Source organism: Euleptes europaea, chromosome 4, assembly GCF_029931775.1.
Source record: "Euleptes europaea isolate rEulEur1 chromosome 4, rEulEur1.hap1, whole genome shotgun sequence".
Taxonomy (NCBI): Eukaryota; Metazoa; Chordata; class Lepidosauria; order Squamata; family Sphaerodactylidae; genus Euleptes; species Euleptes europaea.
Window position 1 is genome coordinate 58,168,911 of NC_079315.1, and position 64,607 is coordinate 58,233,517.

General features: G+C 42.6%; 3 protein-coding genes across 3 annotated transcripts; 1 reads left to right on the forward strand and 2 right to left on the reverse strand.

The window, feature by feature from the left end:
* Positions 1-539: 539 nt before the first annotated feature.
* SLC35D2 (solute carrier family 35 member D2) lies at positions 540-21,313 on the reverse strand. Its single transcript, XM_056848608.1, has 12 exons — positions 21,183-21,313; positions 18,454-18,487; positions 17,866-17,952; positions 17,048-17,115; positions 11,342-11,413; positions 9,431-9,499; positions 6,799-6,901; positions 5,477-5,569; positions 3,085-3,152; positions 1,927-2,005; positions 816-898; positions 540-723 (listed from the first exon to the last, which is right to left on the reverse strand). The coding sequence occupies exons 1-12, from the start codon at positions 21,311-21,313 to the stop codon at positions 621-623; spliced, it is 990 nt and encodes a 329-aa protein (XP_056704586.1). The 3' UTR covers positions 540-620.
* A 6,343-nt stretch (positions 21,314-27,656) lies between these two features.
* Positions 27,657-33,058, reverse strand: ZNF367 (zinc finger protein 367). Its single transcript, XM_056848691.1, has 5 exons — positions 32,673-33,058; positions 31,025-31,175; positions 29,797-29,916; positions 28,444-28,582; positions 27,657-28,297 (listed from the first exon to the last, which is right to left on the reverse strand). The coding sequence occupies exons 1-5, from the start codon at positions 33,042-33,044 to the stop codon at positions 28,060-28,062; spliced, it is 1,020 nt and encodes a 339-aa protein (XP_056704669.1). The 5' UTR covers positions 33,045-33,058; the 3' UTR covers positions 27,657-28,059.
* A 5,345-nt stretch (positions 33,059-38,403) lies between these two features.
* Positions 38,404-57,589, forward strand: HABP4 (hyaluronan binding protein 4). Its single transcript, XM_056848277.1, has 8 exons — positions 38,404-38,739; positions 45,098-45,248; positions 46,066-46,227; positions 46,490-46,561; positions 48,335-48,418; positions 52,194-52,365; positions 54,604-54,786; positions 57,384-57,589. Exons 1-8 carry the CDS (start codon positions 38,430-38,432, stop codon positions 57,438-57,440), a joined length of 1,191 nt encoding a protein of 396 aa, XP_056704255.1. The 5' UTR covers positions 38,404-38,429; the 3' UTR covers positions 57,441-57,589.
* The last annotated feature ends 7,018 nt before the right edge of the window (positions 57,590-64,607 follow it).

Below are 64,607 nucleotides of genomic sequence, written 5' to 3' on the forward strand. Positions count from 1 at the left end.
TGCATGAGGACTCTCTGCCCTTTAAGCTGTACCATTATAAGGTGGGTGGAGCCACAAGGCCATGAGACAAGACCATGCATCTGCTGGCTGCCTGCCTGCAGGTCAGCTCTGAACAGAAAGCCAGAAGCAGGCTGCAGATGTATGCTCAGTTATGTAAAAAGCAGCAACTTGCCAGTCCTGTCTGCACGACCCTAAATCATTCTTATAGTTTATTCTAGATTCCACAGTCACCAATGAGATAACTTAGCAGCAAATCAACTGTATTTGAATGGGAGCATTCTGATAGCGTAAAAGCTCTGACAACATAAAATTAGATACAGATTTGGATTTAGCTAAATGCAGGAATTTTCTGTGCAGGGGCAAAGTATCGCCCAACCTGCCAGCTGTCTCAAGGAGAGTGCAAAAATATTGTGCTATTGCATCCTGATACATAACAATCAAGCACATCTGCAGACTACTGCTTTCCGGATGCCACATTCTGTCCCAGAACACTGCTTGGCCAAGGATGCCCTGGGTGCAGTGAGGTAGATTCAGTCTTATTCTGGTTCCATTCCTGCATGTGCTTGCCTGATTTCCACCGGAGCTGGCATCCTTACAGCTTTTCACACCAGTCCCTTCTGCTAGCTCTTAGCACTGGATATCAGATTTTCTTCATCTGTTGGATGCTTAGGGCTGTCCTGTCCCCGTATGGTTAGAAATGAGTATCTCAGACCCCCTGCCATGCTAAAGGAGAAGACAGAAAACACACACAACATCAGGAATCTATGTCAGACATCCTGCATGAGACTGTGACATGGATTCAAAACTACACTCACCAGATATTGAGCCCTATGAAGTTCAACACAGAAAAGATGTAGTCTCCACCGATCAGCATTCCTATATAAGCGATGGACACATTCTGCAAATAAAAAGTGGTCCCTCTAGTTAGCCTCTTATCATCACTGTGTGTCTACAGGTGCTTCCTAATATAAGAATTTACAAACACTAGAAGAAACAATCCTGATTTAACTTTGATTAATTTAACCTGGAAAAATAGTTTGTGTGCTATACAGGTCAACAGATGATCCTATTTTACCATGATTTGCTGTTTCAGACTGTACCCTTATGTATTCGTATTCAACCAATAAACTCAGATTTTCTAACAGCCAGATTCCAAATTTCCTAACTGGGTGAGATTTCCATTAAACAGTAACAGAAAATGTATTTATTTGTGATCATCAACATATTAAACCCCATTCATTCCGAATTCATTAAATTTACTTTGTATCCAGACTCCTTCCCAAAATCTTTCCATGTCTGCATTATTATATGAAATAAAGAGGTCGTTTAAAAAATACAGTGTCATCAGTAATATCACTATAGCTTATTTTTACACACGTGAAAGTCACTCTCCAACTGACATGTCATATGTTCTTCTTGAAGCAACAGTCAATGAATAATACCATGCTTGCCTTAGGCTGCGCTCCATGGTGGATAGATGAAACCTGGTCTCCAGCACACAACTCTTTGTGTCCTTTCAAACTCAAAAGTTTGCAAAAGGAAAAAGCTCTTAATTGCCATGAGGTGGCTAAGTTGTAAAATGGGAAGAAGGTGCGCCTTGGCTCACCTCTCCAGTTTGTCCTATAGATCCAATATGTACATCACCCACCAATACCAAATGTCCAGCCCCTTTTCAATATCACTATCCTATCCCCCAAGTAAATAAAAAATGTACACTCTCTTCCATCACCCCCCCCAAAAAATGTTCTATACAATGTAGCCCTTCTAATTAAACTCTCCTTAATAGCTAACGTTGCACAACCATCAAGACAATGAAGTGAAATGTTTAAAGTCAGACACAGTAAACCAGATAAAAGATGGCTTCATAGTTTCCATGGCTAGTTCTGACATGTTCACCCAGCATCATTCCACCCCCGGTTCACTTACCTTGATAGCACCAACCACCGTGGTTGTGAGGGCAGAATTATAGTGGCTACAGAGAACCGTAGAATACGTCAGAAGAAACCTAAAGCAAAGAACTATATCTTACAGCCAGATCCAATGTAAGTATTCCCCCCCACAGAAAGTAAGATTCCATTCCCACCCCCCAATAAAATTACAGCCTTATTAGTATCATGACTGCACACTACTTTTTACATGGTAATAGTCAGTGTCCATCTGGACAGGGCTATGTATTCCAGATGTTTTGAATAAGTCCAAATTTCTGTCACAATATAATCCAATAAGAGATTTATTTGAAGATATGAATAAAGTATACAAAGGATGATATGCATGTATGGACTCTGATGCCATAGCACTTTCCACACTGTCATGTGAAACATCATGATCAGAAACTGCCACATGACTTTTCTTAAGAAATGTTATACTCTTCTAAGCCCACTGACTTCAATGGACTCAAGGTTCAACAAGATGATACAGCATCCCCAGGGACATTGCAGCCATTGTACCTCAGGAATTCTGATTTAAAATGCCATGGGGGGCAATCCTGCTCGGGGTGAGGCGCTCTTGTCTCCTCCCACAGCCATGGGGCATTTGGGCTACTGAAAACAGTGCTGGGGGGAGAGACAGGAGCCCGCCCCCATTCCGTGGTCTGGAGCAGGATTGGGCCCGTGTGACATTTTTTTTAAGCAAAAGAACTGAGGTAAAATGGCTGCAATTTCCCTGGAGACACCATATCTTCTGGTAGCGCCTTTAGAATGGTGGTGCTCTGCTTATGATTGCACTATGAGAAGCTTTCAATATACCAAATCAGTGGCAAAATTGGGAATGCTACTTTGCACTGTTATAACCTTTCGGTGGTGGAGGGGGGCACAGGAACCAAACAAGATGAAGAACTGGGGACGTTTCCTATGACAGAAATGAATAACTTGTGGAAATTATCTTTGCTTCCTGATGAAGAATAACTCCCAAATAGGTGCCAAGACATTGTACAAGCAGTGGACAATGAGTACATTGTTTTCATTATTCGCTTGTTGCAGTTGTTTGCTGTTATCCCAGACTGCTGGCTATATGTAGGCCAAGAGTAGCCTCAAGAGATGCAAGACTGCACCAGAAATTCCTTGCTAGCTTACAAAGATGCCTTACCCCAGTATACAGGAAAGCAGAAATTGACTGATGAATAACACATTGCTCCACTGCTTGAAATCGGTAACCTAGTCAAAGAAAAAAATAAATAGACATTTCAGATAATTTACTGATTTACTGATGACATACGTATATTGTATATACTCAGCATTCACTTGGGTTACAAGATTACGTTTGATAAAGGATCCCCTGCAAGTTCACACCCCAATGCAGCTAAGGTCATTTGGGTGTGCACATGTAGGATTCTGCACACAGATCCCTAACAAGATGGGTAACTGGAATTGTACAGCCAGGGTTGTGAATACAGACCCCCTTTAAACAGCCAAAATTAATTTGCTTGAATTTAAATGCCAAGATCTACATATGGGCTTCCAATGAATTCTGGGCCAATTCAGCTCTAAGAGCAATACCTAAAACACAGCTTGGTACATAGGAAATCTTGTGGATAAACTGTAACAGAGGTTTGTTCGAATGATTCATCCATCACCTCTATCAAGACCCCAATTCCATACAATAATTGGGAAACTACAGCCAAAATTGTTTTAACTAGCTGTTCAGGAGGAGGAACAGGATTTAGTCCCCTCCCTCTTTTCTCTACCAAATAATTAATTGTGGGATGTTACCGTAATTTTTGGGTTTTTTTAAGGGCTACAGATGTGCAGCTATGCATGAACCTGAAGTAGTATGAATCCAACCCAGGCTTTTTTTTATTAGATCAGGGTGTAAATACTTCATAGACTCATAACTTAATGGAAAGATCAACAGCAACATCAAAGTGTGTTTTTTGTATAAAACGTAGAAATGAATACTACATATGCAACAATGACAAGCTGGTTTAGCTGATTTAAGAATTACAGTGGGAAGCATGTTCTAATTTTTACCACTGGGCTCCTTTTTAATTGACAATGATCTTATTTACTTATTTATTGAGTACATTATGGTGCCCATCAAGAGATCACTGAGAAAGGTTAGACATTTGCCAGTTTCGCGTCAGTTTCACTCCCAAATGTACATTTAAGATACGTTGCCATGGGTGCTTGAAATGAAATTAAACTGGGTGTGCCATATTTATCTGTACACTGAGTATCCTGGAACCCTTAATTCTTTCCACAGACTCAAAGGATTGTACACCAAGTCTGCATACGGGAGGCATGTAAGCAGACAATGATCCAGGCAGCTCTACAATGGTAGAACTCCCTCCTCATGGAAACTTGTCGAAGCTTATCAGCTTGAATATCTTCCAGGTGTGCTGTAACACTTCTCTATTTAGATTTGTTTGGTCAGAATAAGCCAATAGTGATTTTCAATGGCACATTAATTTTGTGAGATTTGGGGGCTTTTATCGTAATTTTGCATACAGGGTTATTTTTAAATATGCTTATCCAGCTTGATCATGGAACTGAATGACTTAAAATCTTCGCTATTTAAAAATAAAGGGCTGGATCAAAAGGTGCTCTTTCTCCAGTCCCACTGTCATTTTACTAGTGGAAGAGCGTTTCTGTTGACAGGGGAGAGAAATTCTGCTGATCCCCACTGCAGACCCCCACTTTGCCTCCCATAATCTTTGTGAGGGGTCCCCAATGGGTTGAAGTAGAATTCCTGTGGGGCTCAGTGAACAAGAATGAACAGGAGAGGGGGAAATGCTGTTCTATGAATTTTGCTCTGCTTGCAGGAATCTGGATCCATGCCAGGCTTACTTTTTAATAGACAGAAAATAATATAAATTAAGACACTGCTTACAAATGATATATTTACACTTAATTAATTGCTTTTAATTCCAAAAGGAAGTCCGTTGGCTCTCCTCATGGTCAGAATGTTGCCTGTCTTGAACATTCCTCACAATTTTCTTGAAATCGATAGTGAAGTAGTAGAGTGAATATTATTTGAGTATAATTCACAGTGGGTAGCCGTGTTAGTCTGTTTGCAGTAGTCAAAAAGGGCAAGAGTCCAGTAGCACCTTAAAGACTAACAAAAATATTTTCTGGTAGGGTATGAGCTTTCGTGAGCCACAGCTCACTTCTTCAGATACAGCTAGAATGTGCATTATTATTTGAGTGTGGCCCTAAATATGAAGAATGGGCCAAAGACAGTTTCAAACAGCTATCTGCAGCATGACCCCAGATTAAAAACGCCATGTGGGGAGTCAGTGATCAGCGGCATCTGGTCAGGCAACCATAAGCATGCACTCACTTCTCCAGTTGCGGAGTGCACAAACACCTTGCTTCACTATGTAATCAGATTAATGTTGGTCCACAACAGTAATCTGTCTAGCTACACTTTTTGAAGAAGTCCATAGGCTGCTAATGGTCACTTGAAACCACACTGTGGAGATTATGTTCCATGGAAATAATGAATGTATGATCTGATCCTGTGTTTTGTAGATGCCACTTACCTGCTTTAAGTCTCCAGTGAAAAAACTTATGACAACTGTAGGAATTACCATAAAGCAGGCATTATAAAAAATGACTCCATATTTTCCCAGCTCCTGTATAAAACAGACACACTTGTTTAATTGGCAAGCTAACAGAATAGTATTAAAGTATTTGGAGATTCTTCTACTCAACTTTTGAATATTACCTAATAGCAGCATAAACAGACAACACAGTTAATAAATGTACTACATTTCTCTGCCTGCCTACAATTTCTATAAATACTCATTTCTGGAAGAAACACTTTTAGGGAAGGCTGGGTGCTCAGTGGTACAACATCTGCTTTGTTCCAGGTTCAATCCTTGGCATCTCCAAGTAAAAGGAACAGGTGTAGTCGATGTGAAAGACCTCTACCTGGGGCCCTAGAGAGCTGCTGCCAGTCAAAACAGACAATACAGACCTTGACAGACCAGTGGTCTGACTAAGAATAAAGCAGCTTCATGTATATGCTAATATAGAATCACAGAAGCATAGAGTTGGAAGGGACCACCAGGGTCATCTAGTCCAACCCCCTGCAGGAAATTAACAACTACCTCCCCCCACATCCCCAGTGACCCCAACCCTCCCCCCGCCATGCAGGATTCCTCAAAGCACTCCCAACAGATGGCCATCTAGCCTCTGTTTAAAAACCTCCAAAGAAGGGGACTCCACCGACCCCCTCAGGCAGCGCATTCCACTGTCGAACAGCCCTCACCATCAGAAAGTTCTTCCTAATGTTTAGGTGGAATCGCTTTTCTATTAGTTTAAATCCATTACTCCGTGTCCTAGTCTCTGGAGCAACAGAGAACAAGCTAGTTCTCTCATCAACATGACATCCCTTCAAATATTTAAACATTATACTCATATACTCACAGGTGTGTATTAAAAAGCTGCTTGCAAAGTCATCATCTCAACAGAGTTACAAACAGTGAAGAAGCCTGTAAGCATAGTTTATATCCTGATCCAGCTGACCTCCATGAGCTACCTTAAGATGTTTCAGTTTCTTAAAAAATAGGCAGCTGCCAAGAGATATTAAATGTGTATGCCAAGGCTTGAAAACTGCTGGGCACATGGTCACCCAAGTACCTGATTATTTCAATGGTATTTCCACAGGACGTTGACATTTTATCCCTTTGCAGGGCTAGAAACTATAAATGCATAGCTGGCTTCTAAAATACTTTTTCTAGCACTGATAGAAGGATGCTGTACACATGCTCATTTTTATGAAAAAGGTCACGAAGCAAAAAAGTTAGCATGTTTACTGCAAATGCGAGGACAGGAGGACATATGAAAAACCTATAGTTACCTTGGGGTCAATTTTTTGCTTTGTGTAAACTCCATTTGCAGCTGTGAAGATATCATTCAGCAACACAGAAGCATAGCCTTCCAAACTGAAAGCCAGATCAGATCTAGAAGAGAGAATATATGGAGATAAAAGCATTTTAAAAAGTCCCAGTGGCAGGGTCTTTGCTTGCATGGTTATGTGTTCTGGGTAGCTCCACAAATCATTTAAGTATTATAAACTTGTCAACACAAAACAGCAAATTCTCATGTGTTTAAAGCAGTTTTTTAAAAACCACACTGTTCTACTTGACATTTTATTCAGGGTTTGATTTGATTCATTCCTGGCAACCTCTTCAATAATTCCAGCAGTGCTCCATACAGCCAAAGCTATGATCAGACTAAGAAAAAAGGGACAGGCAGGAAATGGCTGGTGACATAATCTAACACTATAGTTGAATTGCTGTCAAATTCAGTGGCACTTGTGGCATTCCAGGGCATGCTCCACATAAATTAACAGAGGTTTTTTCAACAAATTGTGATGAGACCTTCTGTTACTCTGGATCTTCCGATTCTTACCTAAGATAACCACTTTTATATTTGAGACAAGTTTTTCCACTTAAATTATCCTCAACTCTTTTCTATGATAAATAAAAAACCTATAACATTCCCACCACCCAGCAAATGTGCAAGAAACAGTGGGAGACAGATGAATATGCCAGAACTTTGCTACAGGTAACGTCCTCTCATTTAATTGCATCTATTTTTTTAAAAAACATGCCATTTTGCATCTATACCAAGTGCACTACAATGGCAAGCCTGAAGCATCCAAAGCTAACAAATTGATGTTAATGCTCCACAAGCTTGGATTTAAAACAACTGTATAACTAGTGTCAAGCACGTAAGGGAAATCTAGCTTTGTGTGTTTCAAAAATCCCCCACTCCCCAGCCACACGATAAACCTCTTTTGATACTGAGCGGCAGCTTCTCTAGCTGGCCAGCTTGATGCCTTGATTCATTGCTGGGCCTGACAGCTGGTACTGCCAGCTGATGTCATCCTTCTGCCCCCTCAGCCTTCTCCGAGCCACCAGGATCCAGTTGTACCGGCTGCTGCTGGGCAACGAGCCTGCTTGTCTGCCTGCCACACAGAATGGCTCCGTGGCTGGGGGGGAGGGCCTGCTAAGTGTGGGGGTTGTCACCCTGCTGTCCCCAGTGGGGTGGGGTTTGTTCACTGCAGATTCCTTTGGGAAGGGGGGGAAGGGCAGTATATCTGATTATCCGGCTACCCCTATTTCCCATGAGTGCCACATAACAAAGTTTTAACTTTACATGAAGGTTCATTTAAAACAAAAAGGTGCATTAAGTTTCTAGCGGTCAGTATTCTGAAGTATAAAAAAGCGAACGGGGGGAACCCTGCTTGGCAAGAAATGACACTTCTTCATTTGGTAAAGCTCATAGTTATGGTTGCTAACTGCCCTGTAGAAAAACATTATATCTTTTAACAGAGGCTTAATGTATGGGAATGGACAGCTGATACTTTTCGTGGCATGGAGATAGAGAACATCACTTTGTACATATGTTCTTCTATTAAAGAGACACAATATTCCGCTGTACACTGCATTGGTCAGGCCGCACCTGGAGTATTGTGTGCAGTTCGGGAGGCCTCACTTCAAAAAGGATGCGGACAGAATAGAGCGGGTGCAGAGGACAGCGACAAAGATGATCAGGGGCCTGGAGACCAAGTCCTATGAGGGAGCTGGGAATGTTCAGTCTGGAGAAGAGGAGGTTGAGGGGGGACATGATTGATCTCTTTTAAGTATTTGAAGGGCTGTCACTTAGAGGACTGGGAGCTGTTCCTGTTGGCAGCGGAGGATAGGATTCACAATAATGGGTTTAAATTGCAGGCGGAAAGGTACCGGCTGGATATTAGGAAACGTTTTTCACGGTAAGAGTTGTTTGACAGTGGAATCAGCTACCTAGGGAGGTGGTGAGCTTCCCCTCACTGGCAGTCTTTAAGCAGAGGCTGGACAAACATTTTTCAGGGATGCTCTAGGCTAATCCTGCATTAAGCAGGGGAGTTGGACTAGATGGCTTTTATAGCCCCTTCCAACTTTATGATTTTTCTCCAGGGCAGTTGGCAGGCCTAGCCCTAGTTCTCTCTGTGCACCAGTATCATTGCCCTCTCTCTCTCCCTCTGTACCCAGACCATATTCAGCACAAAGTTAAACATGCTTTATTTCAATGGGACATCAGCATGATTCACCAGGCACTGGACTGAGTCCAGACTGATCTGGCACTCAGGGAATCCCAGTCTCTTCCTTAGTCATTGGCAAGAACTCCAATTCGGGGGGGGGGGGAACCCTGTGCAATCAAAACAAAGTAGATAAATCAAATCCATCCATCCATATGTTTTCAATTTACATTTGTTCCAAGGGCAAATAAAATTGCTTTCCTCTCTTCTTGTTACAAAATCTGGGACAATTAGCGCAGAATTCCATGTCTTCCCCTTTATCAATTATCTAACACGGATTGTTTTGAGGACAATGGAATAAAAGTATTTTGCAACATGCATTTCCCAGGTGAGTATTTGCAACTGTCTGTGGCAAGGCATCCTTACATATCCTCAAAGAGCAAAAGCCAAAGGTTTAAAGTCTTACCCAGCTGCTATGAAAGCCCCAAGGATGATCGCAAACACACTGAGCACAACACTCAATGAATAGCGCTTCCTACAAAGACAAAAAGTATCACCAAGAGTATTTTGAGGAATTAAGAGTCAACAAACCTGTCATTGACCTGAACCAGTATTACACATGCCATATAGAGATGTTTGTGATATCACAATAGTTAAGTTTATCTGCGCTGTACTAGCTAGAAGGTGAACAAGACGATATACTTTTCAACCAATAGGATTTGGAAGCTTCTGCTCTGCTTCATTTGTATATGTTAGACGAATCAAAGCCAACTCAAAATTTTGATTTTTTCCCACAGTTCTGCTATGGGTACATGAGCTTCCATGGTCATGTGGAGCTATCATTCCCTCAAGTACTGCACCGTTTATTTAAAAAGGGAATGGGGGCAGCCCAGTACTATAAGGGATTTTCCCCCATAATGGACAGTACTGATTTGGAGTTAAAATTACATTTTCTCCTCTATTATAAAAACGTTTAGTAAGCCTGCACGAGGCAAGAAAATGTTGGTCTTTATGAACCAGAATCCTATACACCTTCACATGGCAACAACTCTCACTAATTTCAATTGAACTTTCTCTTTAGCATGCAAACATCATAACGTAACCCTAATCAGTTTTAATGGGTTTGGGTGGTGTGGCTCACACCTGAATTTCGAAGCTGCCATTTGATCAGGTGTGTGTGTGGGGGGGGGGGGGGCAGGTAAAAAGGTATTAACAAGGTGTCTGTAAATGTACTGACAAGGTGTCTGTATTAAGTTGTCTGTATATGACTGTGGTTCATAGGAAAGGGAAACTCCCTTTCTCTAAAATGTAGGAGAAATCCATTTGCATTTTGATTTTAAGAGGTGAAAATCATTTTCTAACTCCAGAATACGAATAAGGAACCAACCAGACCAAGTCATACAATAATATCTGTTACAGTGTGCTTGCAATAGTGAACACGGAATGACTGTGCACAATATTTACAAACAGTCAAATTATTCAGGGAGCAAAGACTGTTTGCAATCCATCTTCTGTGAGGGAAGGGACAGTTGCTAGATTTGTACCTTATATTCTACCCAGGCCTTAGGGAAAGAGGGATAATTGTAGGTATATTGAGAACTGAGAAGTAGACTCAGGAGGTCGAAAAGTAAAGAAGCGACAAGGCTACAAATGTGGCTGAAGAAAAGGTGTGGTATAGTTAATGAAGTGAAAAAACAGAACCTGAGGAAAAATTATTAGGAGAAGAAATGAAGAAAATGGCAGAGGAAACTGGATGTTGAAGCCAGAGGGGACTCTGAAGTAATGTCACAGCATTTACAGTCTGAAGACACTGCACGCAGAAGAGTGAGAGACAGGAACACAAAGGAGGCTGGTCAAGACAGTATGGCTAATGGAAGCAGGACAACAAATGTGGGGAACTCAAAGTCAGGAACCTGAGAAAGCAACAAGAAGAGTGAACACAGATTCACTAAGAAATGTAGTTGGGCTAAAAGCAAAATTCAGGGGCAGAAAAGAAGTAGACCGGTAAGGTGAGTGGTTAGATCTACATTCTGACCATATCTTTAAGAATTGTGTGCCAGCTGGGGCTCCAGCACTATGACTTAGCAATGATAAGGGGCCAAAGCACTGAATGGGCGAGGGAAGGTAAATTTCACATATTCAGTAAACTAAGCAACCAATTATTTGGCTGCAAGTTTCTTGTTTTCACAGACTGAAGCAACTAATTTATTTTTTCCTTATAAGTGTTCCAAAGAGACCAAATGTTCACTTCAAATTTTATTCGTGGGGTGGGGGGTGGGGGAATTACCAGTCTAAGCATTCTGACCCAATATCATAAAAACTTTATTTGATCAGTTAGGCTTCAGAGGCATTTAAAAAATGAGTGTCAAATACTTACCCAAGTATAATGACTTCTAGCAGTAATGTAAGTGGAATGGTAAACTTCCTAAGGACTGTAAACATTGGCAGGCTGTTTTTTTAAAAAAAGAACCTAGGTTGTGTCAGTTGCAAGCTCTTATATTAGTTCTTATCTAATTTTGTTAAATTGAGGATGAAATCATTAGACAACATTAAGAATCAGCTTGAACAAATGCTCAGCCTCACTTTCAGCCAAATGTCAGACTGACACCAAAGGTTGATTAGACAACAGTATTGCTGGAAATGAGACTTAAAAAAGAAAAAAGGAAAAGGAAAAAAAAACCTCGAGCTCTGCAGTACAAAAATTCTCAGAATGTTTCAACTGTGTTAAGAAAAAGTTGTCCCATCCACTGGCCAGGCATCCATAATATGATGTCATACACCCATCACTAACTTTAAGCATGAGAGGAAGCCACTGGGAGAGGTTCTGAGGACCTGTTGAAATCCAAGCGACCATGGGGGTTTCTTGCCTTGAAAACCCTACAGGGTCGCCATAAGTCCACTGTGACTTCACAACTAGGGGTGTGCACCATTCCCCCCACCCCGGGTATTTTTCGGGTTTAATAGACCTGGAACTTTTTTGGGGGGGAAATAATGCCGAATCCCCCTACCTGTATTTAAATTTTTCAGGCCTATTAAACCCAAACCCAAAACATTCTAGCTGCCTCTAACTCCACGAGGGTCTCAGAGGAGGCAGGCAGCGCAGAGATGAATGCTGGGTTCGAAGCTGAGTCCAGCATTCAACTCTGTGCTGCCTCTGAGACCCTGCCAGTCAGCAGGTAAGGGGGAGAAGGAGAATAGATTCTCACCCAGTTTTTTCTTTAAATGGTGTCAGGGCTGCAGCGGCCCGAATAATGCCAAAAACATTCAGCATTATTTGGGATCCGCTTTTCAGCTCCCTTAATCACTTCCATTTGGGGGGAGGGGATTAAAAATCCAAAAAAATCCTGATATTTTTCGGTGGGGGGGTTAGTTTGGCTTTGCTGAATGCACACTCCTATTCATGGCATACACACACATCAGGGTTTATGGCAGTGACTATTAGCTTACCCTATAAAATACATTTTTGAAGTGCTAATACATTTCCTAATTGCATTCAAATTCAGCTTTTCAATTTTAAAAATATCTGTGATACCTATATACTAATAACAGCGTAGTCGGCCAAATCTGAGGACACTTAAATCCAGGAACTGGTGAATGGGCAAGACAGATTTTTCTACAAACCCGAACAACACCCCAGGTTTGCAGAAAGATCTGAAATCTAAACAAAAATATATTGGTTTTTTAAAAAAATAACCCAAATGATAAATGGAGAGCTTGTGGCTTTAAGCAACGGACTCCCTCAGTGGCCATTGTCAGGCAACCACAGATTCTAAAACCACAGATTGGTTGTCAGTAAAGGCAGGGGAGGCGGCGAGGCCCTTTCCAGGCTTGCTTTAGCCTTTCAATTGATTCATACGGTCTGTAGGTTTCTAATATAATTCAATTTTTACTAGTATACATCGTTCAAAAAATTAGCTTCCAAAAATTACTATTGATTGTCACAGTTTAACCATTTCCAATGTCCAACACAGTTTGTAAATGTATATACATAGTATTTCTTTAAGTCAATTATACAACATTTTTGTTAGTTACTCAAAAAGATGTAAAATACAGAGTAAAGTCCAATACCACATAAGTTCAACAAGAAATGTTTACTTTAACTGTTTGAGATTTCTCTACAAGCTGAAATATTATCAGGTAGCTAATTCATCAAGTAAAGTTCAGAAGGGTCAAAGTATTATATCTTCTTACAGAATAAAGTACTATATCAAATAGGTACAACAAGGAATATTTTCTATAACTGTTTGAAATTTCTCTATAAATTGAAATCTTTTTCATTAGAATAATCAGGTGATTAATTCTTCAGGTAAAGTTCAGAAGACAAGTTCCTGGGTTGCACTTGTTTCATTGGATTACTTCATCAGTGAATACCATGTATTCCTAACAAAAATACATTTATTTTAAAGTAATTTTAATCTATAGATTAAACACTGGAAATTGTTAAACTGTGACAATCAATAGTAATTTTTGAAGCTAATTTTTGAACTATGTATACTAATAAAAATTGAATTATATTAGAATTATATTAGAAACTTATAGACTGCATGAATCAACTGTTACTTATGATTATATACACATACATTATAGCTACTACTATTCTATTTTTATACCTTTAGTATACTTGATACCTATACTCTCTATTATTTATATCTACTTTAGCCTTTCAGCCTGACTCATTGTGGCCTGGCCTGGCTACGGTTACCAGGTCCGGACCGGGAAAATTCTTGGAGATTTTGTGTTGGAGCCTGAGGAGGGCAGGGTTTGGGGAGGGGAGAGGCCTCGGACAGATATAATGCCATAGAGTCTATTTTCTCCAGGGGGACAGATCTCTGTCATCTGTTCAGTTGTAATTTTGGGAGATCTCCAGGTCCTACCTGGAGGTTGGCAACCCTAGGCCTGGAAGCAACCTCTGAGTGACTTGATACCACCTGACTTGCATGACTCAGCTACACCTGGCTACTTGCTACTGTTCGACAGCCAGCGGAATAGCAGTTAGAGTTTCAGAGTAGGGTCTGGGAGACCCAAATTTGAATTCTCATCTTGCTGTGGAAGCTCACCGTGTAATTTTGGACTAGTCCCATACTTTCAGCATAACCTACCTCTTGTGTGGATAAAAAAGAGGAGAGGAGAATAATGTAAGCTGGCTTGGTCCTAGGGTTGCCAGGTCCTACCTCTCCTCTGGTGGGAGACTTTTAAGGCACAACTCGGGATCGCGCGGCAACGTGTGGATGCGCCGACGCGCGTGCGCATCACTTCCTGTTTACAACCGGAAGTTCCGCCTTGCGAGAGGCCTTATGCCACTCAAACTCTTACTTTACAACTTTACAACTGCTGGTTGTAAACAGGAAGTGACCTGCAACAGCGTGTATGCGCGTGCAGTTTGCCCGCCGACCGTCAGCTGGCCAGTGGGCAAAGGGGCAAATTGCTGGGGGTTTGCCCTCCACCACCGGGCACCTGGCAACCCTACTTGGTCTCCAGTGTGGAGAAGGGCGGGGTAAAAAAATGAAGTAAATAAATAATAAATATAGCTGAAGATGTAAGGTAGGTTGGTGAATAACGGAGAAGGAGAGAATGAGGCAGGGGAAAGGGAGAGGATATGGGGGGTTGCTAGGGGAAGGGAAAGAGGAAATAGTGTGGAGAGGGGGATAGAGGGGAAAGTGAGGTGGCTCCACCCTCCAAAGCAGCCATTTCCTTCATGGTTTGCCAACTTCCGGTTGGGGGCTGGAGATCCCCTGGAATTACAACTGCTCTTCAGATGACAGAGATCAGTTTCCTTTGGAGACAATGGCTGCTTTGAAGGGTGGACTCTGTGACATTATACCCTGCTGAGGTTGCTTCCCTCTCCAAACCTTGCCTCCCAAGGCTCTGACCCCAAATCTCCAGGAATTTCCCACCCTGAAGCTGGCAACATTAAGGAGAAACTGATCTCTGTAGTTGGTTTCAGGAAATATCCAGGCCCCACTTGGAGGTTTGCGACCCTAGATGGAGAGAAGGAAGCAGTTAAAGAAGAGAGGTTATGTGGGCTTTCAGGAAAGGGAAAGAGGAAACAGTGGGGGAGGGGGAAACAACATGCTTCCCACAAGTCCTTACGTGTTCCCACACACATTCTCGCCGCCCCCAGCCCTCAACATGGCCAAATCTGTGGATACTTACATCCAGAGACTGGGACCATGAAAAAACAAGATAGATCTTTCTATAGACCTAAAAACAGCCCCAGGTTTGCCATAAAATCTGAAATCTAAATGACAATAGTTAAAACCACCCAAAATAATAAAAGTGGCATTTTTAGCTTTAAGAAAAAAACTCTCTTAGCAGCCATTGCCACAACATTATTGTCACACCGCTACTGCCAGCCTTCAAGTCTTGGTTTCTGTCACTAAAAAAAAGCAGGGCTGTTTTGGCCTTTGAGGGAGGACTCATCAGAGCCAGGTCTGACAGTAACCACTGGGTGACTTGCTAACACATGACCTGCATGTCTCGCCTAGGCCCAGCTGCTTGCTACTGTTCAACAGCTGCCACCCATGACAGCCAATGGGGTGTAGTGGTTAGACTTTCAGACTAGGATCTGGGAGACAGAAGTTCAAATCCGCACTCTGCTGTGGAAGCTCACTGGGTGACTTTGGGCAAGGGAAGGGAAAGAGGAAAGAGATGCCTTCCACAGGTGCATTGTGGGTTCCCTGCTTGTGTTTGTGTGTACTCCAAACTCTCTTCTCAATATTTCCAAGGTTTCTATATTCCATCTCTCCAAAAAAAAATCCTGTTTGTACCACAAACTGGGTTGTTTCTAGACAACTGGCAATATCCACTGATTCCTCCTCCCACTCATGTCGTCCCCCTGGGTTTTCTATCAGCATTTCATAGAAATCAGCATCCCTAGCAGCATTTCATGGAGACTTAAGGGTTGCAGGGAATGGGGGGGAGGCAGAAAAGTTCCACTCTGCTGATGGAAAATTTAGTCTGGATCCTATCCCATTACCTTCTGGTGAGCTTTACTTCCCCTAAACACTGAGTCATGAACCAATATCATCTTCATGGACCGGCATCATCTCATTGATAGCACATGAGAGTTCAGTTCTTACACTCAGGGACCCATGTATGTGGCTGCTTATAATACAGCCACGTGGGTTGGCTGCATATGGCAAACTCCAACCTTTACACAGAAATAAAATTTGCATACAAGAACTGCAGGTTTTACTCTGCATATAAAGTTGCTTGATGTCAAATTGACCACTAGAGGGAGCAAAACACGTGCAGAACTGACATCCCCACCCCCCACCCCAAAAAATCAGGAACTTAGAAGCAAGGAAACTGAGAATGCGGGAAAGCCTCATGTTTGCTATACCTCTGCATTTCAAGTGGCTGCATATATGAATCAGACCCAGACTAGCACTCATTAAAAGAAAGTATGAAAATACAAAACATAACAGAATAGACCCAAAAACTACTGTGAGCAGAGAAGAACTTGTGAAAGGGATCTTTGCTGCCTTTTGACCTGTCTCTAGCCTCTTTCACCTGCACCCCCAAAAACTCATTCCTGAAAGCCAAGAGGTCCCTAAAAACAGTGAGAAGTAACAGAAGTGGCACTGGAAAGAGGTCAAGCCAGCAGACAGCACTGGCCTCCCGGTGCAAACTTTGTTCAAGGGAGGGAGAATTCCCCACTTCCGTTTCTTGTACCTCAACCCACACTGTTCTCAACGGTTGCCCAACCTTCAGGAGAGGCTTTTGTGGGGAAGAAGGCCGGAGAAAAGCAGAAAATTGCAAAGATCCCTTCTGTGGTCTCTGCTCAAGGAAGTTCTGGTCCAAATCAAAGTGTTTAAACAGAATTGCTCATTTTATCATAATTTCTCCAAGCACATGATGTGCAAATTCCTCCTAATTGCTGTACCTAATTTGTGAACTGCTTTTAAACCCCAAGACTCTCCCCACAGTTTATCAATATGGCAATATATCTCCTCTCCAAATGCCCATGTAGAGAGAAACACAGCCCTAACTCTGATATTCCCAAACTTTGGCTTCAGACCTTTTACTGACAAAAATGAAATCAAAACCAAACTGCTGGGTAATGATCCAGTTTTTCGTGTACCTTAGCTTGCTTGTGCTTGACAACCCACTTATGTGATTTCCCACATAAATCAGAGGAAGTGGAAACAGCTGCAATAAAATGAGACAAGTCAGTTTAGACCCATTTCATACTACTGTGAAAGAAATACACTTCAACAGCATCTTCATGCAACTAGCTACACTCCTGTGACTAAAGCAAATGTGTACATGAAAGTAAGCTTTGTCAATTATTACACTTACTGAACTTTGTGCATTTTGCTGTAGCCAAGATAAACTGATGCAGCTCCTCTTGCTTCAAAACAGGCACACTGATATTGCAAGAATGAACGATGGGACCCACTTGGCATGTCAGACTTCAGACCTCAGCTAAACTTAATATGAGGGCCCTAACGGCACTGTTTGCCTCTACACAGATTCAGAGTCTAACTGGCAATGAAGGATTCTGTCTGCTGCTGGCACACACTAGACGTCAGTCTCCAAAAGACAAGTTTACATTGTACAAAACTGGTTCTGTATGTTTGGTTAGAAGTGTGCATCTTCCCAGGAGCTGACTGGCAGTGTAACCTTTTTCTCTTCTATCCACAAACATATATTCTTGCTTTAGCAAATGTGATCCCCAAAAGGGGCCAAGAAGACACAAACTGTGCCTGTCTTTTTTCTATACTAAGACATGAAGCAGCCAGGGGATGAGGGATTAATTGGAAAAATGGTATGGGGGGGAGTAAATCCCCCTCCCCACAGCACCAACCCATACAGGATTATCCCTTACTGATTTTTAGGACCAATAACATCCTGGGAATTCCAAGGATAGCCCTCAAATACTATCAGTGCTTATCTTACCTTCTTAGGGATATTTTTGTCAAAATCAGGGAAATGAATGATTTTATTTAATTTTGACACATACAAGATGAGAATAGTGGTCACCATCTAAAAAAGGAAGAAGACATAATCAGGCATGCAACAACAGCTGGGGTGAATCACAGACCACTTACTCTACTGCCCTGCCTAAGAAATATATTGCTACACTGCGACAACTCCATTTAATACCTTCGTTTTCAGCCCAGTTTGCAGATTTTACCATCAAAGTCAACCCTTAAATGGGTGCTGCTATTCTGAAACCCTGCCAGATGACTAAAGCACACCTTGAAACAGGTATTAGCAATCAGATGGTGTGCAAGGGGAAACAACCGCTCAGCATTTCTTCCTATTTTCAACCTATTCAACTTTTTAGAACTCTAAAATGGCACGTCTGCAGAAACAAGTGCAAGATATTTGGTTAATACCCACGGTGATTTCTCAAAAAGATAAGTAAAACTCAATCATGCAAAACAGTGGCTCCAATTCATTAACAATGGCCAAACCTGGTTTCACAAATTGGTCTATTTACCAAGTTCACCGATGTGTAGTACCTTTAATTGTTGAACATACCTGTCCAACTCCTAGAAACAATGGAGATGGGAATCTAAAAGGAAAAAACAAAGTGTATTAAGAATCTTTTAAAAACAAGATAATGTACATCAACAGTGAAAGTTACTGAGTGACCTTGGCCAGTCACACTATCTCAGCGTAAACTACCTCCCAGGGTTGTTGTGGGATAAAATGGGGGGAGAATGATGTAAGCTGCCCTATGCTTCTAAAGGAAGGACAGAATAAAAGTAGACTAAATAAGCAATAAATAAATACAATATCCCAAATCAACTACCACAAGATGTGAACAAAACCACCAGCTCAAAGAGCTTAGAGGGGAGACTGGATAAATTCATGGAGAATATTTCATTATTATTAGCCATATAAGAGGCAGCATGCAACTGAGAACCAGTTGCAGGGAGAAATACCAGAGACAGGCTTTGGTCTCTGGTCCTGTCGATATTCTGGGTTAACAGGGCTGGCTACTGGGAAACAGGATGGCAGACTAGATGGGCTGTTTGGGCTCTCTTATATTAACTTTGAAAAAGGTAGTGCAAGTCAAAATGGAGTGGGTTATAGCACAAATATTAAAACACCTGAATTTTTAGTACTATGTTTTCATGCCAATAGAAAAAAGGATGAGCAACAGTATGAATTATTGGAAATTTATATGAATTGAAACTACTATATATTTTTGGTAGCTAAGAAAGCTTATTGAAGATATGATTTTCTTCCTCTTTCAGAATCAGGGCTGCCCACTCCATCTTGGAAAATGCCTAGAGATTTGATGCTGGTAGCTGGGGAGGATGGAATTTGGGAAGGAGAGGGATCCTGGCAGAGATGTGATGCCCTATATTCCACCTTCTAAAGCTGCCATCTCCTGCAGGTGATCCTGTCTCAGTAGTTTGGAGATCAAGCTGTTTGGGAGAATTCCAGGTCCCACACTGAGTTGGTGACCCTATTCATCACACAGAGACAAAGCAGTACTGTAGAAAGAGCTGCCTAACAGTGAGCCTATATTATCCTAAAAACTAGTTTAATTAACATTGCTTTCCTAAGGTACCTGAGGGATTATGATGTGCTGAACATCTTCTGCAATACCATCTCACAGAACAAAGCGCCCACAAATGCACAGTCAGCACACCAGTAACACCAGTTTATAAGTATAAACTTTCAACAGAGAAGCCAAAATTAATGGCCTAACTTGCCTAGTATTGTCAGTAGTAAACAGCAGCTGGTCTCATTACCAACTCTTCTATAACCGAGCTTTCCCACTTGCATCCTTTGGAATCCCTTATTGTTACAGCTTCCACTACTCTGATTGTTCTTAAGTCACCCAGCAAGCTTCCATGGCGGTGGGGGTGTAAAACTGACTCCCCGCCCCCAGTCACTGCTTTAGAATTGCCTGTTTTTTCAGAATGCAGAATACATACCAGCAGCAAGAGAGGGGCTAAAAAGTGGCACCTGTGAATTCAGTGTTCATTCATGTACCTGGAAGCAAGTCCCATGGAGGTAAAAGAGACTGGCTTACAAGTGAATATGGTTAGGAATGTGAGGTAAATAAAATGTTGTATTTGCTGATAAATCAAAATTTTCAAAACCACCCTTGAGAATTAATTGCTTTGAAACAAGAAAACTTCAGGCTATATATATCCGCGAAGTGCAAGCCACCAAGAGCTAGTATGATGTAGAGGTTAGTGTTGGATTAGGATCTGAGTGACCTAGGTTTGAATCCCCACCCTGCCATAGATCCTATCTGGGTGATCTTGGGCCAGCCACACACACACAGAGGCTCAACTACCCCACAGGGTTATTGTCAAGATACAACGGAGAAAAGAAGAATGACAGGTCTTCATGGGGGAGAAAGGTGGGTTATAAATGAATAAATCACGGCCCCTCCATTCTCCCTTTCTAGCTAGTCACTCTGAGAACTTTGTTCTAAAGAACTGCCAAGCAGCGCCTATTTTTGGACCGCCCTGACAGCAATTGTGAGACCAGGAAGGACCAGGTGGATTATTTGTTTTTATTGTGGGGCAACAGGCACGATGAATTACGGAAGCGCGGGGTGGGGGGGTGGTATGGGAACGAAGAGCAAGAGCAGTGTCGACTTTGCAACAAAACGCCTGCTAATGCGAGGGGCTAAGAGATCCAAGACCCAACAAGAGATGGATTGACTCAATCAAGGAAGCCACAGCCTTCAATTGGCAAGATCTGAGCAAGGCTGTCAAGGATAGGACATTTTGGAGAACTTTCTTTCTTTCTTATAAATTTTTATTTTTTTTATAATATAAAACAAAAAGAAACAATAAAAAGAATACAAAAACAAAAATAACAAAAATACAAAACGCAAGAGTACAAACAATTATTTTAAATCTTTGTTACAGTAAAATTACAGTAATTTAAAGCCCCCTTAATACCCACCACCCACCCTAACACATGTGTCCCACCACCAGTATTTGACTTCCGAAGAAGTGTTTGAACAGTATTAAAATTATGGATTATTGATAATATACTATACAAAAAACCCAGAAATAACAATATCTCTGTAACTTATTAACTATTTTGGAGGACTTTCATTCATAGGGTCGCCATGAGTCGGAAGCGACTTGACGGCACTTCACTCACACACACACACACACAAGAGATCTACTAGGGAACATCCTTTGTGTGTGCCGGGGGGGGGGGCAAGCAATTGGCCTTGCTCCAGCTGCAGCGCGCCCCGCTGCCATCCCAGGCGCTCCTGGTCTCACCTGTAAGCAGTCAGCACCGCCTTGTTCACCAAGACGATCAAGAAAGAGCAGACTCCGTAGAAGAGGGCGGAGAGCAGCTTGGGCAGCGGGGCGAGAGCAGAGGCGGCCGCCCGCTCCCCCTCCGCTCTCATCGCGCGGCAAGCCCCGAGCCAGGCATCGCCGCGGCCCCTGCGCGGCCGCCCAGGCGCAGCCGAAGCCAACAGGAAGGAGCTCGCGCTCGGCCGGCCCGTCCCCACCCACTCCGCGGCCACGTGTGGCGCGCCCTCTTTCGCTCCCGGGGAAACTTGTTGGGAGCCGGACGGCCGCGGCCTGGGCGAGGACGCCCCCTGGTGCCAGATCCGTGTACGCAGCGGCTGCCGCTCGCTTTGGCACCCAGTCTTTCCCCCGTGCACCTTGCGGGAATCGGGTCACGGGGGAAGGGAGGAGAGGTGGGCAGGTGCCAGAAGCCTCCAGAGAGAAAAAGGGGCCTGCCCTTGTCTTTTTTCTTTTTTCATGTTTTTTTTATTAGTTTTCATAAAAAAACATAACAAATTATAAATCACATAAACAAATAACTAAAGCAAAACAAAAATACAAAAAGAGCACTTGTACTGCAGTTTTACATCTTCTGTTATCATATTATGGAATAAACAATATTATAGAATAAACAGGTGGGTATTTGGGCACTGGCCTGCCCTTTTCGTAAAGTTTTAACGTGTGAAAATTGGAAGGGTGACGCTTTTTCATGGTATGGAGGTCAATCTCATTACCTGGTCTATAACATCTCATTAAGCCTCTTTTAAATGAGCAGAACTTCTTCTTTTTTTCCTCCCAAGTTGTTGGCAATCCTAGGTGGGAGATACTTTCAGTTTGATAGAGATGCTGTGTCAAGGCACCATGCATTAGATCAAGAGTCCCCCCGCTGTTTTGCGCCTGAGGATGCCTTTGGGATTGTGACACTGGGTGGTGGGCGCAACCACGAAATGGCTGCTGCAGGAGGCAGAGGTAACCACAAAATATCGGGAAGTGAGGTTATGCATAACTGAAATAGTCTCTTCAGTATACCAGGCAGAAGCTGTTTAACAGGTTGCCTTTTCAAGCAAACGTATTGTTTAAAAACATTTTCTTGCATACATTCAGCTCAGGTAAACTTCACTCATACAACCAAGAGCCTTCTGCTATGGTGGCAGCTGCTGCAGAAATAATGTCTAAAAAATACAGCCAATCAGCTCTGCAGTGGCCATTCAGAAGTCCTGCTGGTCAAAAGCCCCACCTGGCCCACCCACTTCCTAAAAACACTTGGTGGGTGCCAGGAAAGGTGTCAGTGGGAACCATGTTGTGCCACATTGGGGACACCCGGCACTGTGTTCCATTCAAACAAGCCATCTCCATGTTTCTCTCCAGCTCACGCTAAAAACGTATCAGGAACCAGGTCCTCGCTAACAAATAAACCCAACAAATCCTTGTGGCACGTTAATGACAAATGTTTGTGTGCGTGTTAAGTGCCGTCAAGTCGCCTCTGACTCATGGCGACCCTATGAATCAATGTCCTCCAAAATGTCCTATCTTTAACAGCCTTGCTCAGGTCTTGCAAATTGAGGGCTGTGGCTTCCTTTATAGTCAAATCCATCTTTTGTTGGGTCTTCCTCTTTTCCTGCTGCCTTCAGCTTTTCCTAGCATGATTGTCTTTTCTAGTGACTCGTCTTGTCATAATGTGACCAAAGTATGATAGCCTGTTTAGTAAAGTTTCTAGTTTAGCATAAATTTTCATTGTCAGATGGCTGCTGCTAGAATAAAGACCTGCTGCCTGGGAAGGGAGATGCTGCGACCACCTTGGCTGCAGCTTATTGTTTCTAATTCTTGTGTGTATTTTGGTGTCCTATTTTCCTCACTTTGCAGTTGAGTGAGTGATGTTTATAAGGGACTGTGTATCTGTTGGAGTTTTGCAATAGTAGTGTCATCAGTAATATATTTGGATTTTGAATAACTTTATGACTTTAAAATTTGTAAGGTGCTTTGGTGCTCTGTTCCAGGAGACAAAGCAGCATGTAAATATTCTAAATAAATAAAAGCAAGCTTTCTTCTTTTAGGTGCCACAAGATTTCATTTTTTTGTTGCAACACAGCTACTCCCCTGGCATTATTCCCATGGCCAGTCCCTAGCAGCTGCCAATTTCACAAGTGTGGGGTTCCTTTTAAGAATACAGAATCCCAAGAAGTGAGGTCTGGATCACACATGCAGAATGAAGTTGTAGGTGGCAAGCCTTGAGAGGGCAGAAGAGACTTACATCACGTGTGTGTGTGTGTGGCAGGGGTTAGCATTCAATGAAATTCAAGGTAAACAGAAAATCAGCACAGCAGGGCGAAACAGATTCCTTGGCTGATTTGCTGTTTGCAGGGGCTCTGGCACTGGAAGTATTCCAAAATGTGATCATCAATGATCCTCCGCTTACACTCTGAAGTGGAACAGGCCAGCTTGCCCTTCTGCACCTGTGAACTAGGCCTGAGTCCCACTGAGTTTAATGGGATTTACATAGATTTCTACCATCCAACTGAATGAGCTAAAATCAAGACATGTTAAACTCAGTGGTTCCCTTCCCCCCCCCCTAAAACTTCGATAACTTGTAAGACATTTAAGTGTCTGGGGGGTGAGAAGGGGGGAAGAATTTGTAACTGTAGGGAAGCTATGGACCGCAATGATACAGTTGTTAGGCCAGGTAAGTAGGCCATTTGGTTATGTGTGTGTGTATGTATATATGAATATAGAACAGTAAAGTGGTTAGTCCCTGTGCATAAGAGCAGTACCTTATGGTCTGTTTTATATTGTTGATTAATGTAATATAGTCGTAAGCCACCCTGAGCCTGGCCTGGGAAAGGTTGGGGAAGAAATCTAATAAATAAAATATGGTCAGTTCACTAACAGAAGTCTGCACATTCCAATAGAATAACAGCTTCATGGGTTTTTTTGCATAGCAAGGGAATTATAAAAATAAAAAGACTGACTGAATAAGCTCCTGGAGGCACAGAATATTGAGGGGGAAAGGGGGTGGGGAGGAGTCAGCCTGCTGAAGTCCTAGGGAGCTTAACATCCCATCAAGGAAGAATTTTGGGGTGGGTTGTGGTTTCTCAGGCCCCAGCTTGTATTCCCTATTTCTGAAACCTACAGGTAGACAGCCCAGGCATCTAGTTTCAAGCTCTTATCTAATGAGACTACAGTGGGTAGTACCGACTGGAAACAGTTGAAGACCTGTGTTCTACATGACTCTTAGGAAGGCCTCTCCATTTCTGCATGTCAGTGCTTTAGATCTCTTACATTATCATAGATCAAATAAAACTCATTTTATTTAAAAAAACACCCATTGATAAAGTGAAATACTGATAGAAGGAACCAATATTGGTGATCAAATGCTTTTGTATACTGACCAACTGAGTTAGCAAAAGCTCTCCAGCCATAAAAGCCTGCATATAGCCTACATATATTTCCCCTGCAACAAGTAACAAAATTCCCATATTGTTCTTCCCCTAGCTTTAGTGCTCTTATTTCTTTTCCCCTAGCACATGCAAGCCTTACCATTTTCTTCCCTTTCTTGAGACAAGGTTGTCAGCAGCAACTTGTTCTGTGAATGCACTTATGAAGTTACAGTAACAATTTACACACAATTTCCTTACTCTTGCATGCTAGGCTCTGGGAATACAGGAAACCTGTCCATTGTTTTGGAAGGAGTGGTAGCAGTTTCATCGCTAGCAAAACACAAACTTGAGTGGTTCAACACAATATATCTGCACAGGATTACTAGTTGAGTCTTGAGAGATACTTAGCAAAGACTCCAGTGTGAGCTCTCCTGGACTTGGTGAATGGAAAGCAATGTGGGAGATGAAATTTAAAGAGCAAAGATCCTAGCTTTAAATGCATGTTCACACAAGTCTGAATTGGCTGTTGCCACCACAAACATTTTGGCATTTTAGAAAGTTTAGCAAAACTGTCAGCTTAGAGCAATTCACAGTGGGTAGCCGTGTGGCTCACAAAAGCTCATACCCTGCCAGAAATTTTTTGTTAGTCTTTAAGGTGCTACTGGACTCTTGCTCTTTTCTAGCTTAGAGCAACTTTGAAAGAGGCAACTTCAGTGTTAGAAATTAGGATAAATGATTTAAAACAAGTCAGGCCGTATCTTAATATTGCTATACAAATTTAGAATGTTACAGTTCTGGTTACTGCACCTTGAAATGGTTATCCAAGTTGGAAAAAGATACAACAAATGTCAACTAAAAGGGGGATCGAGTACCACTGGCAATGGGGAAAGAGCTAAAGCACTTGTTGCTATTTTAGTCAACATTGCTCAGCAAACAAAGGTGTCTGGCGAAAATTATGAACAGGGCAGAAAAGAATTTCCCTCTGTCACAATACTCAAGGATGGTGCTCTGGCAATAAGACAAGCTACTTAGGCCTTCTGAGAAGAAATATCCCTTAAGGAGTTTACTACAAGCCCAAGGAATTTTCACAGTAAGGCCTGAAACTGAAGACCATGATTTTGCGTGGTGTCAGAACTAAGCCAGTGGTGCTTTTATTTAAAAAAAAAACACTGAATAGTCAAGAGTTTTGACATACACAGTCAGCTTCCCATTAACCTCTGCATTGAAGAGAGCTCTACCTTGAAGTTCTCGGTGCACACACTCAGACACAAGACCACCGGGCATACATCAGCGATCCTGTAAACTTATGATTATCTCTAGGTTATGAATTGTTAGCACCACAAAGACAAAAGGTTCAGACAACTTTTTATTCAAAGCTTATTCGAATTACAGCATTTCAAATCATGCTTAAAACTACAGCTTAATCATATGAAGCATGCAATTCTTGAACCACCATTTTTTAAAGCCAAGATTTTTAAGCCACAAATATAACTTATTTTGCTTGGAGGTTTTCCAAAGATGTATTTTATATACAACTGGTTAAGCAGCTTGACCTTGCCCACAAATAGGCAGAATTTAACAAGTTTTGATTAACTACATGTTTTCAATATGCACTCAGTGTAACGCTTTGATAGACAAGGGGAAGAATTTTGTGCATTCTAATAAAGAACTCGGGCCTGTTTGCATCACTGGTGATGCAATTTTCTACAAAAGTATGAATTGATTATGTGAAGTGCAAATGTCTTTCCCTGCTAAATCAGCTCCAGGAAGGGCATCAAAGTTGATGCGTGAAGGCTCAGCCTATTTTCTAAGGATACTTTTAAGTGTATATGCAACCAGAAGTCGAAATTGAAGTGCTTTGCTTTAATGATGCAGAGGTGCCAGATAGATTTAGAAGTGAACAAGCCAAGAAGTGACAATGTTAAGTGGATTCAATTCCACTAACGTTCATAGCCTTCCCTGTCTAGCCATTTGTTTACATTTACACAATTCCAGTGATATATCATGTCAACAGCTAAGAAAAGCAATCTGGACCTTCATCTTGCAAATCTGCCATTCATAATTCTTTTTATTATGAGGCATGCTAAGTCAATACCAGTTTGACTCACAGAAGTGGAATGTTAGCTGGTCATGAATCTGACACTTCATATGCTTACGCTAGTAAGCCCCCTTTTCCGCCTCCTAAAAACAGCAAGTATTAGAATTTTCTGTCTACTATGCACCTCTACTCATTTTGTCCACACAAGAACAATCTATCAAGACCCAAGCCTGGCATATGATAATTTATTTAAAATCACTAACAATAATGTGTTCTGCTAAAACTTTATTTTCCCTTTAGTGCTCAAAAGCACTAAACAGTAATCATATTTTTATTTGAAGAAAATACTACGCCACACATTTCACACTTCAACTACTACTGGAAGCCTATACTCCTAGCTGTACAGCCAAAACTTTTTGCAACTTTCACTAACTGTACTACAGTTAGTGAACACAAACTTGGCATGTAATTTTGAAATAAAGCAATAAGGTGGCGTTATGCAAGAAAAGATCTGCAAGAAAGTTTTGAAGCAGTACTTTTAGTGTTTGCTAATGAGTCTTATAAAATATTTTACTATAAACCAACACTACCCTGCAAATATCCCTATTAACAAAACACAAATGCCATTGTTACAGGGTCTATGAAGTCTGAGAAAAATCCATATCCTGTGTGATGTCACCATGATGCCTAGAATTTGCAAGACTACATCACGAAGTTATAGGCAAGTCCAATAATGTGCAAATGTTCCCAACATTCCGTAAGGAACAAGAAGTGCTACTCAACCAAGACACTGCCGAGATCTCAGTCCACACCAGTGATATCAGCCTCAATGTCAGCAGTCACAGTAAAGATCCTGAACAACACATAACCTTGTAGTAGCATTGAAGAACCAGGTGAAGACAACTGTCCTAGAGCCCTTGTCAGTAATGCTAGGTAAAATATTGACGTATGAAAATACGTCAATATGTAAGTCCCTACTTACATCCAACTTTAATAGTCTTTCAACTATTTTCTTTCAATATGTGTACTGTTATTCTAAACTGAGTTCAGAAAGTGCTTCCTGTGAGAACTGCATCCAAGAAAGACTGGCATCCTGTATTAAACACTTTTACATGGAGGAAAGTCCCCCTGATTGCACAGTGGCTTACTTCCATGTAATTGTGAATAGCAGCACAGTCCTAACCTTGCAAATCTAGCATTCAATCTCATGAATTTTTCACCCTGCATTACGCAGTCTATTTACAAAATACTTTAAAAAGCTTTATGTCTGACTTTACCTTACAAAAAAAGTGCAATTCTCTTACCCCGTCTTCTTGGGGCAACAACATTCTTCATAAATTCTACAAAATAGCAGCCTATGAAAGCAAATAAGGTGCTTAGCTTATGCTGAGGAGCTAACTGGTTTAAGTACCAAAATGCAGTACATTTATCAGCAGGTTCAGATTTTCTACTACTGTCGCAGTGGAGCTCCATCCAGGTTTGCAAGCTCAATGAGTGCTAATGCCCCATGCAAGCGTTCACGCTGTTCCTGAAGGCGGCTACAGGCAGTTGAATGGGTAGTATTCTTTTCCTCCTCATCATCTTCATCAGACTGAAGATACTCCATGGGATCCTGCTGCTCCTGATCAGGTTTATGAGTAGTTTTGCTTCTCAATGTAGGAGTGCGCTGCTCTCTCGTCTCCCAGTATCTATAAGGATGAAACTTAATATTAGACAAAGTCATGGCAGAATTGTGTTCAGTTAGCTTCTTATGAAGATTTTCCATTTAATTAAGCTAAGGAAAGACCACTCAGAAGGGGCAACGAGTATAAAGCCAATCCATTCATCCACTTACTTTGCCAGCCATTCAGCAACAGCTTTATTAGCTGCGGTTTGTTTTTTATTCAGGCTGTCCGTAGGTTCCTCTCTCCTCAGCCTTGCATATGGATGCTTGGGACAGTGACGGTTTGCATGGGTGAATCTGCTTACACATCCTTATTAAAAGAAAAAAAAATCACTCAGCACCAAGATGAAGATTTTATGCACGCACTATCAAATTTAACATTTTTGTAGTCTTATAGAGAAAAGTTTGGTGGGAGTGACAACCAATGTTACAATAAATTTACACAATTCTGCCACCAATTCAGGATTTTGTAATCCATATCATTTTAAATTTTGCTTGTATATTTTATTTATTAAATTTGTATCCCACCCTCCCCAGCAAAAAGCCAGGCTCAGGGCTTTTCAACCCAACCCACCAACATGGAACTCCCATTTACCTAGGCTGCGTAGGATAGTTTCCTATAGTCGCACTCTCACTGGTCATCAACTGATTGCTTATGTTCTCTCCCTGTCCTATTTTTCAAGCCACATATTTCCCCTTCCCATGTCTGTTTCTCAGGAAACAAGGAGTGCATGCATTTAAAGAAAGAACCAAAATCACAGAGAAGATGGTGCCCTGTTCTGAGCTTCATTTCTATCGGGATTCACTCAGGATAAACCCCAGAATCTCTTTTCAGTGCTAAGACTGAATCCTGGAGTGTAAGAAATAGTATCTCTGAATGTGTAGAAAAAGCATTTTCCTTACTGAGGATTAAACAAGTATTCAGTGCTTCTAGCATATGTTCACTCTTAAGTTAACACTGTTCCCACCTACTTTGTCAAGAACACACACACTATTTCTCCCCCCACAAAACTACTCCTGATCCCTGACTTTTAATTGTTCCTTGCAAAAATGTTCCACCCCACCCAATTATCTGCATTCCTCAGGAAACTATCCATTCTTAGTCCCTACCCAGAACTGCATTGTGCCAGGAATCCATAAAGGATTTAAAACTACTCTATACAAAATCCATTCTAGAACATTCCTCTCAAGTGTCTCTCTCTGCCCCCCATCAGCTGATTCTGGTGAGGTTTCACTGCTGTGTGTTAGATGTGTTTTCAAAAATGTTAATTTCACATCTTTCTGCTTTCGAAAACTTGGTGCATGTTCTAGCGAACATAAAGCAGGTTTTGCTCCACTCACTTCCAACAGAAAAATTAACCTTATGAATTGAGCAGTGAAAACAATGAGACTTCAGCTTTTCTTTGTTGTTAGACCAGCCATATATGCCTCCTTTCTTCTTTCAAGCCATCACCTCCTCCAAAGGACATTATATATCTCAGACTGTATTCACAGCAATTTCTATGATCAACAAAAAAAGCTCACCATTTTCTGAACAGACAAAAGGTTTTTCTCCTGTATGGAGACGCTGATGCGTTTTAAGTTGCCCACTCTGAACAAAAGCTTTCCCACACTCAGGGTAGTCACACAAATAAGGCCTTTCACCTGGAGAAGGAAGGTGAATAGTTAATCTCCCTTTGAAGTTAAACAAGGAGTCTCTGTGCAGAAATTAAGCCATCTAAAACTTGTTCTGGAACTGTGCCATCCTTACCAGTATTGTTATATTATTCTCAAATTTTATTCTCAAATTCTGCTGCTGAAAAAGGCAGGAGGAGTCTCTTTTGATCAGAAGGATATGTTGGGGATCATGGAATGGGACTGAGGTATGGAGGGGGGTTTGAGTGAAAAAGTTGTCTGGATCCATCTTTATGTTTAATTACTATGAAAGGATGATAAATAAATACATTCATCAGATTAGAAGTACCAAATATGGCTTGGATCCAAAACTGTCTGTGTGAAACAAAAAGCAAGGTGTGTGCCATTTTTCTTGATTCACCCTTCCTGCTGTACCCCTGTATATCCCATGTTATTCCTGTTGATTTCCTGACCTGTAAGAACAGCATTTGAAGGAGAACAGGGAAGCTAGGTGATGCAGGAAAGTCACATTTTGCAATTAAGGCAGTCAAAGATCGCTGGCCAAGTCAACTTATTTAAAGTAGTCCAACGCAACTGAATACACTGCAAGCAAAATTAGGACCCCTGATTCCATGCAAAGAATCTTGTTAAGCACATATTTATCCATTAAACTAAAAATGTGTTTAAAGTTGGTCATCTTTACAATGAACAAGTAAGGTGTCTTTGCTCAGCTGTCTTCTGCACTCTTGCTCCCCTGCTGGTTAAGCATATGTTTCTCATAGTAAAAACAACAGTTTTTAGAAGCATTTAACTCTAGAACATGGGCAACAAATGAGGACTTCAAAATAACTTGTTGCTGTCCTCCACCAAGGTATCCATGAAAGCACAGAATCCTAACGATAAGAAAATCTTCATTTGCCTAAAGGAGAACAAGGAGGTGCAAACTTTAACCTGCTGAAGTTTAACCTCTCAGAAGGCTTTTTTGGTGACTTTGTGCCAGCATAAGATCTCATCAGTGATACAAAGACCACAAAGAACAATTAGTTACTGAAAGCACTAAACAAGTGTTTTTTTTATTTTTTCCAGAGGCTTGAAAGAACATGGGTGATCAGTTTTATTCTTTGACACTCCCACTTACCTGTATGAGTTCTTTTATGTGCCTGTAAAGATTTCTCTCGTGGGAAGACTCTGTTGCAAACATTACAGCGAATTCTGCTAGAAGAATGCTCTCCCTCACTTATTAGATCTCGAACGGTGTCTGCTCTTGGTCGGCCTCTTCTAATCCCATCCTAATAAATTAATACACATGATCAAGAACAGATGTTTATCAAATAACTGCCATGGCAGGGAAGCTATAAGCTTTCACACTTTGGTAAAAACAAGGTCCAGAGAAGCAGGCGAGTTTAAGATGGGCATTACAAGCATGGATATAGTGGAGCTAAACAAGAACCGGGGTGAAGAAGAAACAGACAGCAGCTAGGTACAGCCAGATATCAATTGGGGGCGCACACTGATAAAGGACCTACTACTGACCAGACTCCACCCCACATTGCTGCTGGATGGGCAGCAGTGAAGAAGAGCAGCAACAATAAGGCAAGACAACAGTGCTAAATTTGGGGCACTTCATAGATGGGGGAAAACACTGCTTAGTGGCTGGTCGGTACATTTCTTGGCACATTGACAATAATTAAGCATGATTGCAAATTTCTACAATCTTCAACGATGCAAAGTCTTTGAAGTCTATTTGTGACACATACGTCTCGTGGCATTAAAAAGTTACACCAGACACTAGCTCAGCTCTTGCCTGTCAACAAACCTCCAAAAAGTGAAGCTTCCTATTTTGACAACTTTTGGCATTCCTGCCTTCGAGCTGTCATTAAGGGGGGGGGGGAACTGCCAATGTGCAAACGACATAATTACGTACACAGGGCAGAATTCTTAATATACCATACTCAGACAGGATCTGCCCTTGCTCTTCTGGCTCCATTGACTCATTAGCCCATGCCCTTTTGGAATGCCGCTTTTACGAGGAACTTCGATCGCACTATATTTCCCCCCTTTTCATATACAAACCCAATGCCTCTGTGACTGACACAATGCCTTCTTTACTAAGCGATAGGGACCCCAAGGCTACATGGTCAGTGGCAAGATTTGTCTCAATCCTTATATACCTCCAACACTAGATATATGCTGCTCAAGATCAATTGATCAAGGAGCTTCATAAGGGATAAAAGGAAAGGAAAAAGGATAATTACGTACAAAGGAGTTCCTCACACGTATCCCTTAACGCCATGGCAATCCCAGGACCACAGCATTCACTTTGTTTACAAAGACCAGCGCACGAGCCAGTAAACGAAGGGAGGGGGTGGTGGTAGAAAGCACAGCGCGTGCGCGGGCACTACCTGTCTAGCCGCGCGCCCATACTGTGGCTAACGGCACGTTCGCTTCGCGCGCGCATGCTGGCAAGCGCTGGCTTGCCGCCGACATGAAAGGGAAGAGAGAAAAAAAGTATCAGGTTTTGGCGCGCGGAGGTGTCGTCATTGAGAGAGCGAATCCCTCGCGGAAATGACTTAACTTTAAGCCCCGGGCGATTCAAGAAAGGATGGGATGGCGCGCGGGGGGGTGGTGGTGAGGGAGGCAACGTTCGAACGCTGACAGGACCCTTTAAAAGGAGCGGTTCCCTCAACGGCCGCCGGCCGCGCGCGCCTCGCTCAGGCATCTCCCGGCCCTCCGCGCCCGCTGGCCACCTCGCCTCCCTCCCGGCCTGCCCCCGAAGGCACACTCACCCTCAGGTGCCCGCTGCTCCCAATGCCGCTGTCCGGGCTGCCCGCTTCTTCGTCGTCTGCGCCGGCGCGGCCGCCCGCGCCCCTGGCCCCGCGGCCGTCCCCGCCGCCCGCATCGCGGAGAGGCTGGCCCGCCGCCGGCGGAGGGCTGAGAGTGACGTTGTGCGCGTTCTCCCCCCAGCGCCAGGGGTACACCATGAAGTCGCTGAAGCCCGGGCTGGTGGGGATGGGCGGCGGCGGCGGGGCTCGGGCGAGCTCCTCGCTGCCTGCGCGGGGCGGCTTGACAGGGGTGGTCTTGATGACGGAGACCAGGACGCGCTTCGGTGAGCTCCCCGAAAACAAGATCACGGGCGCAGGGCCCGGCCTCTCAGACATCCTGCGCCAGAACTCTCCCCCCCCCCCAAGCCGACCCGCCGCCGCTGCTACCGCGCCCGGCTCTCCCTGTGGCCCGGCAGGAACGCCTCAGGCTCGAGTTGCAAGGAAGCCGCAGGCAGCTTTTGCAGGGACGCAGGCCGGCGCCCAGCCGCGCTCTGGCCTCTCGGTCGGCGAGCAGCCGCGGCCTCTTCTCGAAGGCGATCAGCGGCGGCCGCCCCAGCTCCACCGAATCCTACACTTTCCCGCGTTACATTTCGCGCCTGGGCGGGACCAATCACCAAGTCGGGCTGAGGCGTCAGGAGAGCGACGGCCGCGGCAGCCAATGACGAGGCCAAAAAACCGGCACTCCCCCCCAGTTCAAAGGCGGACAGCCGACCGAAAGGCTGTACTGGGTCGGGCTTGCCCGTGCTCGGCCGTCGCCATTGGTTTACGGACTCTAACGCTAGCCAATAGAATTCGAAAGTTTGGTGGAAGGGCGGTTTGCCGGCATCTCACCAAGACCCGCCTCCGTGAAAGATTTGAGCTGGTGTTGCTCGACTTTCGTCCGGAAAGAGGCGGGCTCTGTGGTTGGCGGTTAAATGCGCCTTCAACATGGTCGGGGAAGAGGCGGGGCGGAGAAAGAGGTTTCGCGGGTTATTCAGCCTCCTGGCCTATCAGTACCGCCACACCAGCTTCCAGGGCGTTCCCTGCAACACATGGCCACCGGTTATAATGTGATACATTTAAAAAGCAGGGGCTGATGGGAGAGGAATATAATGATTTTTGGACCCCAAACCTTCCTGTTATGAGGATTCACTGGAGTGTTTAATTCGTAAGAAATAAGGATAGGGTGCAATCCTTGCTTACAGCTTGACCTGTATCCCCCAACTTTTTGCCTTTGGCCTTTCCAGTTCTCTTCCTCTAGGTGGGGGGGGGGGGGGTTACCCAAACTCACCCACCAGCACCTTCCCTGGTGCCCTCCAAATTTTAGAAAGTGAGCAGGGCCAGGTGGTTTTTTTTTGCCCAGCAGGGTTTCTGATTGGCCATTGAAGATCTTATTTACTGTACAGATTTTAAAAAAAAACCATTGCCTTGGCAGCAGCTGCCACAAAGCACAAGGATTTTCGTCACACGGCTGACGGTAAGGTATATGCAAGCAAGAAAATGTTTTAAAGCAAGGTTTATTTTTAAAGGAATCTTGTCAAACAGCTTCTTCTTGAAGCGTTGAACAGCTGCTATTAGAGTCGTACATAACCTCGCTCCCTAACATTTTGAGGTTGGCTCTGCCTTCAGTGAGAGCCATGATGTTGTTGCCCCCACCATCCTGTGTCAGAATTCCAAAGATGGCCGCGTGTTCAAAAAGGTTGGGAACTCCTGCCGCATAGGTTGGGAGCAGTGCCACTATAGCCATTTAATTAGGCCTATTAATAGTCTAAACTTTTAATGCTGGCAACCAACCTGTTGCAAAGCTTATGTTTTAGATGGAAGAAGTTGCTCTGAAACATTCAGTTAAAAAAGGCCATTCTTAAATAGACAATGGGATCAGTAAACGATAATGGGCTTAATTTCCTTTTTTTTTGTAGTTGCATGCATTTTGTCAAATGGGAATCCTATGTCATTAGCGTCAATGTGCAACCAAATTCTCACGAAACAGATCATATAACGGTTGGAATCAACATTGAGTTACAGCAGTGGGCACCTAGCTGTGGAGTCTTCTCCTGGAGAGGTGGTGTACTGTACAGATTTCCATACGCACACCCTTGCTTATTTGTGCAGTAAATATCCATGCACCTTCTCAGTGAATCAGGCCTTAATACATTCCTATTTAGGTGTAGTATTGGCTTTGCTTCTGGGCTACACACAAAGTAAGTTTTGATCCATCCTGAAACCTGAGATATATCGCATGAACAGCCTAAAAACAGTGCTCTGCCAGATTGACTTCCGGGGTAACTCTGATCTAGGTTATCGTTGTAAAACCCGATTTTGGAGGTGTAAAGCAAGCAAAAGATTTTTTTGGTTCAGAGAGGGCACCAATATATGATTTGTTGAAAACCAGAAATACTTCAGTTCCCAAACTATGTGAGGAGAGGAGAAGGAGGACAGAATGTAGAATTTCGGGGACTTCTAAGGCTCATTCTCCTGATGACAAACAAAGGTTATATTTGAATAAAGCCATCTTTTTCAAGCTTGGCCCTGCCTATACAGGCTAGGGTTGACAGGTCTGACCTCTATGGAGCAGAGGTGGGAGAAAAAACATTACAGCTGGTATGATATGACATCACTTCTGGGAAAAACTACAGGTGCTGGGTGAGCCGCAAGGGCATTCCATAAGCAAGATGCCACTACTGAAAAAGCCCTGTCTCTGGTTGTCACCTGCCTTTCCTCTGAAGGTGAGGGCACAGAGAGCAGGGTTTGTGAGACAGGTCTTAACTGGTGGGCTAGACAATATGGGAGGTGGCAGCCATTCAAGTATCCTGGCCCCACAGAATTTAGGGCTTTAAAGGTAATAACCAGCACTTTGAATTGTGCACAGAAACAAATGGGCAGCCAGTGCAGATCCTTCAGCACTGTGGTGATACAATCCCTGTATCTTGTCACTGACAGTAGCCTGGCTGCTGCATTTTGGATGGGCTGAAGTTTCCAGACTGTCTTCAAAGGCAGCCCACATAAAGCGCTTTACAGTAATCTAGCCTGGACACAATCAGAGGATGGATCACTGTGGCTAGACCATGCTTTTCAAAGGACAGCTGTAGCTGACATATCAGCTGAAGCTGTGGCACTACTTGCCATAGAGGTGATCTGGGCCTCCAGTTGGAGGCCAGCATCTGGCACTGCCCCCAGACTACAAACCTGTTCCTTCAGGGGGCATGCAACCCCTTCCAGGACAGGCTGACTGCTTAGTCCTTGAGCAGCTTTGTCATTGACAAGCTGCACCTCTGGATTGAGCTTCAGTTACTCAATTTATTCTAGACCCAGCATTATTGCTGAAGAAGCAAGTTAATGCAGATGCAAAAAAACAAATTCTTCCATCTTCATTTAGCCCATAAAAATGTATATGTGTCTTTATTTGGCTGAGCTGGCCATGTGGGTCCATGTCACAGTGACCTGAAGACTAGACTATAAGTACTCTACATGGATTTGCCCTTGAAGTCAACCAGGAAATGTCAGCTGGTACAAACTGCTGCAGCTTTGTTACTGTTGGTAGCTAGGCACAATATGCATGTTACACCCATTATGCAGTCACTTCTATTGGTTACTGGGTTCAGCTCAAGGTCCTAGTTACTAATGAAACCATTTCATGGCCTTGGACCCTCATATCTGCAAGGCTGCCTCTTCCCTCATGCTTCCCCGCAACAGTTTTGCTCATATGAGCAAAGCCTTCTGAAGGTGCCACTGTGCAAATGGTTAAGATCTATCACTGCCCATACACATGCATTCTCTGCTATGATTCCATCACTTTCTGGATTGTCCTGCCTGAGGAGGTCAGGAAAGCTCTCACACGGCTGTCATTTTGCAAACTAAAACAAAATTGTTCAGGGCATTTTTGAAAAGGTAAAAGGACTATAGCAGAATGGAATGGTTCAAGAAGGCTCTTTTATAAAAGGAGCAGGGCTGTCCTGTATACCACTTAAGTAGTTGTTTATTGTGTTATGACCCAGGCTTTGGGGGTGGGGAGGCACAGTGCCCACAATGAGGATGTCCGCAGCAGGCTGGGCTGAAGCCAAGGCTCCATGGAAATAAAGAGACATAGTCTTCAATATCTGCTTTTTGTCTTTATTGGGTTAGCCCAGTTTAAACAGCATTTGAATCCCACTACACCCCAGTTTGTTCACACCACTTCCAGGTACACAGTCCCATTCCACACATGCTCCCTGTGCTGTCTCAGTCCCTGGCTGCCTCCCAACTATGCAGAACACCGCCTTAAGTGCCTGGCCCAGTGACTGGCCCTGCCCTTCTTCCCTAGCCCTCAGCATCTTCTGCTGTTGGCCCTCAGCCCTAACAGGACTCCTTCCCCTCACACAGCTGCAACATGTATCAGCCAGCTTTCTACGACCAACAGCACACCCTTCCTATAGGGTGCCTGCCCACACTGGCGTAGGGCTTAGCCTCACATTCACCTTGCCTCGCTGTTGAGGTCTTGCTCTTCAGCCCCCCCCCCCGATTGGCTCCAGTCCCCTTGGGTTGCTGCAAAGTATTCTTATTGCATTATTTTCTACTTTTGTAATTGGTTTCTGCATTGTTTGACATGTTTGATACTTTTTTGCATTGTTTCTAATTTTGTATTCCTAGTCCTATTGTATTGCTGTCTCATAGTGTTTGATTGCATTGTTTCATACAGTGCAATTTGCCTTGAGGCTCTGTAAGAAAGTTGGGCTATAAATAAAATAAAAATATTGCAAAGATGTAATAAACAGAGTGCAATTCCATGTTATTTTTCAGTTTTTTAATTGTATATTTGGGGAGCTGGGTGCAAAGTTGCAGTTAAGTACTTACCTTATTTACAGATTGTAAATAAGAGTATGTGTAATTTCTTATTTACTTCATTTCTACCCTGCCTTTCTCCTTAATGTGGCCCCCAAGCAGCGTACATTGTTTCCCCTCTCTTCCATTTTTAGCTTCACAACAACTCTCTGAGGTAGGTTAGGCTGAGAGTGAGGGAGGTGCCCAAGATCACCCATCAAGCTTTCAAGGCACAGTGGGAATTCAAACCTGGTCTCAACAATTTTTAATCCAGTACCACACTTTCTCGTTATGTTCATTCTGCACTTCAGTCTACCAGGAAGTAAACAGTGCTAATACCACTTTTCATCAGACCAGTCATGAATCTATACAGCTTCTTACCCTTACTCAAAAATATACTCCTGGCTGCAGTGCGACTTTGAAAAGTATCTTGTAGATTGTACTGTGGCTATTTTCATTGGCTCATAACAATTTGTTTACGAAAAGTAATTAACAACAATGAATAGATCGAACTTTTTTTTTTAAAGGCCGGGCTAAGGTTGTTCCCGTCCATCCGTATTTTTCCTCTCGCTTTTGCTTCCCGTGATAGGCACACCTGACGCCACAGACGTTCTACGTCATTGGCCAGCGGCGTGGGAAAGTGCGTGAGCGGTGGGAATCCCGTCTTTTCATTGGTTGGCAGGGGCGGATCTAAGCGCCAGGATTGGCCGGTAGTTGTGAGCATCGTCGGGGCGCATTATTGGGTATGGCTATTAGACGTAGAGACGTGGATTGGTTGTTTTCACAGCCCTGGGGAGGGTAGTGCCGGCTCGTCGATTGGCTAGTGCAGTCGGACGGGGCGGGGGAGCGGCCATGGCGTGGTTGCTCGGGCCGCACTAAACCTGGCTTGCTTCTTTCCGTCGCGCTCACGGAAGGGCGGCTGCCGGAGCCGGAGCCGCCACGGCGATGATGAAGGGCGCGCCGGCCAGCCCCGTGGCCGGCGCCACTCTGCAGGAGAGTTTTGGCTGCGCCGTCGCCAACCGCTTCCACCAGCTGCTAGACGACGAGTCCGACCCTTTCGACATCCTCCGCGAGGCCGAGAAGCGCAAACAGCAAGGCAAGAAGCGCGAGGAAGCCTCCCCCCTCTCAGCCAGTAGGAAGCCCGGCCCGGGCGGAGCCGCCGCCGCCGCCGCCTCCTCCGTGGCTGCCAGAAGAGAGTCGCAGAAGGAGCGCAAGGGCTCTCCGTTCGTGCCGCTGGAGAGTCCTCCGGCACTCGGTACGAAGAGCAGGGCGGGAAGCGAGTGGCGCATGCGGGTTGGGGAGCGCCGGAATGCATGCATGCATGCATGCATGAATGAATGAATGAGAAGCGTTGCGTCGGGGGGAGGAGGGGGGTCCCGAGTCACCCAGTCTGAGTATACTTACTCGCAAATCAGTCCCACTTAGTTCAGTGGGATTGACTCCAGTATAAAGGCGTATAGTGTTGCCCCGTCAATCTGATCTCCACCACCCCGCCCCCCATTGCGCCCGGGAAAGAACGCCCATGGAAGCCGCCAGAACTCCCCTCCGGGTAGACTTGCGTAGGTTGGAGCTGTCGCTTTCTTAACCCGGCTTACTTTCGCCTTGATGGCACACATTTATTTTTCTTTTTTTTTTAAATTTTTGTATTGCTTTTTATAATAAAACAAAATCATAATACAATACAAAAAATACATTAAAAATACAAAATCACACAAAGGGCACTATTACATCTATAACAAATGCATTCTATGCTATCCTTTATAAAATATATAGTGCCCAAACCTCCACCACCCACCATTGTGCCCTCCACCCTTGGACTTCCGGAGCGGTGTTATGACAGTCTTTAAAAACCGATTATTATATTCCTTTATTAAAAACACATTAATCTATAGTTCGTTAACTATACCTGTAAGATCCATTTTTGCCAATTTATCCCAATATGCAGACATTTTTTTTTCTTTCAAGTTGTTCTTTTTCTATCCGTGGGGGGGAGATACATGCAATCTGCTTTAGAAATCTGAAGAAGTGAACCTGTGGCTCACGAAAGCTCCTACCCTGCCAGAAAATATTTTTGATAGTCTTGCAGGCGCTACTGGACTCTGGCCCTTTTCTACTACTGCAGGCAGACGAACACGAGACCCACTGGGAATCTGCTTTAGCAATGCAACTCGGAAGCGGAATGCGGGAGGGGGAGCCAGCCGGCAATGCGAGTCCCGATCGCTGGGCGGCTGCGTCCTTGAGGCTGGTGCCAGCGCTCCTGCGGGTTGGCGTTCCTGCGGTCCGCAGAGCTGCCCTGCAAGAGAACGCCGCGAGCGAGCGGGCGCAGCTCTGCCCTGCCAATGGAGGAAGGGGGTCGCGTACCCGTCCACCCCTCGTAGGGCGAGCCCGTGGTCTCCTCCTGCGTCCGCGTCGCTTGGGTAAAGGCGAGCGGTGGGGTGGGGTGGGGGTGGAGTTTCTTGTCAGCTGCTGCCCCCCCCCCCCCAGAGCCTAGCGGGCTAACAGCCCTGCTAAAAGTTGAAGCTGCATCGTTTTCTAAAAAAAATTATTTTTATAATATAAAACAAAACAAACAAATACAATAATAACAAAAAAAGAAAATACAAGAGAGTATCAGTTATAATTATACAAAGTTATAAAGTTCAACAAAGCAAAAATACCCTTTTGACCCTCCACCCACCTTAAAAAGTGACCCGTCACCTGACTTCCGCAGAAGTGTCCAAAGTTTTGTAAGTTATTAACAATAAGATATAGAAACAAGTTTATTTACTTTTTTATTATTATTAATAACTCACTAACTAAAATAGCTGCATATTTTTCTGTGCTTTCAGTCTGTTTGAACAGACTGGCGTCAAGAGGGAGTTAGTGCCTCTGCTGTGTCCCCACCCATTGTTTCTGCTTACTCGCATCAATGGCAAGAAAAGTTTTCCCCAAGCTGACAAAACATGCTAGGCAAGCGACCTTACAAATGCTTTGTGGTGTGGGTTTCCCCGCAGCTCTCTTGGATGCTGTTAGGCCAGAGAGTTTGAAATGGAGTTGGAATGCATGTATTCAAGTAAGTCTAGGTAGAGTAAGCTTTCCCTTGTCTACCTCTTATATTCACACATACTCCTGCAGGCCACACTGATTGTCTGTGTAAACAGGAAACTTCCCTTTATGTAAAAGCCAGCACTAAGGAGGTGACTGTCGAATTATGTACAAGAGCAACTGAGGTTGAAGTGTGCTTTATAAAATTAAGACACTGTATAGAAGGAGTATCCTTGAGCGTAAGGAGGGCCTATGGTGTGCCCATTCTTCCTTTCTCTCAAATAGTGGAAACAGTGACATCATGCTAAGGGAAGGAGTAAAGGGTACACTGAGATTAACTGACAGGCATGGGGGAATGTCAGAAACAAAATAATTGCCCACCCAATGTTGGTGCATTTCTCAGGCCTGGTGATTGGGCAAAAGGGAATATAGCATGCCAGCAGAGATTAAACGATCGCTTCTGCAGTTGTAGGGAAGTTACCGATGTATTTATATTTTCCCGAGCAGTTCCCAGAGCTATAAGTTTGAGTGATATGTTTCCAGCGTGGGGGGAAAAATCTGTGCCCAGTTATCAAAACTTGGGAATGTTGCATTTCGAGAAGACTGCGTGCCATCAAGTCACAGCTGACGTATGGGGACCCTGTAGGGTTTTCAAGGCTAGAGACGTTTGGAGGTGGTTTGCCATTGCCTGCCACCATGTGGGCTGAGAGAGTTCTGAGAGAATTGTGACTGGCCAAAAGTCACCCAGCAGGCTTCATGCAGAGGAGTGGGGAATCAAACCTGGGCTGTTACTGCACTAGGTATTCCCAGCAATTTATCAAGAGTTTGGAAATGTTATAAAAAACATTGCTTTTAAAGGGGTTTTTGGATGCCACGGTTAAAAAATAGTTGGAAGACGTCTTCACAGCTAAAGAGGCCAAACAAAGTGCGAACAGTATTTTTTATAACATTTCCAAACTCTTAATACATCGCTGGGAATACTAGTGCGGTAACAGCCCTTGTTCTCCTGATTAGAGTCCACCACTCTTTAGCACTATACATGCTGGCAATATTAATAGTAAAACACAGTATGTAAACCTAAACCATATGTAAAATTTTGCAAAAACGCCTTGATTCAAAAACTTTGGCAGGAATATTGCTATGAGCAGGAACACTGTTTAGGAGATCACTGCAGAGCAGACATGACTTTGAAATCCATTGCTAATTTGGTATGCAAAGTTATGCTGAATGTGCTTGTAAAGATAGGGCGTGTTCTGCTACTACTGGCTGTCTCTAGTATGTAGTTTTCTTTTTGCAGATGCTTCAGTTTTAACACCTATTTTGGCCTAGTGCACTTGTCCAAAATCTTCATGCTGTGTAACTTAGCTACCTCTGTGGATTTGTCCATGAAGAAATCTGTGGCTGCTGCTTCTTAGCAGCAATTCCATATCATAGAGCATATTTTGAGTTGCATGATGGTATGAATTGCTTTTCATAGGTATGATGATTTGTCACACCTATGTTCCCAAGACAGTTGGGACATAAGTGGAGAAAAATTTAAATGCCTAAACAAGCAGTCCTTACTACTCTAAATTTGTGTGGTGATCTCATGGGGAACAGCTGGAGAGAATGAAGAAAAGAAGTACAGATTCCTTTTGAGAGAGGCCTAGAGATGGGAAGTTTTTTTTTTCTTTTCATTTTGGGGTGGGGAACATGTTTTGGAGGTAACATAGATATATGGAGTGGTTACAAGATCTCAAATGTACGAACATCGTTATGCAAAAATTAGTTAATACAAAATTGTACCCATTGGTGTATTTAATGGAACACAGCATTTAATGGAATATAGCATGTTGGGTTTATTCCAACAATAGTTACAAATGCTTGCAGGACTTGTTTACCAGAGGCAACGCAGCACATGCAAAAGGTTGCTTTTTCAGACTACATACAGCTCTTCAAAACAAAAAATAATGCTGAGCTGTTCAGTAATATGTCTCTTTACAGATATTATACTAACTGTGGACAATATTAACAACATGAATCCCATGCCACTTGAACATTTATTATATCCTTCAAAGGGCTGTTATCAAGGTTTTAAAATCAGATCAGTAGTTTCTTGCTGTGAGTCTTTGTAGTTATCTCAATGGACTTCTCTGAATTGAGAATTTATATCATTTTAAAGAGAGAAGCATGTTTCCTCCTGTTAGCATGGTCTGATGTGCATATTTTCAGGTATAGGGTAACATCCCCCCCACATGCTACAGGAGTAATCTGAAGCAGTTAAAATGATTTAGGACATGTAGGTCTACGGTAGAGATGCTACAGATTTCTTGCTGAGTCTTTTATGCCATCAAACTTTGTTCAACACTCACAATCAGACAGTAAGCTTAATCATGGATGTGTTCTATTTAATTGAGCAACTTGAATAGCGGTGGAACAAGTTTGCAGCTGCATGATCAGCTGGGAGTCAGATTCTGATCCACCCCCACATCACCCCATCTCAGCAAAATAGCTGCACAGTGAAGTTGCAAAAGGGAGAGGGGGAAAAGAGCTCTATTCTCCTTTTCTCTGCAGCCTAAGTCAACAGCTTGGAGATTTTCTCCCTGGAAAAGGGAGATTTGCTGGAGGAGGGAGGGAGAGGCAGCCAAGTTTCCACAATATGAGAGCAGAAGAACCCGATTCCCCCCCCCCCCAAAAAAACCCATTGCTTGGTACAGAGCAAAATTTTCTCAACAGGCGATCAGAAGCCATCTAACAGTTGATCCCCCTTCAGCCAAGAGTCAGCTGCTGATGGGTGAAAGTATTCTGTTCCAGTGAGTACACAAGAACAGTTTGGGAAAAGCCATTGATTTAATTAGCTGCCTGGTCACCACTGGTGAACAGGAAGTGATCTGAACTCTCAGGTGTTCAAGCATTGTTAGTCTGTAGTACATAGGGATTCTAATAACCATGTAAGACAATTACATAATTACTAGAATTGAGGAAGTAAGCAGCAGCTGAAATACCTAAGGACCCAGTGAGCCCAATTCTAGAAGGGTAGGCTAAGCCAAGCCTGCTTTTTGGAAAAGCAAAAAGGAGTTGTCTTGTGGCTTCTCTAGTGAAATGGAGCATATTTTATCAGATGTGTGCTTAGTTGGGAAATTTAATATGCTCGTGGAAGGAGAAGATTGTGAACAATGAGGTAAGAAGGCCATGGCAAGAAATATACAGTAATATGGTCCAGTTGCAAGCTAGTGCTGGCTTTCCACCTTGTTTGTCTAGACATGGGAAGGCCATTGCCTTTCGCTTGGAAGAAGAAACCAGAGATGACAATGTTGGCTGTAAATATATTCCCTCTGTGGCCACAGAAAGGACATCTTCGGATTTTAGTGTTCTCATTAGTAACATACATAGATACTGACTTCCTGATGCTATTTTGGTTGGATTATCTTTTGATAAATTTAGAGTAATTCTGTGTAGGAAAAAGAGTGCTCAATATTGTTTGAAAAGTGGTGCAGGATTTTTACTGCCCTGGGGAAAGGGATTAATGGGGACCCCAAACTGGAGCCTGTTGCTCACACCTGCTCGCTCGCTCAGTATACGTTTGGTGAAAGGCCGTTGCTCTGACTGCATTCCAGATGTCATGACTTTGTTGTACATCCTACATAGGGTATTTTAGCATGGGGTAAAATATTTGCTTAGGCCTTCTGAAGCCTTCCCCAGTTGCTTCCACTCTTCACAATGTTGCTTTAAAAAATTACTTCCCTGTACTTGGGCATAGTTAGCATTTTGGCAGTTTGCCTTTTCTGAGGTGGAAGTTTTCAAGGTGGCTCTTGGGTGTCTCAGTTGGGACAGGCTAGACTAGGCGCTCTGTGTGACTCCAGTGTTCACTTTATATTGCCCTCAGACAATTGTGATTGTTGCTTCTGAATAGTAGTGGGTGGAACTACTGATTAGGTAACCTTTGTATTTTTTGAATTTTCTAAGTTCCTGTGGGCAGCATCTGACTACAGCTAAGGTGTATGGGGTGGTGGGTGTTAGAATACTGAAACTTTAGTGATACAATTGTAACTTGGTGGGTTTCATTGTGCTGCTTTTAGTCAGAGCTAAAAATGCTTGCCCATTTTTTAAAAAATATTCCATTTTAATGTATGGGATGCCTCTGTTCATTCTCTTGCATTCTCTTATGTAGAGAGTCCAGTATAGTCAATGTAAAAGTTTCAGCAGTACTCTTCTGCCATGATATATAGATGAATGAGCCCCTGGATGGAGGTAAGCTGGACACGGTCCAGTCCAGATAGTTATAGGAGATGTCCTCCTGTGTAGAAAAGTGGACTCACTTTTAGGTAGAAGCTGTTGAACTCTTGATTGGATTTCTCAAAGGCCTCCTTTCCATGTGTCAAGTGAGGTCACTGATATACATGAACTATGCATAAAAACATGTACTCTACCATTGAGATTGTTGCCAGTTCTGTCTGCCTGCCCTTTTCACTCATGTTGGTAACTTTGCAGAAATTTCTGCAAGGGTGGAAATGGAGAGCAACAAATATCGTTGTATTGTCGTAATTTATTATTTTACTTTAAGATTGTTTTTGCTACTCATTTAAACAATTAGTTTTGTGTTACCACAGGCCAAAAACGAGCTCCAAAAAGAGGAGAACAGCAGGGATGGAATGACAATAGAGGTACCGAGATAAAGCAAGATAAAGCTGAATGGAGACCTTCTTTCAGGGAATACCGTCCTCATGAAATGGAAAGGCAAGCAGAATTTACACTAGACAGGCAAGTGTTGAAGGCATATGGCTTTTTTCTTTTGAAGAGTTTTCAGGGGGTGCCTTTTGGAAGCTACAGTATAGAGCTCCCAGAGATGGTCACCAGAGTCATGATTTTGACCAAAAATGTCTTATGTCCCTTCTGTATTTAGTTAGGGATCTCCAGTGCTTATGACAAGATTATAGATACCATTGTACCTTTCGTGCATCAGATATGTTTGGCTTAATGTTGTGAATGTGTCTGTACGTTTGACTGTTCTCTTGAAATAAGATGAAGTGTAAAATCATGTTGCTGCTTTATCATCAGTGTGTAAGAACATTAACACGTGAAACAGTTTAACCTTTTCATGGTGGCATCCGATTGCTGAGTCCATACAGTGTGTGTTGTGTGGACATAATAGCTTGCATGGTGGCCCAGCATCTCTTAGGTGGAGCCTAGCCATCAATCGAGCTTCTATTTTAACAGTAATTTGGAACTGAGATTAGCATCCACCACTTGGATGAAGGGCGGTGTCCAATCACATTGTTGAACCTTTGGCTGCCCTTTAGAGAAGTTTTCAAAAATTAGGTTGCAGCCTTTGGAATAAATCTTCAAAATGAGTTTCACTTCTGCTATTACAGATCGCAACAGCAGAATTAAGCTTGATTACTGTTCGTTGGACTAAAGCAATGTAATCATAGCTTTGATTTGTTTTGTAAACTTTTCAGGGAAAGTATACAATTAAGGACTATGTAAGTTGTCAAGTCTGGTGTTTGCATATTCAGTGCATTTTTGTAGGTATGCTATTTAAAATACACTGGACCAAACTAAGAATATTATCCTTTAGACCATTAGAACGGCTTGATCGGGAAAGGCCAATGAGAGGCCGAGGGGGAGGAAGAGGTGGAATGCGAGGCAGAGGAAGAGGTGGTGGAATGAACAGGACTTTCAATGGCTTTGACCAGAGAGGGAAACGGGAATTTGAACGGCAGAGCGGGAGTGATAAAACGTAAGTGCTTTTGTATACTCATGATCTGATATTCTGAAAGTATTGTATTTATTGAAAACATTTTTGTTAGCTGCCTTTTTCCCTTGTGGAACTCACGGTGGCTTACAGTATAATTAAAACATTATAAAAATGCAATAAAACTATTATTTTATAAGCCATCGGGGTTAAAGCAACTGCAGAACTTGCATTCACGTAGCTGCTGTAGGTACAAAGGTTTGTAATTGCAAGGAGAGGAAGCTAAAAATACTGTTTTTGTCTCTAGAGGAATCCGAGCAGAAGACAAAAAGGGTGGAAGTGGTGCTCGCAACTGGGGAGCAGTGAAAGATGATCTGAGGTATATAATCTGATTTTAATGTATGTTGTAGTCAGTTTGAGTCAAATTATATTCTTCATGCTTTGTCTATTAGAAGTTCTTCAGTTTTTGAGTTTCCTTTTTGTCCCTAAGCTTGCTGTGGTCACATTCTGTTGTAAGCCTCATTCACAGACAATGTAAATTGCTCAGAGGCATTCTTCTAGTCATCCAGCAATATGCTGTGGGTCTGGTCATGTGTGGCCTTGTTTATGTATCATTGGTATGGTCAACAAGTTCACTACAGAAGAGATGGTAGCTTTAGCCAAGCTGTTTTTGGGGTTCCCTGTTGCACCCCTAGTAGATATCACAACTGCCACATTGTTGCTGGCTTTTAGAAGTAAACCAGGTATTTTAGAGTTGACATAGGAAGGAATATCAAGCTGCATGTTGAGCAAAATAAGTAATTTACATTTACAATGCAGTGGGTTTTCCTAGGAGCATATCTGTGCATTTCTTTTGGACACTTTGACCAGCGTGCTGAGATGCTTTTGATTCTATTTAAGTTTTTTGTTCCACTTTCCCAAGTGAGATGTGACATGCAACAAAAATATTCATAGAGAGTTGTTGTAATCTAGAAGTTCTGTCGAGAAATTGGCAGAATTGAGACAGTTGTATTTTAATATATTTTCTCTGCACAGATGTCTCTCCTAGTTCTTTACCAAGATCTGATTAAGCAATATGATTACCTTGTAAATGTTAAATTAAAGGAAGAGTATCAGTTTGTGTCCTTTTGGCTTGGTTTTCCAGGTTTATAGTCTGTAGCTTCTGTATACTTTATACAGGTTTAAGCTACTCTGTCCTTTTTGCAGAATGATCCAGTAGCTTGTGTAATAGCAAGGTCACTAAAATAACTGTGTTCCAATTTATCCTGATGTGATACCTGCTAATCATGAAACTACTAGGCAGAAAACATGTGATAGGAAGTTCTATAACATTCGAGTCATGTGAGAGGCAGAGTTTTTGGAGCCCTGGAAGAATCTTGTGCCCAACTGAGTGACCCCCCCCCCGTGCTTCGCCATCCTGCTGCTTCTGTAAGCAAAGAGGCAGGAAGCATAAAACTTTTCGTTTCTATGAATGGCACTATCAGCGTGGGCCTTCTAAAATATAGTAAAAAAGGGCAGCTACACGGGATCACAAACCAGAAGGTGGGACTAGAACCCATTGAGGGTCCCGAACCGTGGGTTGGAAACCACTATTCTGACGTTTTTATTTAGAGTTGTGTTTAGTACTTATCTCAGAACAACAAAAGCCAACTTTAAAAAAAGGTTTATCTATAGCCACTTGCCCTGTCTTTCATGGCAGAAAAGATCTCCATATAACATGACAGGGAAGCTATTTTAAGATGGCAGTTTTCCTCTTTAATCTTACTTTACTTTTTCTTCAATTGCCAGTTTGTATGTGTTCCTTGTGGGGAGCAATTATGCTAATGTTGGAACGCTAGTTTTATTTCTAGCTCTGCTAGATATAATAAAGCAGAAAGGCATAAGTAATACTGGCATGGAGTATATGATCGCAATGTTAGTATATGCAAGCTGGCTGCACCACAGTTTAGATAGCAGTCTTTTGAGATTTTTTAATTGGGTTTTTGAAGACTCCGTTACACAACTGTGCTGTTCCTGACATACCACAACAGACTGCTCGTTGAGCCACTTTTATGAGAGGCGAAAATTGCAGAAGTACAATATTCAGAACTTTAACAAAGTGTAGCCTTCAGTTTAAATGGATGTTATCAGGTGTATTAAATGTCTTCTGCAGTGAGATGGATCAGACTGCTCCTATGGAAGAGACTGCAGAACAAGAAGAGCATCCAGGAGCACCAGAGGACGAATCTCCAACCAAGTATGAACTTGGCTTGAATACCTTGATCGTGTTGATGGTCTTCTTTAGGTCACCAGTAGAAAATGGGGTGGATCCTACTGACTCCACTGAGCAAAATTTGAAGCCTTCCTCCCATTTAGATGAGTCTTCTGTTGGAGGAAGGCTCCACTGCAATGTGTCTTTACATCTAGAAATTTTATTCTAGTATCATGCTTGTCACCAAGACAGTCTGACGGCATTTACACACTGAATAATGAACTTTCAACCCACTTTAGTGATGGTTTGCAAGTGGATTTTGTAAAATCCAGTTGTAAAGTACCTTGACAGTGGATTGAAATGTGTGAAAGTGCCCAAATCATTGCAGTGGAATTGGTTCTGCTAAACAGTGGTGGTCGTGTTATGGATTCTTAGCAGCATGACAAAAAGGTTTTGACCGTCAGGCTGGTCCTGAGCGGATAATGTAACTGCAACACTCTGTGCCAGGCCTGCTCAGCTTATGACCCACCGACAATGAATTGTCACACACTTGGCAGGTGCAACTCCATTGTTCTTTGCAGTTTTGGGCAGATGGCAAAAATTAGATTTTGGAAACTGCTGACAGACCACTATGCATGGCTGGTTGGGCTCTACTCAGCTAGAAGCTCTAGGGCGTTTATTTCACAGGGTCCTACTCGCTTGCCTGATTTAAGCACTCTTCACTAGTCTCTAAAAGATGGTATTGCTCCTTGAATGTACATACTCTTTTATAAACACAATATGTAGCCCCTTCTATAACTCTTTACAGATCTTGTTTCGGAAAACCTTGAGATCTAAAAAAACCAATATTTGAACATGACATAAAATGTTTTAACAACATTTTTAAAATTAACTATACTATTTTTACTGTATGATATATTTGTAAGGTCAAACATGGTATACATTCGTCAGATCAATCAAGATCATTTTAACCTACGTTTTCTCCAAGGAGCTGTCCTCCATTTTCTCATCTTAGCAAGCCTGAGCAGTAGGTTAGGCTTCAAGTATGTGACCGGCCCTGAGGTTACACTGTCACAATGACAGTCATGGCTTTAAACCAGGATGGTCCCCAGCTGTAGTGTTAACCCTGATCACTACACCAAACTGGTGATACTGCAATACTTGCGCTCCTCATTCTGTCTTTAGAACTGTTCCTTACAAAGCTGAAGAAACACCAACCTATGCAATGGAAACAACGTGACTGAAGTTGCATAAAATGGCCACAAGACAACACTTATCAACATCAAAATATATATTCAATATACATTCTAACAGCCCATTCCTGAAATGACAGCATACGGGGACGGCAGGGAAAGAGGTGCAGTGGTGCCTCCTCTTAAGCCAATTCCTGTACGCCATAAAACATAAAAAAGCCGTGAAACGGCTTTTTTTTTTTTTTTTTTTTTTTACCGGGGCCTTTCGCCCCATAGGAAACAGCGAGGCTGCGCCTGCGGCACCGGCATACTGGGCCGAACTGAGATAGGAAGCCACCTAACCAGCGGCTCCTCCCCCCGGAACGCTCGCCTGTGCTGGTGCGGCCTCTCTGCTGTGGCTTGTGCCACGGAGTGGCCGCACCGGTGGAGGGGCGATTACACGCACTTATGCTGGTGGCAAGCTCATGCCGCCTCCTGAAGACTTTGGTGAAAATTTTCAGGAATGGGCTGTTAATGTATTAACAATCCACTACTGTCCTAAGTGTGCACACCTAATAATCCTATACATATCACAAGACACACAAACAATGACAAACCAATTTCATCCAGATGTTTCAGTTATGGCACATAGCCTGAAACACAGTTCATAGGCAATAGTAATGGTAGGTATAAATATTGCACCTCAATATTACAGCCAAAAGTGTCCCAATTATGGCTTGCAGCCTAAAGTAGAGACAGTTCCAAGATGCACAAAGAGTGCAGCACTATATTCCAGCCGAAAACTGGACAAAATCCTCCAGAGGCACTCAAGCCGTCTCGTACTAAGTACTTAATCAGTTTCCTTGTGTTTCTTGCCATTTTATTAGCTCCATGCTGCAGGTACATCTGTAGCACATTTGATATAATGTAGCATTCAGCTTACAAAGGTGCAGTAGTCAGCGTTCCTGTCGGATACCCGTTTGTTGAAGTGGATTGTTGATAGATTAAGAATGTACGTTGAATATATATTTTGATATTGATAAGTGTTGCATTGTGGCCATTCTATGCTACTTCAGTCACGTTGTTTAACTTTCTTGTCATGCAGCTCTGTGTGAAATGATTAACGTTTCTTGAGATGGTGGGGCAGTAGTGATGCACAGGAAGAATTTTCTGGGACATATTTTTTTACTTCGGCTAATAAACCTTCTGTGGTGTGAATTAATAGTGGTGAGTTACCTCCTCCCCACTGCTGCTAGCTTAAGAGGTTTGCATTCCAGCTAACAGCAATAATTTCCTTGAACAATGGGAGCCCTAGAAGGAAGTTTCCCCCCCTGTATTCATGATTGCTGCTTAATGCAAAGTTTGACTAGAGCGCTTTTGCAGTTAGCTAATTCCATTGTACAGTTGGCAGTAGAGTTATTACTCCATTTATAAAATGGTCATGTTCTCCCCAATCCACACTTGCTCAAGTAACTTCATACATCTGCTTAGAAAATGTATGTATCAGGAGAAAATTTCTTGTCGTTTGTCCCCCCCCCCCCCTTGTAGTTCGTTTTGCATGGTTTTCCCTGCCAGTTTCACTTACCAAAAAGCAACCCAGAGAGATCTGGATAGGATCTTGCATACCTTGCATACAGGGAAGCACTCTTACACAGTCACTCTTAAACAGCATTCAAACCATATGAACAGTAAACCAAACAGTTTTATTGAACTTACAAAAAGAATATGAAGCAAAGGAGAAAACAATATTTAACTGAATATATATGACAGCACTTAACAAACGTACACATACTGGCAAACAGTTACAGAGGCCTCTGGGTCACTTCCAGAGAGAGAGACAACCATTCAAATGGGTCTGTGATCTCTCCATGGAAGGACAAAGACTGGATACTTGGATCAGCCTTTTATGGGCTGGACCGTGAGGAGAGGGTCTCAAATGACCCCTCCCTGTCACATTCTTTAGGAAATGAGTTTCCACAAATTGTGACTAGATTGTTTAGAAATATCTTGTTCCATAATAATTCTTTCAGTGTCCAAGTCTGATATCTGATTGTCCTGTCCATCCATCAATGTACCAAAACAATCCCTCCTTTACGTGAGCAGACAATTTGTCGCCTGTTTGAACGGCCTTGCTATTATAAACATAAATTTTGGGCATCTGGTGTGCTGTGGGTGATTAACTGTTGGCAATGCAATTTCTTATGACCCTTTAGGTCAGAGTCCTAATTGGAGCTAAAAGTCAGGTCTTCACTTAGAATGGCTTCTAAGTTATAGATTAATAAGCTACAGATTAATTGGTTTTTCTTAACACAAACTAATAATATTTAATATAAACTAATAATCTTAATATAAACCAATGTTCAATACCAAAACCTTGTTTCTTGACCTATAGTTTTCCTATCAAGGTCAGCTATCAAAACTACGAGACTAGCAATAGCATTAATACTCAGCCAGACAATCAGTACAGTGGCTTATTCTCCTTAATTCCTTTTTTTAGTATGGAAGTGATATTTACCTCAGCACACACTGCTGAGAGGTACTTTACACACACCTGTGTAGCTGCCTGCAATGAGACTTCGCATCCTGCCTTTCTTTTTCCTGGCATTTCACAGAAGAATGCTTTTAACTTTACCACTGTAAACCTTTAGAGTTGCTGAAGGGGAGCCTGTGGAAGAAGTAGTTCAAGAGATGACATTGGATGAATGGAAAAATCTCCAGGAACAAAACCGACCCAAGCCTGAATTCAACATCCGGAAGCCTGAAACCGTTGTTCCTTCCAAAGCAGTGGTAATTCACAAATCAAAATACAGAGATGATGATGTAAGCATTCAGTGTTCACCCTTTCAACCCAATGCTAGAACGTATGGCTTTGTGTTACTAAATCCAATGCTAAAGAATATTCTGAATAGACAGAAAAGCACACTTGAGCCTTTCCATTTCCAGGCCCTGTTTTGGTGTAGAGCAACCAGGCTGCTGTTTCAGTTCTGAAGTTCGATTTGAAGGAACAAATAGAATGTTCTTTACTGTTCTTTTTTGATTTGCTGCAGTTATTGAAAATGAGTGGTTCAATTGGATGTGTTTCTTATAGCCTCTGTTTTAAAATCTCATTCTGATTCCTAATGCAGTTTCCCCCTAGAATCTATTGGCAGGATAAAAGCATAGTACTGTGGTCTCTCAGGAGTTGGTCACATCAGTTCTCACTGTACTGGAGTGTTTGTTTGTTGAAACTTTGGCCTGCCAGTTACCTTGCATGTTGGTAACTACTGTGGTTTGCCTAAAATACTAAAACAAGGGTGCTCTGTGGCTCATGGAGTTCACTGTTGCCACCAACCAAAACAGCCATATTGACTTCTATTCCTGGCAAGAGCCCTTTACCCCAGGGAAGCTTGCCACTTACCCTTCCTTCTGCAGCAGCTGTTCCAACTTGGGAATGGCCTGCCAGCCACGGTCCTCATTAGACAACCCACTTTCCTGAAACATTGGGGGAGGTTCCCCAAAGGGTCACAGGTAGCATGTCAAAGCCCATGGCACTCCCAAGCTTCTGAGTGTCACAGCTCTAATAGATGAGTGTGTCTGTTAGCTCTTACCTGCTATAGTCAGCCACTGGAGGAGTGACTTAAATAAAGCTTCTTTGAAGGATATTTCCCCATATCTTTTGAAGGATATTTGAGACAGGCAAGATGTGGCCCTCCTGTGTTCCACTTTTCACTCATGAGCTTGAGAGCCAGCATGGTGTGGTGGTTAAGAGCGGTGGTTTGGAGTGGTGTACTCTGATCTGGAGAACCAGGTTTGATTCCCCACTCCTCCACATGAGCAACAGACGCTAATCTGGTGAACCAGATTTGTTTCCCAACTCTTCCACATGAAGCCAGCTGGGTGACCTTGGGCTAGTCACAGAACCCTGTCAGCCCCCCCTACCTCAAAGGGTGTCTGTTGTGGGGAGGGGAAAGGAAGGTGATTGTAAGCCAGTTTGATTCTGCCTTAAGAGGTAGAGAAAGTAGGCCTATAAAAATCAACTCTTCTTCTAAAGCGAGGCTACCCAGGGAGGTCCCTTCTCCTTTAAATTCTCTGCCTAGCATCTTTGCTGTAGATTCCTTTTGGGAGGTTATGACATTTTTATATCAAAAGACACTCCAATTAACTGCTGGCTCATGTACAGGCTGATGTGCTAAGGTTTTACAGCATATCAGTATAGGAGTCTTTCTAGTTGGCCTGTTTTTTAAAATCTCGTCCATCACATTGAATGTGATCTTGCAGGCAAGTGACTAATACATTTATGTAATTTGTTGCTTAGGTTGTTCAATATAAATCTTGCCATCATAAGTATATAGTCTTTCTGAAGCATAATCACTGGCTCTGAAGAAAAATTAAATTTCTCACTTCACTGACATAGCTGCAGTGAGGAATGAGCAAGAGGAGGAGGCATAAGGATAAACTTGTCAAAAGCACCTAAGTCTCCCTCTTTGAAAGGGAGCTTAAGCTCCTGGGAGCCAAGCAGCATCCTCCACAACCCAGGTAAGCTGCAGTACTTTGATTTAAGCTGTTTTTTATCTTGTGTTTGAAGTGCTGTTTTTATTGTGAAGTCTTGGAGCACACGAGTGTGTCAAAGAAGGGGTATTAATAAAAACAGGCCTTTAAAAAAAGCTTAAATCAATGTACACTTGGGGATTGTTCAGAGAGTAGCTCAGAATTTCTTAATGTTTTAACAGCTGGGCATAGTACTTAGGATAGTGTGGTGGCTACTACTTTCACAAAGGAGAAACATCTGGTGAATAAAGCTTTGAAGGCAAATCAACGTGTGTTTTGTGTCATCTCTGTACAACGGAGAAGGCAATTCAGTGAGCCTGCTCACTTGGAAGACTTTTAGTTAGTGACTTGGGTGTCCTTCAGAGAACAACTTATCCAGTGCTGGCAAGTCAGTGATAAGCTGTTAAAGTTCTGAAAGATCACTCATTTTCCACTGCCTTTTGACAGCTTATTTTTAAGATGCCCTTGACATTTCTTTGTCTGAACAGACTGTCTAGGTTGTATGTTTAATGGAGATGAATTCCTTTCTAGGTGCTGAAGGAGGATTTTGAGGATGACACCCACTTTTTCCGCAAAGCAGCCAATGACATCACTTCTCAGCTGGACATTAATTTTGGAAACCTGCCCCGACCTGGGCGTGGAGCCAGAGGAGCTCGAGGAGGCCGAGGGCGTGTCCGGAGAGTAGAGGACTTGGGGCCCAGGCCAGAAGTGACGGTAATGCTACTTATTACGGCAGGGTTAAGTGCCGCTCTGTCCTGCCACCCACCGAAATTCAGATGGGAGGAAGGCTTAGGACGCTTACTGTGGTCGGGGCAACTGAAGCAGACTCAAGTATACACTTGCTGAAGTTGCATTCTCCCTGCCGCCCCAAAGGGTGACAACTGGAAGTACAACACAGGCTGGTTGTTCAGGCTGAGACCCTCTAGCCATCTGCTGAGCTCTGAGAGGTCCTGGAATGTCTAGATAACCAAAATGTTTGACTGTTGGCACAAAGACTGTGGTTGGTGGAGACTGGGTGGCTGGTAGTGAGGAGTAAAGTAGTCTGCCTTGAAACTCCTGGGATACAATATTTTAAATGAACTTATGTGCCCATGGCTGATACTTGGGCAAGGAGGTAATGGTTCTGTTCAGGCTGTGCCATTGGTTGGGAAATAAGCAGCCGGGAAAATAAGATGAATTTGGATTAAATTAATGAGGTATGTTAGTCTGTTTCCATTCTGCCTCAAAGGGAGCACAGGATGATATGCACACATTTCTCATCTTTATTCTCACAACTTCAGAGAATGACTGATCCAAGGTCATCCAAAACTTTTCTGCACACTTGAGTTATTCCTGATTTTCTTGGGAGTTGATCCACAAGCATTGGAATCAATTCGGGCAGGGTTATTCCACTTCTCTGCCCTCCCTGTGCATTTTTACAGTTGTGGAGTCAGTTTATTTTCTTCCGCATGTGGCTTAAGTAATGAGGATTTTCAAAGGAGGATGCTGTTGTCATCAGTGGTGTCACACACACACCTTATTTTTTTTAAAGGTTTTTAAAAGCGATATGAATTCCCAGCTTTCATTTTAAAAAAGATAAACCTCTAGCACACCCCTTTTTTTAAAAAAAGATTTTTAAATAGTGATATGAATTCCCAGCTTTTGTTTTAAAAAAGATAAATATCCTCTTCTCTTATGGAGATATGCCTTTCCCTTATATCTTGGTGAGGGAAGTGGCTAGACACTTAAAAAAAATGAAAGTGGGCAATTCAGAGGACCTGCTTAAACTATCATTACAACACCACAGTGACATATTTTAAGGCCTTTAAAAAAACTGTTGGGAGGGAGTGGTTTAACAATTGGAGGGGCTTGCAGCGACACAGGGAATTAAATTACTCTCTCCCCAAGCCCTGTGAAACTCCTGCAAGAGGGGGCAAAAGGACTAAGGGAGAATGCCTCCTTCGGCGCCGGCACAAGCCATTGCACCGGGAAAACACTGCCAGGGAGGCAGCGCTGGAGCCTCATGCTGCTTCCTGGAGCCGGCTTAAGTTGCCCTGCACCGGCATTAGTGCCCACTTAGCTGGTGCAAGTGGCACTAATACCGGTGCAGGGGTTACGCTGGCTCCCAAGGGCATTCGGCCCCCCTCTTGAGGATTGCTCTGCCAGTAGACAATACTGATCTTGATGGACCAATGGTCTGATTCAGTATAGGGGCAGCTTCATGTGTGTTTGTGTGACAGTCCAATCGTTTAAAAGTGGGTTGGAGGAAAACCGATAGAAACATTATATACTAGGAAATAGCCAACTGAGAATCGGCTTCTGAGAAAAGATTGGGGTGAAGCTGGTCTCAAAAGAACCAGGAAAAAAAATCATACCATAGTGAAAACTGAAGGCACAAAAATGCATTCGGAAATCAGCCAATAAAGCAGTGTGGGGGACTAGAACTGACAAAACAAGCCCCCAGTCAGTCTCAGGGCTGAATGGGGTGACTATCAGCTTAGCTCCAATCCAATGTTCAGTTTACTTTACAACACAGTTGCTGCAAATTTTCAGACTTCACTTGAACTTTTTAAAGCTTAAATCTAAACGAATTGCCTGTTCAGAGGAAAACTGACATGCTTAAGAAGTCTACTGAAGTTATCTTTGTACTGTTACAGACAATATACTTTCCAGTAGAGGTATAAAGTAAATATTTGGGCTAAGGGCCAAACTAGAAGTGTTTATTTTATTATAATTAATATATATATACACCCACACACACTAGGAAATTATATATATATATATATATATATATATACATTATATTATATTGTGCCTTTCCTCATGGCTCTTGCTGGTGGGGCAGGGTGTGACTCCTTGTATAATTCACAGGTCTGCCTGTGCTTCTGTAAAGTAGAGGGTGGGTAAGGACTTCCATTTTTAAACAAATGGAATATACCGATGAGTGTAGTTAAATCCTTTCTCCCAGCTCCCCCTCATTTTGCCTTACTCCGCTGTAAAACATTTTTTTCCTCATCTGGTTTCAATACCAGAAGAGAACCAGGCTGGAAGAAAAATGCTTAAAGTAATGGAATATAGCCAGGTATGGTGGCACAAGGTTTCCATCTCCCCACTTGGTTTTTTTCCCCATCTGCATGAAAACAGGCAAATGTGAGTAAATTCACATGGCTACTTCCAGCTGTGTCTAGTTTTTCCCCAGGGCTCTGGTTGCAGTGCCGGAGCAGAAATGGTGATTGGACAAGGCCATCTTGATGTGTGCCTCAGTACCCCCTCTCTACACCTATCATTTAACTAGCAAACCTGTCCTAATGTGCAGTGTTCCTTTTCCTTAGATGCACATCACCGCTCCAAATCCTGACGACCCTGACGATTTCCCTGCTTTAGCTTGAAAGAACTGAATAACAACACTTCAGAAGCAGCTGTGAAGACACGAACCAGTTCTGTGTTGCGGTTGAAAAGAATCATCCAAGTCTACAAAGAGAAATGACTTTTGTGTGAATTTTGCACTTCTATTGAGTTAAGGGCTTAGACACACCCAGTGGGGGGCTCCAGATCAGGAGTTCAACACCACTGTTTTGGATTAGCAATGAGAAGGCTTGTGGTATCATACATGAGGGATTTGAAATAAAGGTTCCAGATGATGGTGTCAAACAGCTGCAGGTGGCTGAATCTCTTTTTCTGGGGTATTGCAATATAAGGCAAGCTTACAAGATGGTCTGGTGTGGGGAACTGAAAGAAAACAAAAAAGCTATGGATGTTGGGCAGTTACTCTTCTTACTTCAGTAAGTGAACTGTAACTTTGCACACTCAAGCAATTGCACAATAACTTGGGGATGGCAAATTAAAAGAAGCAAACTCTGATCAATTGGGAGTATTTAAGGTACTATTTTCACATCCCTTTTACTCCCCCGCCCCGCATGGCACCGGAGGCTATAGATTTTGAAAATGAAACCCATTTATTTGTAAGATTTAAGCATGAGATGAACATTATGTATCAAATCATTACCAACCCTGCAGTCAGCCAAATTCCCTCAGCCTGATGGACCATAAAGAGACCAGAATAATGCAATGTGCAGAAACCAGATTTAGCAGAATGCAGCACACTAGCAGTAGTAAAGACAGGAATATGTTCAGGAATGACTAATAGAATTGGCTTGAGCAAGGGGGCTGTGACAACATCCTAGTGGAACAAGTCAGTCTGATGTGGATCAAAAAATCCAGTAACGAGCAACTGTCCCTTTAAACTACCCTAGGAAGCTAGCCCTGAGGACTGCAGTCTTCATTGTTATGTCAGCTGCCTTTTAGGTAGGCCAGGAGTTAGACTGAGCGGAAGTAACACCCCCCCTTTAAATCATAATGGAATTCCAGACGTTGTTTGAGGGTTACCTGTTGAAGCTGAACCAGAAAAGAACAAAAATATGATGGCCTGTTCAGAGTACGTGACTAGAAGATAGTCTGGGGTGGTCCCTTCCCACTCTATGATTCTATGCATTCCCAAGCTGTCATTGGAATTTTACTTTCCTTCCTAGCCTTTGGCCTTGGGGAATTCAGCATCTACACAATTAGTTTTAAAACAGCTCTTACAAACTGGCTGCATCTGTCCTAACTCAAAGCAGCTGCCTTCCTGGGACCAGATTCTGCAATAGGTGGGTCCAAGATGTTTGGCCAATTAGACCCATTAACTTTCACTGTGCAGCTCAGTGTCACGTCACAGCTGAAACAGTTCTGGTGCGCTGTGGTGATCACAGAGCTTTTATTGCCTTGGATCAACACCAGAGCACCACTATATCCCAGCTAAACCTAAACAGTGAATCAAAGCATTGAATGGCTTGACCTCATGGTTGGTTTTTTTATTAACTTAATAGGACATGGGTGTAACATACCTGCAAGACCCCAGAACAATTCATTATGCAAATGAGTTTGAGAAGGTGTTTGTATCCAGATTTGTGTTTTGTTGATCTTATTAGGTTACTTTTGAAGGATAGCGATAGGGGCTACACTTGGTAAATTAGGATCTTTTTATTATTAAAGATGCAGTACAAGGGTGGAACTTCACATACATTCAATTATTTAAGACTGAGTTCTAGCCACTACTTTTATGCCAAAAATGGGTGCGTGTGGTATGCTGTATAAATTTTAATTCAGTTTAATATGGAGAGGGGCCCAAGTAGCTTGCAAAAATAACAGAATTTGTCTAGTTATGTAAATAGGATCGGAGAATTATACATCTGATACAATTTGCTCTGAGGGTATGCTTCCTGTATGGATATAAAGAAAGGGGAAACCTTAAGACTGGCTAATTGAAAGTCAACTAGCTGGCATCCTGTTCCCGAACAATAGTTTGATGTGGGTTTGCCAACTGTACATTGCCAATTCAGGTGTCAGGATAAACTACAATTAGAAGAACCCAGTTGTTCAGGGGTCCCCAACCTTTTTTGAGCCTGTGGGTCCTTTGAAATTCCAACACAGTGTAGTGGGCACAGTCACAAAATGGCTGCTGCAAGAAGCAGAGCCAACTACAAAATGTCAGGAGTGAGATTATGCATAACTATTGTGTGTGTGTGTTACGTGCCAAGTCGCTTCTGACTCATAGTGACCCTATGAATCAATGTCCTCCAAAAAGTCCTATCCTTAACAGCCTTGCTCAGCTTGCGAACTGAGGGCTGTGGCTTCCTTTATAGAGTCAATCCATCTCTCGTTGGGTCTTCCTCTTTTCCTGCTGCCCTCATCTTTTCCAGTGACTCTTGTCTTTTCATAATGTGACCAAAGTACGACAGCCTCAGTTTAGTCATTCTAACTTCTAGGGTCAGTTCAGTCTTGATCTATAATCCACTGATTTTTTTTTGTCAGTCCATGGTATCTGTACCACTCTCCTCCAGTACCACATTTCAAAGGAATCTACTTTCTTCCTATCAGCTTTCTTTGTTGTCCAGCTTTCTCACCCCTACATAGTAATTGGGAATACTAGGTCATGAATTAACTTGATCTTGGTTGCCAGTGACACATCCTTACACTTAAGAATCTTTTCTAGCTCCTTCATGGCAGCCCTTCCCAGTCTCAATCTCCTTCTGATTTCTTGGCTGCAGTCTCCCTTTGGTTGATGATGGAGCCAAGGAATATAAAGTCAATGTATAACTATAGTAGTAATTCTTTAATATTTTAATTAGAAGCTGTGCTTCAGAGGAATGCATTTTAAAAATGGCCATATTGTTTAAAAATATTTTCTTGCACATACACAGCTTGACTTCAGTCACACAGAGAAGATCCTTGTGCTGTAGCAATTTTTAAAAATCTGCACAGCTGAGAAAGCCCTACTGGGCAAAAAACCCGTCCCTCCCACTATCTAAAAACACATGGTGCACATCTCCCATTAAAAAAAACAACAAAAAACGATCAAGTAGGAGATTGTGATAGACCTGAGATCCTGAAGAGCTGCTACCAGTCAGAATACGTAATATTAACTCTAGTAGATCATTGGTCTAACTTTGTATTAGGCAGCTTTGTGCATTCATGTCCTTCTCTGGACTACCTTTGTCATGCATAAATAGAATTGGTTTTATTATGTATATGTACCACTTTGCTGTCTTTAGGCTTTCATCTGTATTGTTAATCTTCCAAGTGCCTTGTAATTCTTCTGTAACTATCAACTTCCATTTATCCAGGTTGGTATTGCCTGAAGGTCTTGCTGTTTCATTTCATAATACTGTTTGCCATTAGTGAAGAGTAATTTCAGAACCACAGATAAATTTCAGTATTCTCTGTTCACTTCTCCTGTTGATGTACCAATGAACCAAAAGTTGGCATGCTTGCATAAAAATGTTGAGTTCTAAAATAACCTCATTCTAATTTTAAAAATAGGGACTGAACCGGTGAGTTGCTATACCAAAATTGCAAGCATTTTTTTCTCAGGAGTGCAAATTGTTCATTATCATTATGGAGCCCAAAACAATTTCTGCATAAGATTTTATTTGTATACAGCTTTTTACAAGTCTCTATATATAATCAAATTACACTGATAGAATAATAACAATTGAATTAAATTTCCAGTATAGTATCAAGTTAGCCTTAAAAATACTTTCTGCAAAATAAAGTTTCCGTCTGATTTAAAAAATTAGAATTTTTTAAAAAAGGTAAGCAGTATCGATTTTACCCTATTTCTGAACAAATGGTCTGTACAAGAGCTTGAGGCAGAACATACAAAACTGCACTCATTTGGGGGTTACAAGTAAGCTCAATATTTTTGCCTAATCTTCAAACAGCTCAGCTGTCTTGATCAGCAGAACAGATGAATGAATGTTTGGAAATGACCATATCTTGATAAGTAGGCTATAACTGTGCAAACCACTACTAGATTGGAATAACACCATTTGGTATGTCATGTGTATGTCAGAGGCAAAAATCAATTATTTCAGAAGCGATTAACTTAAACCTTGAAGAAGAATAGCAACAGAAAGGAACACTGAGCCCTTCTTTGGTTAAGGCTGGAAAATAGGATGGTTCGTGTTTTGGATGGCTATTCAGTCTCTGAGAAATCAACTATTTTCTAACCTAACAAGTTGCTGCTTAGATGCCTGTGGCACATAGTATGAACCTGAAGAATCAGAATACAAATGACCAAATTTAAGCCAATAATATAGCGATATTTGAATAACTGTTCTTCAACTGGCAGGTTGCAGAAGTAGTGCTACTGCCATTTGGTCTAATGGGAGGGTGCATGGTAGTTGTCAAGAACTATAGCATGCAATAGGTTAGAGTAAAATTTCATGTTATAGTGCATGGTTTAAGAATATACCTTAAATCTCAAAAAGTGTGGCTGTTCAGTTAAAATGGTGAAGTTATTCCTGTGCCCCTCTTTGCAGATCACAGGGACAACTCTCTTAAGCCAATGTTACATTTGACATGGATGTAGCAAGTTGGGAAATTGAGGTGGCCAATTCGGTAATGACATGTTGCTTCGAATTGTAGGCTGTGAGGAAGCCCTCTTATTGACAAAGCCCTGGTGCTCACCAGATAGGGTGATCACCTTCTGGCCATTTATGAAGATTGGTTGCTGTTCACACTAGAGCAGGGGTGTCAAACATAAGGCCCAAAGGCTGGATCCGGCCCCTCGAGAACTCTCATCTGGCCTGTGAGCCAGCTGGAGCAGTCACCTCCCCCCACTCTCAATCTGGGCTGGCGAGGCATATGGGCCCAACCAAGTGACATTTGTCATATCCGGCCCTCCTAACAATTGAGTTTGACCCCCTTGCACTAGAGTTTGACCCCCTTGCACTAAAGTATCTAAATAAATGACAAGTCATAGCAGGAGACCAGCATTCATTCATTGCTTACTTAGCAACAAGCTACCAAAATAGCATTTACCTATAAAATTAAAATACTTCTAGTATTTGTTTTCAATATGGTATCATTTTTTAATCAGTGCAGTGCTTTTACATTTCTTATGTTGCCCCATGTTGAATGGAATTGCTTTCCCACAGTAATTTGTTATTGAGAAAGTACTCATTTATCAAAGTGAATTTGAAAAAGGGGAGTTAAATATATTAGTTGGTCCTACAAAATACAAAACCCGTGGAAGCAGATATTTGGTAACTTCTCCTAATAGCCCACTGATCTGCCTCTAGCCAGTGCTGGGGGGGGGGGGGTCTCATGGACAAAATGCCATGGGGCACAACGGGGAAGATGTATAGGAAGGTTAGGTGATTTTACATTATCCCCCTGGACAACATCTTCCCACAGTGGTTCCCATAACATTTGCTAAATTTGAATTTAGTATGTGAGCTTGGCAAACGTAAAGATAATTGCTGCCCTGCTACAGTCTTGTTATTTAGACACTTTAAAAACTGAAAAATTCACACATCTTTCAGAAACACCCAGTATATGCAACTTTGATTATAGCCATATAAGTAACCTGCTTAAGAGAAGAACATTACTAGTACTGCTGCATTACTGACCCTTTAGCTGGGCCTTAGTATGCTAAGGAATGTCCAGCCAGATCTTAGCGCCTTCCTATAACGATGGAGACCAATGTGTGCATTTAAAAAATCTGGCTATGCCCTTAAAAGCAACCTACAGCATTTTTTGTTCTTCAGTGGACAGAGTGGGACAAATTTAATTCCTCTGACCTGGGTGTCAGCTACTTGAACTCCTCTGATTATCACATATGCTGAACAATGGTATCCTAGCCTACACTAACTACATCTACTATGGGGAAAATTAGGGGTGTTTATGTAAAAACTATGCTAACAGTGAAGTCCTGTAAATTATAAACTTTCCCACAGATTTTAATCTCATACGGATGAATGTGATTAAAGAAATAATAGATATACATAAAAACTATAAATTTCTGAAAGCTTATTTCTTGTGATCACTGTTTCTGTGATGTTTTTGGTTATTTTGCTGTTCCACTTTTCCAAATGAGAGGTGACTTATTCAATAAAAATATTCAGCCTTTCAGGAGTCACTCATAAATAGTTATGGATGATGTGTTCATAAGTAAACTGTTAAACATGCTTGGATTTCAAAATGGAAACCCTACTTCCTACTTGAGTAGCCAGGAATACACTTGCCTTTATAGTGGTCATTTTCTTTTTAACCTAAACAATAAATGAAATTATTTATTAATCAGACTTTGAAATCCTATGACCACTTACCTGTGACTAAACCCAAATGAGTAAAGTGTGACTGGCTTCTGAGTAAACTTGAATAGGCCTCTAGTGTTAATACCCCACCTGAAGAATGTGAGAAGAAATCACAACTATTCAGCTCCTGTAAAACAGGAAAGTAATGCAGGAAACCCCCCCAAAACCTGGAAGGGCTTTCAGGTGCTTTCTGTAGAGGTGGAGTTTAAATCTCACACAGGATGAGCGCTGCTTATTTTAAAGGGCCAAGTTTTAAATGCAAATAAATACATTGTTTGACCATAGCTTACCTCTGACAAGGCTCAAGTAAAACTACAAGAACTGTAGTGCTATTATTATGACTTCAACTAATATCCTAAAGCAGCAGTAGGTAACCCACTTGCCTTTGTGCCAGACTGTTTTGCACAGAATGCAAGGCTGGGTGTCTGTCCAAGCAACGGAGGGAATGAGCTACGGTGGTGGCACTGTTGCTGGGGTCAGCGGTATCCAAGAGGGGGAAAGGCATGGCTTATGCCCGCCATCACGTGTTGGCAGAAACACGGGCTTGACTTGCTGTCAGGGCATCTGGCCAAGTTCAAACCTCATCTCTATCCCCTGCTCCTTTTTGCCAGCACACCAACATTTAACAGGCAGATGAGGTACACTTTTGGCACATGAGACAAAAAGGCTGCCCTTTTACCCTGCTCGTTCCTACAGAAAACACATAGTGTGGTTATCACATGTTGGTAGACATACATATGTTAATCCTAGCCCACTTGGATCCTCCAGACACCGGCACAATCATGCAACTTGCACATTTTACATGTTTTATCCTGGAAAGAGTATAGAACAGATCTAAATACATTCACTTGGAAATAAGGTTTGCCACTCAGTAGGCAGTATTGTATAAGCCTGTTTAGGAGGGAGGTGGTAATAGTA

Excerpts from the sequence above, each read along its gene's own strand:
- SLC35D2 (XM_056848608.1), bottom strand. The coding sequence starts at position 21,313 with ATGAGAGCGGAGGGGGAGCGGGCGGCCGCCTCTGCTCTCGCCCCGCTG. Across the intron at positions 18,488-21,182 it reads GCGGTGCTGACTGCTTACAG|ATTCCCATCTCCATTGTTTC; the intron begins GTGAGACCAGGA and ends TTTTCCTTTTAG. Across the intron at positions 2,006-3,084 it reads CTGCTTTCCTGTATACTGGG|GTTTCTTCTGACGTATTCTA; the intron begins GTAAGGCATCTT and ends TCTTTGCTTTAG.
- ZNF367 (XM_056848691.1), bottom strand. The coding sequence starts at position 33,044 with ATGTCTGAGAGGCCGGGCCCTGCGCCCGTGATCTTGTTTTCGGGGAGC. Across the intron at positions 29,917-31,024 it reads ACATAAAAGAACTCATACAG|GTGAAAGGCCTTATTTGTGT; the intron begins GTAAGTGGGAGT and ends TTCCTTCTCCAG. Across the intron at positions 28,583-29,796 it reads TTTTGTCTGTTCAGAAAATG|GATGTGTAAGCAGATTCACC; the intron begins GTGAGCTTTTTT and ends TCTTTTAATAAG.
- HABP4 (XM_056848277.1), top strand. The coding sequence starts at position 38,430 with ATGATGAAGGGCGCGCCGGCCAGCCCCGTGGCCGGCGCCACTCTGCAG. Across the intron at positions 46,228-46,489 it reads CAGAGCGGGAGTGATAAAAC|AGGAATCCGAGCAGAAGACA; the intron begins GTAAGTGCTTTT and ends TTTTGTCTCTAG. Across the intron at positions 46,562-48,334 it reads GCAGTGAAAGATGATCTGAG|TGAGATGGATCAGACTGCTC; the intron begins GTATATAATCTG and ends TGTCTTCTGCAG.